This window comes from Rhamphochromis longiceps, linkage group LG6, assembly GCF_057381845.1.
Source record: "Rhamphochromis longiceps isolate RC_006_pf linkage group LG6, R_longiceps_female_GT1.1, whole genome shotgun sequence".
NCBI lineage: Eukaryota > Metazoa > Chordata > Actinopteri > Cichliformes > Cichlidae > Rhamphochromis > Rhamphochromis longiceps.
This window is the reverse complement of record NC_140562.1, coordinates 28857480-28927922: the sequence shown is the minus strand read 5'-3', so window position 1 is coordinate 28927922 and position 70443 is coordinate 28857480. Positions and strand designations below refer to the sequence as shown.

Here is a 70443-nt window from a genome sequence, read left to right as displayed (position 1 = left end):
CTGCATTTAGAGTGAGGAGCAAGACCAGACAAATGCCCTACCAAGCACTTGCTGCCCATTAGTGACCTCGGGGAAATTTGAATAGACAGGTGTCTATTTTTAAATTTAGTGTCCTATAACACATCTTTAACCTCTCCTACACTGCTGAAAGTTGGTGCATTGACTGGGCTGACCTGTCCCATCCCACTTTTCCTTTGGCATTTCCTCTTGGAAAATGCTGGTAAATGGCCACACACACACAGGGATTCATTATTAGTCACTACTGGGCTAATGTTGATAGAAATTAGGGAGTGCATTCGACATCTAAAATCCAGTTGTGATTAAATCTCACTGAATTCCACCAGGGGCCCTCTGCTGGACTTTTTCACATAACATTGGGGAGGCAAACGACAAGTCCCTCCTCTTCTAAACTGTGATTGGTTTAGACTATGGCTTCAATAAGTGTCTAGCCAATAGAATTTCGCGTGCGGTCCAACACCCGGAAGACAGCAGTGAGTGTCAAAGAGCCCGAAGTAGGTTGAAGCAGTTTAAACGTTTAAGGAAAAAAAAAAAGAAGTTGTCAGTCAGGTTTTATTTGCAGTGTTTTCAGGCGCAAAGATGATGCAGGCTTTGAAAGGCGTCAGACACGTGACATCCAGCACAATGAAACAAGCAGGTAACCGGCAAGGCTCGTGCTCGTTTTAAAGCAGTCCGAAGTGGGGGAAAGAAATAGTGTTTGCAAAGTAGCGACTTCGTCTACAATTAAAGCACATTCGCAGTCTTACAGCGCCGATATGAGCGAAAATGTCATTCACAGACTTAACAAAAATATCTGGACAGCCAACAGGTTTGTGGGGCAAAGGTTATTGCCCGATTGAACTTGTGATTTTAAAGTATTGTTAACTGTAGGAATAGCGTGTGTCAAACATGAGGCCTGGGGTCCAGCACCAGCCCACTGAAGGGTCCAGTCCGGCTCACTGGCTAGCTTTGCTAGTCTGAAAACTGCCAAAAAGTCAAATAGCTTTAGTTTCAGTAAGATGTTCAGCTCCTCCTAGTGAGGCGAGGCCAGCATTACTACATAGTTACTGTATGCGAAGTTAAAGTTGGGACTTGGACAAGGTGTTTTAAAGGATACTATTAAGAGGCAAAAGAAAAAAAAAGTCTCAAGCTGTTACCCATTTTATAATTAGATTGTGAATATTTAACTTGCTGTATTGAGATTTTAGAGCAGATTAAATCATTTGTGGCCCATTAACTGAAGTTTGACATCCCTGCCACTTTCAGTGGCATGTTGAAGACATATTGCCAGCTTTGCACAGTTTTCTAAAAATGTGACCTAGTGTAGACACGCAGCTGAACAGGGCTCCGACCCCATATTAAGTTTAAAGAAAAGTAATAAACTTGCAGAGATAAAAAGGCAAATGCGCAGGTTTTGGCTTACTTTACTTGGCGCTCATTGAGAACTTTCCCAAAGTTTTATGGATCCAGAATTTAGTCAAGTCACTCCTACCTGTGGTAAGGTTGGCATTTAAGTTTCCTGAAAACACAGAGAGAGACACATGAAAGAGTCACATAATTGAAAAAATGTGTTAAAAGTATTAACCAAAGAAAGAAAACAAACTATTTCTGAATCAGTAAAGAAGCTCTCACCTTCCTTCAAGACAGGGTACCAATGAGCTGAGCACGGCTTTTATTCCTGTTCGGTTAATTGAGCAAGTGAGACACAGGTATCTGCAATTAGTCAAACAAAAGCTGTGCCCACAAAGCCAAGCCCCGCCTCCAAACAAAGGGGAGTTAGGGCGTGAGGAGACATATTTCACCCACATGACCACCAGGGAAAGTTTTTTGTTTTTTTTAAATGATTGTTCCTTTACATCAACTAATACATACAGTTGGTCACATGATCAGAAACTAAACCAGACAGATGTCGCAAGTCTTGTTAAACCAGAGTGCGCTGTGTCCAGTTTCAGAGCTCTCTGTGGCAGTCCCGTGGGGGGAGATCCGAGGTAAAGTCTGGGGTCCTGACCACGGACATCCTGTGCTGTGCCTGCATGGCTGGGCTGACAACTGCGGTACATTCAACACGCTTGTTCCCCTTCTGCCAAAAGGTGAGTGTTTTGTACAATGCACATTGACCATCTCCAGTGGCTCCCACTGTAGAAACCTCAGTGCCAAAAATTGAACCCCATGGACAATAATTCTTAAAATCAGCGGATTCTGCTGCTCAGCTCACTCAGGTGTGTGGCGTTCGGTTAATTTGAGTGTACAGCTTGTGCAAACAGGTGCTGCCGCTCAGCTGCTGGAACAGCTGCATCCCATCCAAAAAGACTGGATCTGAGGATGACATAATTACCACAGCACTTTACCCAGATTTTACAATTGTAGCTGACGGATTAGGAGCGTTTTCCTAGCTTTGTGTCCTTATTAACCTGAAAGCGATTTTTAGTTTGCCTTCTCCCTGTGTCTCCACTCAGAGTGTCGATATGTGGCAATGGACCTGGCAGGTCACGGTCGCTCGTCGCACCGTCCTCCTGGAGTTCTGCACGCCTTTCCTTCCTACGTGATGGATGTACGCAGAGTCGTTGATGGTGTGTGAGTTCGAGGACACTTGCAGTTAAGCCTTTAAATCCCATCAGAGATATCAGTGTTTGTTCCAGGATTGCAGTTTGTGATCATCGAGTTTTGGCTGAAACTTACATGTTATCCTTCCATAAACTTCTGCACCCCACATTTTATAATCCTAAGAGGTCTTTAACTCTACACTTAGTTGCTTTCCCTCATATCCATGGGAGTCGCTTTGGTCCATTAGGTTGAGAGAAACTCTGTGAGAAATGTTGTGACAGCTAACATGACATATTTATTGCTCGTTACTGCTCTCAAAGGCAAGCTGCAGCAGTATACAGCTCCTGCAGCCAGCACAGCTGCTGGCTGAAGATGCGGATGTGTCTAATGCTCAGGCTATGATGCTATTTATGTATTCATGACTGCACGGTAACTATCCTTCACTGGTCCTGTTAACATGAGCTAGCATTAAGCCTGAGCCTGTGATGACAGGTATGTAATAAATACACCGCAGGTGTTCGGGAGGCAGCATGGCTGCAGTATAACTGGGAACTACTGCAAACTTTAGTTATAGTTATTGTTAATTTAAATGTAAATAATTATTGTTTTAGTTTGCACTTGAAGCAGGCTTGTAGCCCCGAACAAAAAATTGTGTTTTGGAAAAAAAGTTTAACAATGAAACTCTAAAAATCTGTAAAAATCTTGGCAAAGCTTTCGAATTAGAAGGAGGAAAACAGTGAGGTTTGAAGAGCAAAGGATAAAAAGCTGAAAATGTAAATGAAGGCCAGTAGATGATGTGTGCTGAAATCACATCCTGGACTCGGACCGTTCTAGAGCCGGGGGCTGCTGTGGCTGAAGGATGATTCACTGTGTTTTTTGGTTATATGAGACACATAATCAAAACACACAGTGGGATGTTTGTGGTAAATTTACAATATTTTTATTACAGTATAAAACAAAAGGCTTAAAGGCCACCCATGTGGAACAGAAGATGCTGTTTTCCATCAACATGTTTGACATGATGCAAGCCAGTTTGAACCATTTCCATAAAAAAGGCACAGTGTATGAAAGAGCTGTCTTGTGTTAACTGACCTATCATTTCTTTACAAGTCTTGGCTACTCCTCCTAGTTTAATCAAACGTACATGCGGTGATCACCTAATGTGGCTTCACCCAAACTGAGCACAGTTTGGGTGGCTTGGTGTGTAGATAAATGCGCCTGTAACATATTTATCTATACTTGGAGTACCACCAACTACCTGATGCGGGTGTTACGCCAAAGCTCAGCCATCCTGCAGTCACGATCACAGCTACGGCCCGTCACAGAGGACTGAAGCAGCCCCACTGTTGAAGTTTCACCCACTCACGCTGTGCTCATAGGCAGTGATGAGTTGCCGCATCATCCGTAACAGTGTCATAATACTCAGCCTTCACTGTGGATCAGAGGGAATGTAAAATATATGAATATAAAAGCATCTGTGGCTTTTTCACAGGATGCTTTGTGAGCTTTGACAGTTTTGTTGTTGTTTTTTAAAAGTGGGCAAACTCTGACCTCTGAGGTAGAGCATACACTTGCAGTTGAAAATGAGATGATTTTAATATGAATATACATTTGACATAATTTAATATGCAGTTTATGGATCTAGAAAAAAAGGCCCTTTAATGAATGTTATTAATTTCGAGCATATTGCCAGAGCTGCCATGCATCTTCCTGACAGCTGAATCACAGCAGTGAGGATTTCTTTGAGCTAAAAATGGTCTGTGTTCTGTGATGAGATACTGAACCTGGTTGATGATGTGTGAAATTACTCCCACAGCTCTGCAGTGGAGCAAATTCTCCATTATAGGCCACAGCATGGGTGAGTGCAGCTGTATAAAGAATTCAAGCTTTAAAACGTATGTTTAAAAGTGCACGTTTATTTTATTTCTCTGTCCACCTCTTTGTATTTCAGGTGGTAACGTTGCAGGAATGGTAGGTGACTTACGATTAAGACACATTTGAGAGTGCTGTGCTTTATTGGGTGGCATCATTGTCCATGTGGCGTCTTCTGCAGTTCAGCGCTCTGTATCCGGAGATGGTGGATGCCGTTGTGCTGCTGGACTCCTACGGATTTTTACCTACAGACCAGGTACTTGTTTCTTTTTTTTCCTTTGTTACTCCACATCTGTTTTCATAGGAAACATTATTCAACAATACAGAAACAGATGATACCCACACATTCTCTGACTCACCCAGTATACGGTTAACCCTGTACACCCCCCACCACCATCCCAACCTATGTAGTGGCACATTGAAAGAATTAGAATAAGTTAGAAAAGGGTTAGGGTAAAGGTGTTGGATATACATGCCAGACTGAAGTAGTTGAATGCTCACTTTTCATGTCTTACCTCACCCTAAGTGAATTTGTGAGTCGAGCCTGGGGCCACTGTGGCATTGTTTTAGTATGCAACTGAACAGTAGCTGCGTATGATTTACTGTTTTCCACAAATAATATGGCTTGAAATATTGGCCTGTCCTCTGGTGTGCTTTTGCCAGTGCAGGCCACTAGTAGCTCAGTGGGGGGAGAGCAGGTGTAGCGGTGTTACAGTTCTAGCAGGTGTCCCAGGGAGCCATGATGGCTAACCAGCATCCAAAAAATGCAGTAGTGCAGCCATCACTGGTACACTGGTTATCAATGATTATTTCTCCCCAAAACGAGATGTCTGCTGTGGGGGGGAAAAAGTCTGTTCTGTCCACCATGATTTTCTTTCCAGCTTCTTCTAGAAATGCTCCATAATAATTGATTTCCAGTCCTCATGAAATGTGGGTTGCTCTTGGGGCATCAAGGCAGACCTGGCTCTGTAGATTATTCTAGTTAAGTAAAACTACATATCAGAAAAATGATCAAACCTTTTCTGCACAACCTGTGGAAGCTTTGGTTCAAATGTGATTGGGAAGCCTGCGTGACTTCAATAATGTTATCGTTAAAGTAGCAATACAGTGTCGTGCAAAAGTCTTGAGCCGCCCATCATTTCACTTTACTGCATTGACGGTGTGTTTGGAAGCATTGTCATACTGAAAAATGAAACTGTTACCAGTCAGATGGGGTGGATCAAAATCTGACCATATGTTTTTATAATTCCATCAATTTGATAAGATCTCCAACACCACCAGATGAAATGCAGCTTCAAACCAGGGCAGAGCCTCCACTGTGTTTTGCAGATGGCTCTAGACAGCCTAGAGCAGGGGTGGGCAATCTCAGGCCACGAGGGCCGGTGTCCCTGCAGGTTTTAGATGTGTCCTCGAACCAACGCAGCTGATTTAAATGGCTAAATTAGCTCCTCAACATGTCTTGAAGTTCTCCAGAGGCCTGGTAACGAACTAATCATGTGATTCAGGTGTGTTGACCCAAGGTGAGATCTAAAACCTGCAGAGACACCGGCCCTCGTGGACCGGGATTGCCCACCCCTGGCCTAGATAGTCAGTGTTGTTCCTCCTCTGCTTATACTGACACAAACTGGAACCAAAAATACTGAATTCTCTAATTCATCGCTACATACTGATTTTTCCAGTTTTTGTGTAATTTGGAGTCAGGAGAACTGCTTTTCAAGACCACTTTAAAGCATTATAAGAAAATCTGGCACCTTGGAAACAAAATGTAAAGAAATAAAGGGTATTGCAAGACTTTTCCGCAGCACTGTTTGTCACCATAAATACAATTCCCATCAGCGGTTCATTTACACCCTCTTGTGCATCATGTGAACCCATGAAGGGGGAAATTATAACGCTGACGTGTCTCCGATTACTTCTTCCTGAGTGAAGTGTGATTTTTAAGCATCGTTAGGCCTCTCACTGTGTTTGTATTATCTCATCCAGCCTGCTATTATTTAAATTTTCCAGTCTTCTGTGTAGAACAAGAACAAACTTCTTAGTTACAGCTTAAAAAGGGCTGTTATGTGTGAAATAAGAGCTGTTTGATTTACTCCAATGTTTCTTTTCCAGCAAACAGAAAGATGACCTGGGTGCCGCTTTCAAAAGTGGACAACTATTTATTTATTTATTTATTTATTTATTTATTTTTGATGAACTTTAATGTGACAGCTTCTTTTATAGTATGCAAAAAGGCTGCTGTTGTCTAGCAACTTCATCTAAATTAAGTTTTTCTCCTGAACACGTTGAGGTGTAGGTGAAAAGTAGAGGAGGTGCTCGGTTTTTGAGAGCATATAATTTGCAGTGACGAGAAGCCCCCCTCAGAGAGAAACACCTCTCTGGTGACCTCTAGCTAATTATAGTTTGATTTACACTTCAGGGCTTCATGACTTTGTGACAGTGTCTGATGAAGTCTGGATTGTGAGAAAATGAAAAATGCTGTAGGCGGTTTGACATTTTGAAAGGCGTTGCATTTAAGAAACACTTGCGGCCACCAGTGTAATTGAGTCTGGCGCGATTTTGACCTTTAGGCCTGGGCTAAGGCTTTACATTATATTATTGCATGTTGCATGTCTCCTATATTATTCCTGTACAATTCACCCTTGTGAGTCGTTTTCAGTTGCTGTCCTTATTTATCTCTGCTCCCTCGCAGAAGGAAATGCCCAAAGTGATCAGGCAGGGGTTCGAAGAGATGCTTCTGTTTGAAAAAACGATGGAGGAGAAGAAGAGAGTGTACACTTACGAGAAGGCAGTAGAAAGGTAAAGCGCCTTCCCTTATCGGCAGTTTTAAAGGAGTTCACTCATGCGCTAACTTTGTTTTTGCAACCTTCAGGTTGATGTCTGTAAACCAAACTCTTTCTGAACGCTCTGCGAAAATCCTTCTGGAGCGAGGTCTGGTTCAGGTTGAGGGAGGTGCGTGTTTATCTTCCTCTCGTTTACCTTCTCTCAAGACTCATCTCTATTTCTTTTTCCCCTTATGTTTAAAGTGTAACTTCTCTTTCCCTTGCAGGAGTTGTGTTCTCCAGAGACTTTCGTGTTAATCTGGTAGGTTTCCCCTGATCATTTCTACCCAAGCTGTCATTTGCAGCAGATGGTATAAATGTGCACAATGTTTCTCAATTTCAGAAAAACATAGCACGCATCAGTTTGGAGCAGAGTCTGGAGCTGCATTCGAGGATCACGGCCTCTGTCCTAGTTGTTCTGTAAGATGGTCTCCTGCCTCTCGTTCTCTTATTGCTTGTGGAAAAAAATAAGAGACAAAATAGATTTGCAAATTTTTTTTGTCTTTACAGAGCAGAAAGTGGCTTGGACAAAATATTTGCTGAAGACGAGCAAAAAAAATTTACATCAGCACTTCTTCAGGCCTACAGGGACAAAAATGTGAGTGCACCTAACAGTCTGTTTGTGGAAAGCAGGTATGTTTGCATCCCCGTGTTTATTTTTAGCCGTTAAGCCTGCGCATAATTGTTCCTAGCAGACAGACAGCTGCACGGATGCTAGAGTAGCAGTGCAGTATGAGCTCAGTGTCTCAGGAGCAGCAGAAATTTATATAGCTGTGAATCTCAACACTGACCTACATACAGGAACTTGGTCAAGTGCTGCTGATGAGGGAGAGCAGAGGATGCGTTTCCACCAATCGTCTCCACTGAGTGGGTTTCTTTCCCAGTCAGATTTTCACTGAGAAACAAAAGATAAGCGTGGCATGTGGTGAGCACGGTGGAGCATTCAGCTCTTTCCCTCAGGTGTTTGTAGAGATTAAAGTAGAGATGTGAGAGCGAACGTAGGACTTGCATTCATTAAGCGCCCAAAAATATTCCAAATGACTTGCGATGCTGCTGTAAACATGGAGGACTTCATGTTTACAAGTTTAACACACAGTCATTTAAAATGGCTTTTCATAGCAGCCATAAGTAGCAGTCAAGTGCTGCTAATGTAGTGCACTTGATTAATTGATAATCAGTAACTGTGATTAACTCTATAGAATCAGAAGCTGGAACAAGTGTGTTAACACAATGCTTCAATGCATCTCGGACTTAGTTAGCATGTTCAATGTTAAACTTCGTGATGGCACAATAAGAGAAAAAGACTGAACAAGTATGGATACCTCTTCTCGGTAAAAAGAATATGGCAGCACATTTTAGGTTTGCAGAGGTGCTGAACAAATCACATGACTTCCGGAACTAACATGGAGATGTTTGACCACAACGCTAAACACAGCACACCAGCACAAATGTTTCATACCAACAGTGAAGCACGGAGGAGGAAGAGTAATGATTTGGGCTTGTTTTGCAGTCACAGGTCCCAAGCACCTCGCAGTCATTGAGTCAACCGCAAACTTCTCTGTATACTAGAGAATTCTGGAGTCGGATACGAGGCAATCTGTCAAACAGTTAAAGCTTGGCTAAAATAATACCATGAAACGGGACAATCATCCCAAGCACAGCAGAAAACAGAATGACTGAAGAAGAAAAGAATCAAGTTGTTGCAATCGGCCAGTCAAAGTCCAGACGTCAGCCCGACTGTAATGTGATCTAAGGAGAGCTGTGCATAAATAAATGTCTACAAACCACACTGAACTAAACTAACCTTGAAAGACTTTTCAGATTTAGTCTAAGTTCATGACCTAAACTGCATAAAAAGATGGATGTAGCCATTATGTCATTGGTTTCCATGTTGAATTCTTTACTTGTGTGATTGAGACCTTAAACTCACCATGAAAATGTTTAGTGATTTCAGAAATAAAAAGAGAACTAGGGTCAGTTTTTGTGATCAGAGAACTCGCCCCCTGCTGGGCAGATCTTTCTGTGCTTCGCAGTCTGCGGCTCAAGTGGCCGGAAAGTCCTTTATTCCATGTTGAAAGCCTGCTTTATTCACCATCGTGACTGGTCTCATCTGTGTTTTCAGCAATCCGTGGTGACTGTTCCAGGTGATCATCACATCCACCTGAATAAGCCTGACATCGTCGCTCCAGTTGTGTCTGACTTCCTGCAGACCAAAGTCCTCTCACGCTCTGCTACACCAACTAATGGCCAGACCTCTAAGTTATAACAGACCAGTTACTCCTCGAGTCACGTCACACTGACTCTACTGCTAATCCTGTATTTGTACTGTACTATTTACACAGGTTTAATTTTGGTGCTTAAAACTCACTCGGCTGGTCGTCTTAGTGGACTCATTAATTATTTAAAGCCTTTTAAAAGGTAGTGATGCTGTTTAAATGAGAAAACAAAATTTTGCCATCACTGCCATCTCTGTCTGTTAACTCAGGCTTTCTGCCTCAGGATCTGCACTCACTAACATGAGGGCATCAGAGGTTTGAGTTCTTCTATTGCGCTGCCTGGAGCATGCACCACATACTCCAAGCAGAGGCAGTTTCAAACACATTATACCACATTGGAGCTCTCAAACTTAAACTATTATTAAACTATTCCATAGCTTGATAATTGTCCCAAGCACAGCAATAGTCTGTGGCCATATTAAAGTCACACAGGTGAAACTGGATGAAGGGGTTTGTCATTATCTGTGAATTCCTCCCACACAATCACTTGAGCCACCAAACTTGGCACAAAGGTACATCTTGAAGGCCTCTGAAGGTTCTCATCTATGTCAGGTATTATTAGGTCCTGGTATTGCCTAGCAACCACCTAGCAAGAGGCTCAAATGACTGCTTTTTAGCCTTTACATTCCTATAACACCTTATAAAATTAGCTTTAATTTCATAACTTCTTATTTATATCCACAAAATCTGAATTATGCATGTTGAGCAACCACCTAGCAACAGGCTAAAATCCATTTTTAGCATATGAACAACATCGCTTATTGTTTTACTGTTCTCCCTGTGATTAAGTATATCAGTTGTCCACAGCACCAACAGGCCAAGCAATACTGTAGCATGGGCACGTATGTGTTTCTCTAATGTGTTACTTCTCGTCTCCTCTGTCCTCCCTGGAAATCCTGTCTCAAGTGTGCCGTTTTTAAGGATATCTCATTCCTAAAATGCATCTGGAGGAGAGAGGAGGCTGCACAGGTATGGCTTTGTGGTAGTTCTTTAACCTCTAGCGTAGGCCATAAGAGCTAAGATATACAAACTGTGCTGGACTCTTTAAACAACTGCTCGTTTCATCCTCTTAAGTGTTTCAGTTTTTTTTAAGATGATCACAGTGTTTCTGTGAAAAGTAATATCTGCTCACATTGTGGAATGTTGTGAATGGTGTTTTGTTTTTTTTTGTTTGTTTTTTGTTTTTTAATGCTGTGATATCCTAAAATACAGTAGTAGCCTTTAACAAAACCATGGGCAAATGATGTGGCTGTGCTACACGTCATGTTTCAGTTCAACCTGCAGAGCCAGTGACACCATCAGCTGAATCGCCCCGTGCCGGCTGCCTTTGAGGAATGATTGGGATTCACTGTGGCAGCTCAGAAGTCTCACCAGTGTGCTGTGTGTCATTAATATTTTAGCAAGTGCACAGTTTCTCAGATGTGCGACCACATGTTTAATCTCATAGGTTAAGTAAGCAGTGGAGAGGAAAGTGTGTACCAACACAGAGAGAGCAGAGGACGACTCGTGACTTGAATAACAACTATGATTTTCCGTACAGGGTGTCTTTTTAGTAAATCTCAAGTACTGAAAAGCTTTTATTTTGAAGAAACAATTTCCATAAAAACAATTTCTGTGCCTGATGCACTTTTTTTTTTTTTCTTTTTTTTCTTCTTCTTATATTAAACTGATGGCATTAATTGCAACTGTCTTACAGTGTCTTTGTTCTTCATGAAATTATAAAATCTTGAAAGTTCAATTAAAGTTTTTCGACTTTCTGACAGCTGTTGAAGCACTTGTGAGCTTGGCAACATCAATTTTAAAACAAGCTCAAGAAAAGGGGAAAAACAGTCTTATCATAGATATCTCATAACTTTCTATAATGTTCAATACAATTCAATTTTATTTATATAGCGCCAAATTGCAACAGCAGTCGCCTCAAGGTGCTTTATGTCCTGATTGTGGGTACTTTTTTTTTTTTTTTTTAATTCTACTGCAGTATTTCAGGGACACCAATGCTTAAAATATAGTATTTATAATAATTAAAATTTAATGGTGCATACATTTTTGTTTTTTTTATTAGATTGATGCCATATAGGTTGAACCGTGGGCGGCCACTGTGGCTGTTGCAAATTATCCAGGCCAGGGGCGGAGCGTGGGGGTGGCTTACGGGGCTTAAGCCCGGGTTGTTTTGTCAGAAGCCCGGGGTATTTTGGAGTGTAATTTTTTCATAGTTAGATGCCTGGCTGACAACTGTATAAAACAAAAAGTACACACAATATTCGAAGCACATAGTGCACACTGTGGGAATTTACGACTGTGCGTGAATCCCCCCCTGATATTGGTATGATCCAAGCTCAGGCACTGAGCGAGGGGGCGGGGGGAGCTGCCGCCCGTGAGTGCGCTGTTGGAGAGACGGAGCCAGCCATACTAAGGAGTAGTGATGTGCAATACCACTGATTTCCTTTCCGATCCGATACCAAGCAATATTCAGGGTGGTATCGACGATACTGATCCAATACCGATACTTTATACAAAAACTTATTTTATTTATTGTATCTCAAATTATAGCGTCATAATGATTACAGGACATCAAATTACTTGTTCTTATCACTTAATAATGCAGAGTTCATCATATAGAAATAAAAGCTGAAGTTGTGCTATTTGAACACGTTGCCTGCCTGCAGTACTAAAGGACTCCGAGAGACGTCTGTCTCGCCCTACCAGCACCTGTCCTCCTCTTCAGTTCGCCTCAACATACACTCGTCATATTCTGTGATATGATTTACTCTGAGGTGTTTGACAAGGTTAGTGGTGTTGCCACGACGATACATGCCAACCCTCCTGATTTTTCCGGGAGAATCCCGAATTTCAGTGCCCCTCCCGAAAATCTCCCGGAGCCACCATTCTCCCGAATTTCTCCAGATTTTCCACCCGGACAACAAAATTGAAAAACCATATCGCAGAATTCATAGCCCGGCCCAGCCAATTCCAGTTTCCAACAATGGCGGCAGCTGCTTAGTTTCAATATTACTCTTATTTCTCTTTCTGGGTTGCAACAAAACTTTTAACATATTTTCAGGCGAGAATGTAGCTGTGTAAACTTCAAATATCTGAGCCGACACATCGTCTTTAAACCCCCGCGGTCTTTCGCTACTCAGGTTAAACATGATATATAAGTCACTTTGATAACTTAAAAATGTTATTGTTTGGCTTTTTCAGTGTTTTATTTGTTCGTGAGTAAATCGGTTTGGCTGAGATTAAAGTTATTAGATTAGATTAAATTTATTATTTAACTTTAACTAGGGCAGCACGGTGGCACGGTGGTTAGCACTGTTGCCGCACAGCAAGAAGGTCCTGAGTTCAATTCCACCATCAGGCCGGGGTCTTTCTGTGTGGAGTTTGCATGTTCTCCCCGTGTTTGCGTGGGTTCTCTCCGGGTACTCCGGCTTCCTCCCACCGTCCAAAGACATGCAAGACTTGTGGGGATAGGTTAATTGGATAATTCAAATTGCCACTAGGTGTGAATGTGCGAGTGAATGTGAGTGTGAATGGTTGTCTGTCCCTGTGTGTTGACCCTGTGACAGACTGGCGACCTGTCCAGGGTGTACCCTGCCTCTCGCCCTATGACAGCTGGGATAGGCTCCAGCGCCCCCCGTGACCCTGAAAAGGATAAGCGGAAGCGAATGGATGGATGGATGGAACTTTAACTATTAACTTTATTAATCCCTCGGGTGGGTTCCTCGGGGTTTTCACACAGCTGAATAAACGTCAAACAGAAAACTAATTAAACAAAGTGTGAGACGGTCAAGAGTTTATGCCAGGGTTATATTTTAGATAGCAAGGAGCAGACGGCAGAGTTTCACTCCACGGGGGGAGCTCGTGCCATACTACACAGCTTTCTTTAGACCGCGAAGGCCGGGTCCTCAGGTGGAAGCAGCCTCTGAATTTGGACACCGGGCCGGCCAATAATAACGGTGACATTTAACGTATTTTATCCAATAAATAAACACTGTAAAATGTATTTATCACCCACCCCAACAGCCCTTTTGAATGTCTCCCTAATTCTGAGGTGTCAAGGTTGGCAAGTATGGCCACAACACCTCACTCTTGGAGCACTTTTTTGCCACATGTATCGCAAACCACGTCTCAGCTGTTTGTGGAGGTAAAATAAGTCCGCACATGACTCCAATTACGCTCAGCCATTGTTGTGAGTGCGCACGTCAAGGGGCTGCCAGTTATTATACAGCTGTATTTCGCACATGACTATGAAAGGCGGAAGAGGAAGTAGTTCCTTTGAATGTAGACAATCCGAATGTTATAGTTTCTTTCCACTGTGTTCCTGTTAATGATAAACTACAAATTTACCCTAAATTACTAAAATATCGATATTTTAATGTGAGAATCGATTCTAGAACATAAATGACTGGTATCGGAGGAATCAATATTTCAGGATCGATCCGCACATCACTACTAAGGAGAGCTTAAGTTTGAGCAGGTACCAAAGCAAATCATTCGTACCGTACAAATAATGTAAATATGACGGTGCATCACGAAAGATTGATATCAAACTGATCACTTGACCAATATTACGTTACTTGCTCTTCAAGTGAATCAACAAATGGCGAAATGAAAAGCCGAACAAATGCTATTTTTTAGAGTCTTAGCTTACGTGTGTTTATTTCATATTTTCAGTTCTTACCCTCCCCGACTAATTCGGTTTCAGTTATGTACTGAAATATAAGAATGGACATTAGAGGGTTCTTTCAAAGAAAAAACTCAGGTAAATGTTATTTTATATATTATGCTTTGTATGTTGTTCAGTATATTTCTATGCAAAACAAGAGGGATTTCAGTACACAGCAGGATATTCACATTTGTAACCAGATATTTACATACACTTTAGGGAGAAAACATAAAACATTTTTACTGTACAACATCAATTTAGAGTAAACTTTTGTTTTAGATAAATATTGAAATATCTTTTGAATTAGTTAAATGTCAGAATAAAGAGAGACAGAGCTGTCTATTTTTTTATCACTTTCATTAAATTTAGGAGTACATATACACTAAGTTTATTGTTAATTAATAAGAAAACTCCAAAGGATTCCATTCTGAGCTGAAGAAGCTTCTGATAGGTTAGTAGAGTCCATGTGAGTAAATTGGTGGCACACCTGTGGATGCATATAAGGCAAAACACAGAGCCTGTTTCTTTGACATGGGAAAATCAAGAGATGTCAACCAAAACACCAGGAAAAGAACTGTGGAGCTCCATAAGTGTGGCTCAGTTTGAATACAATTTGGTGCCATTTGCAATTAAAAAACACAGACAGTTTCTCTCTTTACTCTTAAAGTTAACAAATATGTTTTTATATTTATCAATCTAAAAAAAATAAACATTTAGTCTGATTTGATGTTACAATTAAAAAAGTGTTTGTGTTTTGATCTGAAGAGTTTGTAAATATCTGGTTTCAACTGTATATTTGATGATTGTCAGCACAAAGAGAGAGAGAGAGGAACAGAGAGAGAGGAGCAGAGATTGAGATGGAGAATGAGGACAGAACAGAGATGAACAAGAGCAGGTGAGACACACATGTTAGTCAAATGGTTGCTTACTAAAAGTATCACTGTATCATAGGTACTCATGTATCTCGTACCTAGTGTTTCTTTTTAGGTTTGCTATTTTTCAAATTCTATATTTATTAAGTTCTGCAGGCTTGTTTGCACAACAAGGCTAAATAATTATATAAACTTTTCTCAATCTAAATATTGTACTTTGGTAGAATTAAATAAATAAGTGTAGTGCAGGTCTATGATGATTTTTAGTGCTACTATCATCTAGTTCTGATTGTGGTTATGTCTTGGTTAAGTCCTCAGTAGTCCTGCTTTTGAACTGTTGTAGTCCTGTTTTAATTCTGGATCAGTTCTGGGTCTGGTTGAATTGGGGTTTAGTCCCTGTGTCTTGATACAGCCCCGACTTCGTTCTGTCTTGCTGCTCAATTAAAAAACTAGTTTAAGGTGTCCTGCATGTGTGATATATATATTTCCCTATATGAAGTCATTCTTTTTTGAACAAAACTCAAAACAGAGCCTATTAATCTTTCAGTCATTTCTACACCCCCCCCCCCCCCCCCCCCCTCAAAAAAAAAAAAAAAAAATCCCACATGCATACTACCCTTTAGGGCTAAGCCCCGGGTGTTTCAAATGTCTGGCTCCTCCTCTGATCCAGGCGTCTTGTTTTAGCCTCTAAATTTAAAAACAACAATAATATTAACAGTAAAGTTTATTTATAAAGCACTTCTCAAAAGGATCATTATAAAGTCCCTCCCAGAATAAAAGCAGAATAAGATAAAAGAAACTAAGAGGAATAAATTACAAATCAATTAAAATAAAGATTCAAGAGGAATGTCAAAATAAGAACGAGATAATGTTATTCCAATTTTAATGCAAATCATATCTTAGAAATCTAGACATTACTCCTTTAAGTGTATCATATTTGATAAATGTGATTCTGGGACTACTAACATAAAGTGCACAACTGTTTTTAAGCAACGAATTGTACAAAAATGTCATATGTAGCAAAAATTATACAAAATAAAACTCATATGCAAACTTATATTAAACTTCTTTGTGTTTATGTTCAAAATACACTCCAGTAAAATAAGAATTTTTTGGCAATTAATGTTTCAGGCTTTATGAATAAGCATGGTAAAAAAATAAACATAAACACATAAACTCTAGAATAAAAGTTATGAAAAGCCTTACAATACAAATGAGTTTCCAGCAGTGATTTAAAAGATGACACTGATGACGTGAGCCAGTTTTCCTCAGGTGGGTCATTCCAAAATCAAGGAGCCCTTAACAGCAAACGCTCGACTGCCTTTTGTCTCTCAGCGTGAGTTAACAGGGTCTGCCTGAGGATCTGAGGCTGCACACTGGTTCAGGAACAGCAGTTTGAATGTGTAATGTAGTGCCAGGCCAAGAAGGGCTTTAAAATCAATTCTAAAAGTAATGGGCAGCCAGTGCAGAGTCATTAGGAGTGGTGTAATATGTCCAGTTTCTTGTAAGAAGTCTGGCTGCTGCATTTTGCACCATCTGAAGTCAGTTGAATGCTTTCTGATTAATACTTTTTAAAAGACCACTGCAACAATCTAGGCGAGAGGAAATGAAAGCATGAACGGAGGCATATACATGTCTGTTTGGTGCTCTGCGGTTATCCATCCTGCTGCACTAAGGAGCCACATGAGAGGAATGTCTGTCTCTCTTCTGTTTGTCAAATTCAAAGTTAAAGGAAGGATTTTTCAGAAGTTTTTACTACAGAAAAGCGACTGGAGTCCAGCCTGAGAGTTCAGTTGAAGTAGGGCTCAGGCTGCTTCCTCCTCAACCTGACTCTGACCTTCAAACAAAAACCTGTCATTTTATATAAAGAGGAGCAAAAGTCCATCGCGTTGCAGTGAAGGTTTGAAATACTGATCTGCTACTTTTTGAATGAGTTCTTTGAATTAATTCAGCAGTTTCTTTGACTCTGCTTGTTAGCAAACTAATCTTTGAGGCTTTTATCGGGCGTTTTAAGTTTCTGTGCTTAAGGAAGTATCCAGAATCCTTTCTTAAATAAAAGTACCACAAATACCTCAGTGTGGAAATAAATGAATGTTTGAACAAAGCGTGATCTACTCAAAGCATCAGCTCCAAGATGTTTTAGTGGACTCATATTCGACAGGGCACCACTCTGTAGACCTCCTTCCTAAATCAAGACAAATCTGTGTGCAGCCACCGCCCCTCTCATAAATAAACTTGACAGTAATCTGATTCTGAAAAAATAATAAAAGTAAACTCACTTGTGTATCTGTGTTATATTAAAATTAACTTCTGTTGTTGATCTTTCACAATTTCAGCCTTAACTTTGTGTAAGAACTTTGTGTCTGAGCTGCATACTGAGGTTGTGTGGTGTCCATGCTCAGAGCTCACTGTAGGGCCCCAGGGGGAGGGATCATAGACTGTATATGAAAGAGGGAGAGATCAGAGGTAAAATCTGGAGTCTAGGGTCGTCCTTTGCTTTGGTCAGTCAGCTGAGACTGAAGAAGTCACTTGGATGAGTGACAAAACTTCCCACTGAAAATGCTAAGTCCAGATAAACAGAATCAACTTTTGGATATTTGAGATTCATCTGCTACTTCTTTTGTTCTCCACTTGTATCGACTGAAAATATGTGAAAAAGAAGCTGGAGCTTTAGGAGCCCTGGGGAACTGTTACTCAAGATCACTTTGAAGATTACGAGAAACTCTGGCTGCTTGCAAGTAAAATAGAAATTAAATGAGGGGTGGCTCAAGACTTTTGCACAGTATTTTATTGTATTAGTACATAGAAACCACTATCCTGATTATCTTTAATTTATCTAATAATAAACACAAAGTCATCAAATAATAAGACAAATATTTGTTGAAATCTGTTTATACCTGTAATTTTAATGAGCACATGAGTTAGGTTTGGGATTAGAGTCATTCCATTGTGTATGTAGAAAGACTCACGGAGGCTGTGCGAGTTTATGGAGCTGAAGAATAGTTTTATCCAAACAAAATTAAAATTTTAACACAAGCTTAGATCTCTGCTGGTTTATTTGTTTGTTGCTGCTGAAGGACTTTGGGGAACTAAAATTGATCTCAGTGTTCTTTGAAATCTGCCTTTTGAAGATGTGTGAAAATTCACTCCTGCAGCACTGCAGATGAATTCTCACACACTGGCCTCTGCTCACCACCAAAGACTCGTGTTAAGTAGAGGAGAACTTATTTTAAGCTGTGATTTGTGTTTTGCTCTGTTGCAAATTTAAGCAAAGCATCTATTAGGAAATGGCCTGAAGTCAAGCTAAGCTGCGATGCCTGTAGATCACGTGATCTCAATACCAGCCCACATCACCTACACCTACACATTCAGTTGGCAAAACCCAAATAGGGGGACGCATGGTTTGTGCCATTTGAGCTTGCTTACACTTTGTGCACACCTGCAAGCTGCTTTGCAACCCATTTTTGCAACCCATGCACCAAATGCATGATTTGTTCATGCATTTGGTGCATGCTTGCAAATATGAATCCTCCTACTGTCTGTGGTGTTCCTGACCGAGACTGTTTAAAACGGTTTCAAATGCAAGTCTCGTGATTCTATCTATTTACAGGCATCTCTTTAGGCTGATTTGGTTTTATTTCCTCTTTTTTCAAATATTATAGAGGCAAATTTGGTGTGATTTCATTTGTAGTGTCATTATATGAACAGTTTTACTGCACTTTATGAGGAAGTTCAAGCACTTCTGGACTGCAGATTTGGTATTTTAATGACTTTTACATTAAAAGTCACCATGGAGGCCAGGAATTACTACATAAAAAGCAAAGACTTTTACCACTGGGATTTAGAATTGTTTATATTTCCATCTCTTTTGTATTATTTTAATCCAATCTTTCGAGTATCCTCTTGTATCTTGTCAAGTCTTTTTCTGTGTTAAATGAGTCCCAGTCTAGTTACTTCCTCGTTTATTTTGTTAGTTATTTGTCTCTTGTGCTTTGCCACTGGTTGCACTTCCCTTGTTATTTTCTTGATTCCTTTCAGCTGTGTCTTGTTACCCTGGAGTTTCTACTTCCTTTGATTACTTAATTTATAACCTTCGTTTCCCCTTTTCCTTTGTTTGGCTGTCATACTTGTGTGTTTCTGCTGTTGAAGTGGCATCACTGTTGGTTTTCTTCATGGGCTTTGTATTCTTGGAACTACTTTTCTATCACCATATAAAGTTGTGGTTTGGAGTCAGATTACATGCATTTGTAATATTAAATTCAATAGTCACAGGTATGTTATTTCTCACATTACAATGATTCTAAACTTATATTCGTGTGCCTTTATTTTCATAACAATCAACTGACTTTAGGCCATGTGCAGGTTGATTGGCTTACAACTTCTAAGAGGTGGAGATACAAATATTACTTTTATTTTTATCGTCAGAAGGATACAGTGCTGTGCAGTCCCCAGCCCCAAACAACTGTCTACCGAAAAAAAAAAATATAGTTTCGATGTCATGCTGTCTGAGCTGGTTTTCAGTTTTATATTAAAATTTGAAGTAAAAAAAAAAAAGAGAGAGCGAGCTGGTGGGTTTTTTTGGGGGGGGTGTTTCCCGCTAGGACAGGAATCTGTGTCAGTGCGTGGAACTGTAGCCTGAGGTTTATTTATAGTCTTACCTTGAAATCCTGTGACAATGCTTATTGAGCCATTTTACTGCGTACTGCAAAGTTATGTAAGAAGTATTGTAGTAAAAAAGAAGCCACATAAAACAAGAAACTACATGATAGTAACAAACTACTGAGGGAGCGTTTCCTCCATGTTTCAGTCAGCCAAGTTCTCAGTTCATTTTCTTCGTGGTATCCCACAGGTGTTCTCTTGGATTTGGCGCAGGTAAGACCAATGCAAGCTTTTTTTTTTCCTTTCCTTCCGCAGGCATTGCTTTGGATTATTATCCCACTGAAATGTCTGCTTCTTTATTGATCCCAAAAAGCCCCAGACTTTGACATTTGCTTTATGGGCTTGTTATCCTGTCTTCCTCTGCAAATTTAATCCTGCCTGTCTTTGTCGTCAAGCACATGAATGGTTTCCTCTGTTATCAGTCATCATCCGTACCCATACCTGCTGATCCGATTTCAAATTGCCTGTGAGCTCACTCGCATCTGGTCATTCTCACCGATCTCTGAAACAGTCCTGCTTCCTGCTTCTCGCCTGGTTTTTTTTTTTTTGTGTTTTTTTTTTTTTTTAATTTTACTCACAGTGATGCAGTCCAGTCTGCTGCTGGTCTTTCAGGGTCGGTCTGTGAGCATTTGGTTCAGTCACAAGCTGCCATTTTTGAGCAAACAGCTCTATTTGATAACTTGAACCTTTTATAAAAAAAAAAAAAAAAAGCTCATTTTACTTAAGTAACCAACACCAAACTGATGAACAGTGGCTCTACCTGAAGTAAGTAACCAGTCCTTGTAGCTCCACCAACCAGGATTCATCAGAACATGCCACACTTGTTTAAAGTTGTAGTGAATGTAATCAAATATGAGCACATCTAACATTTTATATACGAACCATAATTTAACCCCCAGAAAACTTAGTCCCTGTCGACCTTTGCAGTCAAAAAAAGTTTAGCAGCATATGCACACATTGTTATCATACATTGCCCCTGATTTGTTCAAGGCTTAAGAGGTCAAATACAGAAGACCTATTTTCTTTTAACTTGACAACCTGACTCTTTGGGTGACCTCGAGGCTTCTACTTTAGAGTCTTTGATCTGGGATCTATTCAAATGTGTTGAAGTCTGAAGGAAACAAACTGCTGAATAGTGTAAATACTCCCTGTGAGACGACAGCCTTCAGAACAAGACTTGTACACACATGCAGTCTCTCATATTCTCCTTGTTATCATGAGGGAAAACCTCTCCCCACCACATTTCCAACAACATCTAAGAACAAAAACACAATAAGTCAAAGAAAAACACATAAATATTGTGTATAACAACCAGAGGGATGTGAGACTCCACAGATGTGATGCATCTTCATTGAGCTTATAGGCAGTAAAGCTAGAATTCTCTGTGCCAGTTAATGATAGAGAAAAGACAAAGGCTGCAAGATAAAAACCTCTCGAGTGGATCTCTCAGATCACACAGAAGGTCCCAGTTTGGTGCTGGGACTGCTGATGGGTCTGCAGAGATTTGCACACCCACAGCTGCATGCTGTAGTTAGTGGGGTTGAAATATGTGGAACAGCCAGTAATTTGGCCTATTGTTTGTTGTGCTGATGGTCCTTTAGCCTTGTCCCTGCTGGAAAAGAAACAAAAGTCCAAACAGACAAAGAACGTCTTTGTAGTGAAGTTTAAAAAAACAAAAACAAAAGAAAAATTAATCTGTCAACCGGAACTGTCGTCTGTGCTTCCCATAAATGCTTTTTTTTTTTTTTTAACCTCCCCTTCCTTTTTGTGGCGAAACCAACTTTAAAGCACACTCATTGCTGTTGGGCTACATGTTTGGATACTAACACTGGGCTGAATAGAAAAGGAGAGACGGTGGGTCACACGATAACAGCTCTTAAGGAGATATCTGAAGAGCATCATCTGCGGAGCATCTTTAGTCTGATGTGGTGATGTTAGAGCCCTGAATGAAAGGCATTTTCGCAGCGTGGGATAGCAGACTTTTCAGAGGAGACTGGAGCAGGAAAAAAAAGTGCAGGAAAATACTTGGACCAAAGATTAATTTGCGTCTGTATGCGTGCATGTCCTTCATTTTTACTGTGCTCACACAACGGGAGCCTGTTTCTTGTGCACAGTTCAGCACATGAGAGGAGTCAAATAAAATCCTAATGACCCTCTAAATAGTACTTTGTGTCTTTGAGACGTGATCTCGGTTATGTAGGACAAGATGTGTGGTGCGGAGGCTCGTGATAAAAAAGGGCATAATCATGCAAAATGCTAAAATTAGCCTCAAAAACAGACTTTGGAGCTTTGAGGGTTTGTGGTGTTCAGTGGAGGGCAGTAGGATGCTGGTTCCTCCTAGTGCATCACACCAAGGCTGCTAAAACAAAAACAAAAAAATATCAATATTTCTACGAAATGATTCACAACTCTCAAAATGACAGGACCGAATGGCTAAATGATGATTTACTGGAAGGACAGGGGTTGTGATCACGGCGTGGAACTAATGTGAGGTCTTTTAGTTTGGCTGCAGCTCTGGTTAAATGTTAATGTTTATAAAATTACTCTTTTTAATGTGTCTGCATCTTAATGACTAATCTGTCACTTCATCCAGTAATAAAGTCTTATAGTGTTTGTGCTCCAATAGTGTGAATTTCTATCAATTAAAATATGGCATTATTTTAAAAAAATCAGCTTTACTTTCCAATACTATCAGACGTTTTTGTTTCATCATTTCATTTTCTTTTCTGGCATTAAAAAAAACAAAATGCATTTTACATTCAGGAGAATCATAAAGAGGTCTGCATGGTTGGCCTTTGACCCAAATGTGTTATTTCTCTTCAGGCTGTTGTTTTAAAGTGAGGTCTAATTTGGGTTATATGAGGTTTGTCTTTAGCTCCTCTTTTCCTGTCACTGAGAAATAATCTCTCTGCCAAATGTGTTTCTCCTGAGCAGGATTTATGTTTGCCAGAGCTGCATAAATTAATTTTCTAAGTTGCTTCTAACTTTTTTGAAGAATTCAACATATCCACCACCTCCTCTCTCTTAATCTACTTATTTCCTTTATTAAGATGCTGGAGCAACACAAACATGTGCAGCTGAGGCTACAAGTTACTGTTTAGTTGTTTTGCATGATCTCTGTACTGTAACTAATGGCACACCTATTCGGCTGCTCATTAATACAAATATCTAACCAGCTAATCGCTTGGCAGGACCTCAGGCACGTCGACATAATCAAGACGACCTACTGAAGTTCAAACAGGGCATCAGAATGCATGAGAAAGCTGATTTCAGTGACCTTGAACGTGGCATGGTTGTTGGTGAAGAAGGGCTGGAATTGCAGAAACTGCTGATCTGCTGCGATTTTCCCACACAGGCATCTCTCGGGTTTATGGAGAATGGTCTAAAAAAGAGAAACCATCCACTGAGCAGCAGCTTTCTGGGTGAAAATGCCTTGTGGTGCCACTTCTGTCAGCTAATAACATAAAAGTGAGGCTGCAGTCCAACAAGGCTCACCATGCCTGGACATCAGAAGATCAGAAAAACGTGTTTCAACATTTGGATGGTAAGATCAGAATTTGGCACAAACAACGTGAAAACGTCGATCCATTCGGCCTTGTATCAGCAGTTCAGGCTGCCAGTGGTGTAATGGTGTGGGTGACATGTTTTTGGCATTCTTTGGGCCCCACCTACTAAACCACAGACTGAGCATTGTATCTGATCACTCCATCCATCTCCATCCATGTTTTGTTTCTTCTTTACAGAAAACGTGTCGGTGAAAAATAACCCCGACGCAAACAAGCAATTTTAATAAACACTCTAAGATGTCCGCTTTCTAACAGAGTCTGTAAACAGAAGTTAATTACAGCTCTGTCTCTCTAAGCAAAGCCATGGTTATCAGCTGATTTGGATGTGGCACCACCAGGATAAAAGCACCTGAGCTTAGAGCTCAGCCTCGCTTTCTCCCCTGTTCTCATTTCCAAGATTACAAATGAATTCTCAGTCCATCCCACCAGGAATGCAAGTGAGGGAGGTGAGGAAGGGATACGAGGAAAGAATGACACAGCTGCACCGTGAATCATTTTGAGCGTCTGAGCTCATGACCCCAGATGCTCGTGATGTTTTTGCAAAGTCACGAGATGAGACCTCCAGTGTTTCAAAAACACAGAAACACCTGAGAGCAGAAAAGTGTGTTAAAAAAGTAATGTACAAGATGTGAAGTATGAACAAATGGTTTGTGAATTCCAGCTTTCATGTGTCTCCCAAAAAAGCCTCCTCTCTCCCCACGATGCCTTTTAGGAGTTGAGTCACCCTCCAAGATGGTGCATTGAAATTGATTTCCGGGTCTCAGCCAGGAGGGCGGAGGAGACGAGGAGGCACAAATTAGAGCAAGAAAAGAGCCTCCTCTTTGTGCACTCTTTGTGAGTTTGGTGAAGATCTGGCAATGCGCCTCACTTTTCACACACACCTGCATCCAACACCGCTGATGAGCGCACTTCATGGTTCAGTTGGCTCTCTTTCTTTCTGTTAATTAGCTACAATAAAAGTCGGTAATAACCGTCAGCTGTCGTGCTCTTTCTATTTTTCCCTGGGCTCGGGAGCCGAGCTGTGACAACACTTTCACATCTCCTTGTATTGCGCTGTGTGAGCTTGCATCAGCAGCAGAATTAAGCAGCCTTTGTCTCTTTGTGCTTCTGCCTGCGACACATTTGGTGCTGATAAAAGATGTTCCTGTTACAAATTACCGGGAAACACCGCCTCCTTATTCGAGCCATTTAACCGTCAAGTCAGATGCTTTCGCTGCTGTTGTCGCCGCCTGTTTCTGGGCACAGTGTTGATGCAGGACAAATCAATAAAAGTCCAACATAAAGCTCTTTTTCTGTGAACATGACAAATGTTTGGTGTTTTTTCCAGCTCTTGCAGGTCAAAATCTTTTCTTGTAACTGGTTGAAAAATTAAAAAAAAAAAACCCACTTATTTATCCACAAGGGGTAATTAAAATTTTGCCACGTGATCCAAAATGACCGCTCACAGTTCAGGTACAGAAGTACTGACTGTGGGGGAACAAAGGAAGGTCAGAGGTCAGATTGTTTCTGTGTGTCACCACAGATGGTTAGTGTTAACCTTCATTTTCTCAAAAAAGTATTCCAAGGGTTGAAAGTCAGGGTGTTTTTCAGAAGTTTTTCTAGCATCATATTTTTGAAGGGCCATTTAATATTTTCCTTTATCTGGAAAGCTTGAGCCTCAGAAGATCGTTCAGGTTTTTTAGGGTAAACATCTGCTCAGGCTCAAAGCACGAGCCTTCATCCTGGATGATGACGGTGCATAAATTTAATTTAAACCTGTTACTCTGCTTCTCAAACAATCTTTGGCTCCCGTACATGAATGACTGTTTCAGAAATTCACATTGAGAAAATCTGAGCGAACTCCATCATGAATTTTGGACGTAATATTAACAGGAGCTTGCTCTTTCTGAAAAAGTTAATTTGGATTAGGTGCATATTGTGTCATATCATTGGAAAATCACACTGAAGTTGGCTGAAAATGTGTTTTCCTTTTCTTAATATTCAAGCTTTAATATCTGTGAAATCATTCCCCCCCTGACCCGCCTTGTATGTGAGAAACTGTAAATAAAATATCAGCCTGTGAAGCTGGGATTTCTATAGGCCTCCAAACCTGCCGAGATCGGACATCCAAATATTCTAGAGATTTCAAGACTTTAACCTGAGGCCACAGTCAGTATTCATCTAGTTATAGTACCGGATATTCATCCTCAAACATCAGAAATCTAGCTCAAGTAGATTTGTAGATAATGGAATTTTTAAATGATCAAACACAAAGGTAAATGAAACCAATGACAGTCTCATCTCCTCCTGCTTTCATCTCATCTTCTAAGTGGATCTCTTGTTAATATACAAATAAAAAAGTCTGTATGAGCAATGCTGTACAGATTATCTTGTAACGAAGTTATTAAGATCCTTTTATCATTATCTAATACCCCAATCTCTCTCATATATTACTTTTAGTAATGTTTCACATCTTAGAGACAACTTTTATGACAACTTTAGCCAATTCACACCAAGTTTTACATTAATTTATATGATTCAATACATTAAACATGAAGCTTTTATGAATTCGGTTATCGTGTAACCCTCCTGCTTCTCCTCACAGTTCAGGTGCCTTTTGATTCGACTGCGGCGTGTATTCAAATAATCTCCTTTAGCTCACAAATAATATAAAAGATACTGAACAGGTAAAACAACTTCACCTTAAAGAGCTCCAGCATTAAATATGCAGAAAAAACACTAATGGGAGTACAGACTAATGAGCTGGCACTTCACGAAGAAATGCAGCGTTTGTACTGCAGTGTTTTTGCATAATTTTATAGTAATGGGCCTCGGTGGTGAAAAGCATCATTTTTTTCTGCGGTGAGTGAACGAGGAGCTGCTTCTTTAGCCTAAAGGTTAATGTTTTACATCATTAACGACACGTCACTTTGGAGGATGTTAATGCAGGGGATTTCTGTTTGGGGCAACAGTAATGCTGAACTTTATGGGTTCTTTCACAAACTGGATGTGAAAAGAAAAACTTGTACCTTTGTGGTGACATTTGGTTTACTTGTTTCCAAACTGGCTTGCCCACATTAACAACACTGGGAATAAACAAGAGTTAAAGCCTCGTTTCTCCCAGGAGCTGAGTCAAAAACGATGGGAGCACCTCAGCTTTTTGAAAAGTTGAAGGGGACCTGTGCTTTTCCCAAGTTTCTGTCATATATTTATAATGGCATGATGTACATGACGTCACTACATACAAGTAATCCTGTGAGTCGTCAGCGCTGACTTCAGACTGCTTTAGAGACTTTGTTCCTTTTACCCTTGGCTCTGTATGATGTGAGTGAGCGCAGACGTCTTTCATGTACTCATCTCAGGCATACAGCTCTCTCCCTCCCACCTGTTTGTTTGCAAGTAGCAGCCAATCAGAAGAAGACTGGCTAAAGGGGGGTGTTGCCATGAGTGTATTTTTTTTTTCATTCTTAACCCTCTTTTTTGTTTTTGTTTGTTTAGCAAAAAATGATATAGAGTAAAACTCATGCTTGATATTTAATTTCTTCATATTTTAGGTTTCATTGGGTAAAAGGCAGAAGAGCTCAATCTGCTCTTGTCACCAAGGCTCAGTATAAGATAAATAAGGATTATTTTGAACTGTGAATCATTTGAGGATATTAATAAGGCTCATTCAAATATATCGATGATTACTGTCTCAGACTGACAAAAATCTCTATCAATAGTATCAAAAATCACTTCCTGCTACAAAAGCAGGCAGTGTGTTCAGCCAGTGGTGGCTACATTTCATGTCAGAATATTATTAAATCAGCTTAAAACAAAGACTACCTTTTAAGGAAGATGGAAGCTGCAGACATGCATCTAACATGCAACATCTACATGCGTACATCTGTAGCTGCTTCTGCTTACATTCTCCTCTCAAGCTACCTTACTAATCTGCACCTAATGTTATATTTCCTGTGTTTCTTTTTTCCAAAGCATGATCCAGAGAAGGCACAGGATAGATGTTTTTTTTACCCCCCGATTTTTTTTTTCTATGTCAAATACAGGGGTGTCACTAGGTTTTAAGGACAGGGGGGGCTTAGCCCCCAAGAGATGCACACGACATGAACGAACGTAGTGAATGAGCACAAAATTTCACAAACAGAAAACAAAGACTGAGAAATTGTTTTCCTACTTTTTTGGACAGATTAAACATCCTAGGCCACCAATAGATCTATTGTTTTATTTCAGTCTGCTTTATAATACAGTACAACAAAAAAACAGAGGAAATGTGTTTGCCGCATCAATAACAAGAAAAAAACTGAAAATAAAAAAGTACATTTTTCTGGCTGCAATCACCAGTTACTTGGTGGGTGGAAGCATCAAAGAATGACGTCTGTTTTTAAGAGTGGCAAATCGGTCAATCACTCTGTTGTGACTCAGATGCTGAAGCGTGTCTTTTTCAATAGACATGACTGCAAGACTGTGAAGTCTTTTCTGACCCATTGTTTGACGCAGCCAGGAGTGCAGCCGACGCAGTGCACTAAAGGACCGTTCGCACGAGCAGCTGCTGACAGGCACTGTTAGGGCAACTTGGATGGTTGCCTTCAGAGAGGGAAACATGTCTGAATCAAGGAGGTTGTACACAGACAACATATTTTTGGGTGGACATCCAGCCTCTGTTTTCCGGGTAAGAAAGTTTCTGGCCACCAGAACCTCCTCTTTTTTCAGGTCAAGTCTGTAGTGCTTTGCAAGTTCATTCAAGTGTGGTTCACTCAAGAAGTTCTCAGATTTAGGACTGCATGCCTGGACGCCTTTTAGCAGCCCTGCATCTACACTGCAAAATCTTTGATCAAGCTCGCCAACCATCCGATCCACACAAGGGAAAAGTAACTCTCTTTTCAATGTGTCTGAGTTGTTCAATTCAGTGCGTGAACCCACAGTTGCCTCCAGGACAAAATCCTCCATTTCCCTCTGTTTGTGCCTTGTCTTGGCACCTGGTTCAGGGATACTGTGGGTGTTACACAGGGCCTTGGTTTTCTCATACAGCTCTGTAGCAAATGCATCTGAGTGTTTGCCCTTAAGTGTGTCACACACAGCTTGTTTGCAGATAAAAGCTTCTGCCAGGTCTAAAGTCTCTTTCTGCAGGAATTTGTGGAGTCCTTCGGTTACAGACAGAATCGACTGAAACATCAGTAGTGCATAGACTGCTGAGAACTTGTAGAGCTTTGCTCTGAGACCAACAGCTATGGGGGATCCAATTGCAGATAGGCACTCCAAAATGGCAGGCAATGTCTCAAGAACTGCACTGATTGATCGCAACTGACATGCCCAGCGAGTGTTTGAAAGTTGCACAAGCTCAGTTTTTGTCAATCCAAGCTTTGCCTGAGTCTCCATGAACTTATGATGATTGACTAGGGAGGTGCTGAAGAAAGAATACACACACTCCAACAAGCTGAAAAGCTCCACAGCCTCTGGGACAGCCTTGCAAGTATTACACAAAACCAGGTTGAGTTGATGAGCATAACAATGCACATAGATAGCCTCAGGATGGAGCCTTCTAAAATGTGCTTGTACACCTCCAGTGGAGCCACTCATAACGGCTGCACCATCATATGTTTGTGCTACACACTTAAGCTCTGCAAGACCATAGTTTTGGATCTGCTGCTGAATCTCATTTGCAATGGACTGGGCATCAAATGATTTTATCTCTGCAAGTGCAAGGAAACGCTCCTTCACTGCCCCCTCTGACACGTACCTGACACAAACAGCTAACTGTTCTGCCTTTTTATCCCTTGCCTCATCCACCATGATGGAATAGACTTTAGACTTTGTCATTTCAGATACAATGACACTAGTAACTTCCTGGGCACAACAGTCAATCATGTCATTCTGGGATGTTGGTGAGATATACTGTGCATTTGATGGGGGATTATGTTTTTGAAGAAAAGCATCAAACTCCTTCAAAAGCTCCATGCACGCAAGAAAATTCCCTCTGTTTGGGCTGTCTTCACCTTCATCATGGCCACGAAAAGGGAGTCCCTGTCTCCCTAACATAGAGGAGACTGCAACAATTCGTCTGAGATACTCTCTTCTTTCGACTATCTCACTCACATTTGCAGTTGCTATCATCTGTGCAACGTTTCCCTGTTTGCTAGTTCCCTGGTAGCTTTTCCATGTAACAACACTGTCCTTATGTGTTTGTGCCATCTCATGCTTGCCAAAGATGACTAAAGCTTTCTTCCAGTTCTTGCAACCGTTACTGACCAAACTATCATGTTTGATGTTTTTGCCAAACACTCTACATGGGAAGCAGAAAGCTGCATTCTGGTTGACTGAATATTCTAACCAGTTGTGCTTTTCAAACCAGCTGTGGTTAAATGCTCGCTTCTGTGTACCAAACGTATCATGTGGATAGCTCTTCAGCTTCACCTGTCTGGGCCCTGTGTCTTTGTCACCTAAATCAAACCCTGTAGTAGAATGAGTTGCTGCAGCTGCTTCATCATTTTCCCTCTCTTGGCCTGTTTGCTCTCCTCTCTCTGTAATAACTTGATCTTCCTCTGCCTCTCGATCTATTTGCTGCAGCTCCTCTGTCTCTCCTTGCTCTCTCTGACTTGAACTTGCCTGTTGACCTTTTTCTCCCTCAGCCACTCCTTCTGCCTCACCCTTCAAGATACATTAAAACATACTGAATTGTAATGTAAATTGCTAATATCATGACTTCTGCTCCCGCTCCACAGTAATTTGTTGCTCCCAAATATTTTGAAGTTACAAACATTATATTTTGAGCACGCATGTGACTAAAATGGTTGTAATTTAAAGCCCTGAAAAATATTACTAAATTACTTGAATTGAAGTAATATTAAAATAGAACCCTCAAAAATATGTGAGTCAGGCTAATTTGACTTATATACATATCTCTCTCTTTGCTCTCTCCACTTTCTAACCTTGACTCTCCTAAATAAAAGCTCAAGTTAAACAGGTCTTATATGTTGTACCGTGACTGAAATGTTTCATATTTCATATCCATATTGAGTCCCATAAAATTCTAATCAGACTGTCTCCATCACAAATGACTCCATCCTTTGACTCACCTCTCCAGCAGACGTCTCTCCCCTCTGCCTCTCTGTGCTCCTCTGCCCTGACTCCTACAGGTTAATGGGGATGGAGTGATTATTATTATTTCCACTGATGATAACCATACCTGAATGAGCTCAGCTGGATTTTTCAGAGCTAAAACGAGTGACAGAAATTAACATTATGCTAACAATTTAACTTAGTGCGCTAGCCAGGTTTTTATTTACAAAATGGGGAGCACCTGGTTCATTATTTACATGGGACTCTCTGCTGTTAGCTGGAGCTAACTAATTGTTACTACCAGCCAGTGATGAAAACTTACTTTCTTGAAAAACTTGCGTATATCCATGATTTCTTGCCGTTTGCCACATGCACGCTAGTGTTTCTGCAGGTGTATACGAGCGGAGTGTAAAGTAGCAGTGAAAACGAGGACTGGATTTTCAGTCATGTGGATGTCCCCTGTGAACAACTGGAAGGGATTGGATAACGAAGCACTGACGCTACCTTAACAATGTAAAGCGAAAGGGACCAACCGAGTTATGATCATATTTGTGTGAATAGCGACAGGTTTACATTATTATTTCTTTAAACTCATATTCCTGCATCTTTATATTGAATTTGTCTGCAAGTTCTGTAAAAAAAAAAATCGAATAAGTTAAAAAAAAAAAAAAAAAAAAAAACCCCACCAAATTATTTAGGGGGGCTTAAGAATATTTTAGGGAGGCTTCAGCACCCCTAAAATAGGCCTAACGACGCCACTGGTCAAATATGAATAATTACTTTCAATTTCCCCACACCTTCTAAAATAAATTGAATTTAAAGAACACCGAATTCCTTTTATGCACTCAGACACGTCCATCTTCCTTTTTCCATCTTCCCAGGTGTGAAAATCCGCCCGTACTCTGTCACTCCAAAGTGCAGACTCGATAATGAATGACTGCAGCGTCGTCTCTGAAGCCTGTCGTTTGCTGGAAACATCTCGCATCACCAACTGACGTTCAACTTACAGGATCCATTTCCAGTTTTTTGTGTGAGGCTCTTTTCACTCGGGCTTAGGAGGCTTATCACATCACTGCCTGTAAATTACTCGCTGTCTGCTTTGGACGTTGCACCACATCCTGATGTGATGGTTTCTCATCAGTCTGTCAGAAGCCTTTGATGCAGCTGATACCTCCTTATTTCTATCCAGATTGTCTTGTGCTATCAGAGCAGATGCTGCACTGCAATATGTTCACGTGTAAAAGAAGCAAATGTTGGTCTGAAGAATCGCCGCTGTGTTTTTAATTTGAAGCGATTATCCAGCGTGAACTCTGCTGTTTGAAGTGGATGCAGTCTTCATTTACAGCACCAGAGTCATGCAGAAGCATTGAATCAAGGATGGAAACAGGACGAAGTTGCCGTAGAAACATGATGTGACTGATAATGCAATTCTGTCGTGTTACAGAGGAGGAATAATCCAGAATAATGTCAAACAATAGTGATGATAAATTATCAAATTTGTGCCACATTTTTCAGAACAAGGCTCCAAAGTGCAATCGAGTAAGAGAAACAACGTGCCAAAAACAGGAAACTAGATTTCAAATAAGACTTCCATCAATAATTCGATGAAGGAAGGAGAAGCTTGTGTTGTGAAGCAATGAAAGAATAACTGCTTTTCTAAAAGAGGAAACTATTCTAGCTGTTTTCATGTTCACAGAGACATCTGACAGCATGATCAGCTTTAATACAACAAAACTAACCTGCAAAAAATCTGTAACCTGTTAGAAGCTGAGATTAATCTCTAAATTTCTGTCTTCACTAAGCCTTTATTCTGCTTCATCCCATTGAAATAATAATTATGTAATATATATATGGAATATCATCTTTGTTGAGCCTGAAAGTTCAAACTTATTTATGAATTTAAAGTTAGAATTTTAAAAATAAATGGAAGAAGAGAAGTTGCAGAAACACGTGTGTGCATGTTTGTGTGAATATGTCTGCAAAAAAGCAACTGCATGTCAGGTTTAGTGATGGAGGACCCCAAATGCAGACTCCTAGGCTGATGTCACATGTTATAGATGGAAACCTGGCCCATGAGAAATCACAGGAACTCTAGACAGACACACAGAGAGCTATGAAACGAGACGACGGGAGCAGTAACAGTACAGGAACAGGATGATACGACAAAAAACTAAGGGGAAATAAGGGCTATAAACACATATAAGGTAATTAGGACGATGGGAAACACCAGGAAACACAGCTGGAACTAGTCGGGAAGACTTGGAATGGGAATCAAAACCAAATACAATGTACACGTGATAGCAGAGTACCAAAAATCAACAGGATGTCAGGTCTGCTCTTGCTCTTGACGAAGGTGGTCCCACTTTTCTCCTCTCCTCCTCCTCCTCTCCCTTAGCTTCCCTGCTTAGCCTCTTATGTCCTTGTCTAGTCTCAAGTTTTTTGTATTACTTTTCCCTGGAACACTCTCTCACAGTCTGTTCTCTAAAACCTAAAAGAGGAATTATGGATTTGATCAACTGGTCCCTAAATGCAATTGACACCCCTTTCTCAATGAGAAGTTTGGGCTCGGGTGAGCCTGAGTGCTCAAGATATCTACCTATTTGGAACCATAGTAACAGGGTTCTGGCTGATCGGAGCTGGCTTGGCCCTGACTTATCGAAGAATTAAGAAAGCGTAACCGGCTGTTCAAACCCCCACAAGGCTGCCCGCTGGGATTGAAACGATGGGAGAGGCGTGAGTTTCTCAAAATGGGCTCATTGAGTGCAGCACGGATAAGATCTTGGAGAAGCTTACGGCTGCTGTGAATACTCAGAATAAGATCTCTGAGTGCAGACTGGATACACCTTGGAGGGGCTCGCTCGGAATAACATCTCTGAGCGCAAATTGGATTACATTTTGGGAGGCTCACTGTGGTCGTGAGTTCTCAGAATCTGCTCTTTGAACACAAGAATGACAACATCACAGAGCGCAAGTTTGATAACACCATGGAGAAGCTCATGGCTCTCCAACGGGAGATTGAGAGACCAGTGTTGGACTGTTAAAACAGCTTTGAAATTCATATGAGCTGTTCGCACTAAAGTAAAAAGCACCATCACTTCATGCGGATACCCTCTCGGCGCCAGCTGCGGTCTCAAGGCTGGAGCCGAACAAAAACACCCTGATAACGACTGTGTTTAGTCTTTTTCTTCCCATTCCATGCAAGGCCACCTGGGTTGGCTGGAAGACTGTTTACTTAGCTTAGCAGGGTGAAGGACACTGTCTCAGCTGAACTCTGGAAACGCACACACATACATATACACTGATATGCACACACTCATCCCCCTCCCTTTCCAAAAGCCTTCGATGCTTGTTCCCTACTGGGGAACACGGCGGGTCTGAGCCCGCGCTGGAATGGTAGCGCTGGGCAGGATGGCTGCTGTGTTTGCTTCGGATTACTCCTCACCCCCCACCCGACCCTGTGGCTTGTCACGTGTTCCATTATGTTGTGCTGTGGACATTTATGTGCTTTTTTGTGCAGAGGAGTTTTTTTGTTTCCTGTTCTCATGCTGTCCTGCCAGGAGCCCAGCATGAGTAGAGGTCTCTTCTTTTCCTCTTGTACTTTCCCATCGTAGTGTATATTTCAGTGTTTTTTTTCTGTAACGCTACCGATCTCCGACCTGTATCCCCATGTGATGTCTGTGTTGTGTGTGTGAGGTCGGGGGGGGGGGTCCTATTTCACTGCAGGACAACCTGCACGTGGCGAATAAAGCCTTCATTAATTGATTGATTGATTGATTGATTGATTGATTGATTGCTGTGTGGCAGTAAGAGTAGGACCCAACTGTAGGACTTGGAGACAAGAGATTACCTAAAAGAGGCAGTTTTGTTGTAGAAACACAGAAATACAAAAACCCAAAAACTCAAGCAAGAAACTACTTCTGTGATTTCTTTGATCTCTTTGATTTTTTACAGTTTCTCTGACTATTGCTCAGACATCCACTCCTAGGAAAATTGTGGTGTTGTGTTAATAAACACTCGCTTGGTCGCACTTGCTGATGATCAGTTAATCAGCTACATTTGATTATTAATGCCTGGCTGCTGCTTCCCCTTTAAAATCCCATAGAAGCATTGACCACATTATTTTTATTATCGCACGATACACGAAAACTTGAAATTCATAGAGGCTGTATTTTCATTTTCCAAGGACTGCAAATGGGATGGAGTGAAAGTAATGCCGGTTCATTAAATCCAGACGTATTCATGTCTGATTGTGCTCGAATGGTTCATTTGAGTAAATGATGCTGAGTAAATGATTTGTTGCTATGATAAGTATGCTTCATTTTAAAACAGTTGTTAATATTTAAAAGTTACTACACTGATGTTTAAATATTTAATCTCTCTTTTTTTAAGTAATGCTCATCTAAGAAAACAAAGTCATTAACTGTGACTGAACACACAAAACAACCTTGAATATGAAATTTATACTCTTGTCATCAGGCCAAAGTGAGAGCTAAAAAAAAAACAAATATAGAGAAAAATATGTTTGCGCTTAGAGGCTCAGAATAACGACTCGGCGGTGTCGTTTTATTGCACTCGTTCTGCAAATTCAGCTGCAGCTCCACTAAATTTGATGCTATTAAGAGACAAAACCATTTTAGGTAGCAGACACCCTTTTTGCTGAACGTTTCACACTCAGCAGACTGTGAGAAATGGTGATAGGGAGCGGTGTCACAACAGCTGGAAATGGTTAAGAGATGTGTTAAGTTAATTTTTCATGTCCACAATATGATGGCAGAGACTTTGTACTGATTTTGGAGGATTCAGTAGCCTCTAATATATTGTTTATTTCTTTTGTTTGGTAAAGATGCTTTTTAATGCTCCTATATGTTAAAAATTTAGCATTTTTAACATATGGGAGTCTGTCACTAAAGCCACTAAAGGACCTGCAGTTTTTGGCCCTGCAGCCCGTGATGCACATGTGATCTTTCACTTGACGCTCCGGACACCAAACAGGCTGTTTACTTTAAGACAAAACAGGCCACTGGCCAAATTTATTCCTGTGTTTATGACTTAATTGTTTCTAGCTTCCTAAACTTCTGATGGCTTCACCTTATCTGACCTCACAGTGGAACAAACAGAAAGTGCTCTGGGCTGATAGGTCACGCTGTCCTCCGGCACTCCGGCAGGCCTTACTGACTGGAACAAAAGTAGCATGCTTTTACCCGGTGTGTGTAAAGGTGAAACACACCCCTGCGGTGTAGGATTGGCCATAGCTGCAGCATGTCATTCTGAACATCCAATAAAATCGCTGGCCAAAGGTCAGGAACTTCCTGCTTTAAAAAAAAATTGAAAGAGTTTGTGTGATTTGTTTACTTTACTGAACTTTGCACGTTTGTTTCCCTGAGACAAGAACTGAACACTGAAATGTCATCAGTGAAACAAGAAGGTAGTATATCTGCACAAAAAACGAGACCAGATGGTGGTTTGTTTGGTTTTTTTTTTACCACTTTCAGCCCTCATTGCTGTTGTGAAATCCTTTGACTGATCATCAAATGTCTGACACATTGTTGTGTTTGTACTGCCGACTGACTGAAGCTGTGCTGTGTTGTCTCTAGTTTCAGAGCTCTCTATACCGGTCCCATGGGGAGAGATCAGAGGCAAAGCCTGGGGTCCTGAACACGGCCACCCGGTGCTGTGCCTGCATGGCTGGGCAGATAACTGCGGTTCATTCAACACGCTCATTCCCTTCTTACCTAAAGGTAATTCACCACAGACAGGACAAGGGTGAGAAAAACTGTCACCTGTGGGCTGTTGTAGCCGTGGGTAAGTGGCTGTCAGGCCTGTGTGAATCATTATCTTTTGTGCCTTATTGACCCGTACTCTGTATTCCCAGCACACCAAGGCTAGAGTGCAACCATCCAGTGTGAGCTCAAGAGTAACATCACAACAGTAATCCTGACCACGGACATTATATAAACAATCAAGTGGCAATCATTAGTTTATTAATTAAATACCTCTAGCGGAGGGGGGTCTAGACTATCCACCAGTGGTTTATATCTGCTGCTAAATCATAATAACTTTGGTTTTGTAGGCCACAAACATTATTAAATGATAACGGTCACAATGCCGGGAAAAGGTCAGGGGATGTTAAGCCACGTTATTTAAAACCACAAGTGAAAATCCAAAAGCAGAACATCAGTCAAAATACTGCCAGGAAGGACCGTCAAACTCACTTTACATCAGGAGCTACATAGAGCTTGCCTTATCCTAACTGTCCCAAACCAGTGAAACTCCGCTTTTTGTCAGTGTGAAGATGTTTAACTACACATTTAATGCCATTAGATATAAGAAAAAAGAAGTGCAGTTACAGTAATACACGTCGGTTTTTCTATATGATTAAAAAAATGCAGTAATGTGTGAAAATGTGTACAGAAATTACAGAAAATGTTCTGGTAGCTCACTCTAAACACTCTCCTGTAGCTACAATTGCGTTAATTCGTATTTCATGACTTGCAAGGCTTTTTTTATTTGACTGGCATGTTTAATATTCAGCTAAAACAAAACCCAATCCAAACGCTTGTCAGGTTTAGGGTTAAGAAGTTAATAGCCATTATCGAGCTGCCTTAGTCTGAACCAAACAGGCAGATGAACACGGCTGTGACCGTCTCCACTCCAGATGTTTTTTAAGATTAAGTTTATTTTATTGCTTTTTATTTATGCGTTATTTTATTTTATAAAAATGTTTTCCATTTGTTAAATATTTACAAATTTCATTGTGATATTTTTATGTTTTTATTTTCAATTTCATTTATTTCATTTTATTTTGTTATTTTTTAATATTGACTTAATATTTATTAATTTATTTAAATTATTAATATTAATATTATTTAAATTAACTATTTAATTGGTGAATTAATATTATTAATATTTAAACATTTTAAATATTATTGATGCTGCTGGTCTGTTGTGGTGAAGAGAGAGCTGAGTGTAAAAGCGAAATTCTCATTTTACCGGTCGATCTACGTCCCCTCTCTCGTCTATGGTCACGAGCTGCAGGTAGTGACCAAAAGAATGAGATCACGGATACAAGCAGTAGAAATGAGCTTTCTCCAAAGGGTGGCTGGCCTCTCCCTTAGAGACAGGTCAAGCAATTCAGCCATCCAGGAGGAGGGGCTCAGAGTAGAGCCGCTGCTCCTCCACATCAAAAGGAGCCGGTTGAAGGTGTTTGGGCAGATGACAAGGATGCCTCCTGGGCACCCTGCTGGTTGAGGTGTTCCGGGCATGTCCCACTGGGAGGAGGGCCCGGTGCAGACCCAGGACACGTTGATCTCTCAGGTGGCCTGGGAACACCTTGGCCTTCCCCCAGACAAGCTGGGAGGTCTGAGCTTCTCTGCTTAGGCTGCTGCCCCCGTGATCCAGCCCAGGATAAGCATTCTGTCTCTCTCTCTCTCTGCTCCTGCTTAGAGTGCAGATATGTGGCAGTGGACATGCCAGGTCACGGTCTGTCATCTCACCGGCCTCCTGGAGTCTTCTATTCATTTCCTGCGTATGCAGCAGACGTACGCAGAGTTGCTGAAAGTGAGTGGGACCTGTTCGTCTCTCAGTAGCCGGGCTGCACTTCCAATCTCTTGGTTACAACAGCCGAGCTAGATTTGATCAGATGAGTTGTCTGTGTCATACCCCTGCAGGTCTCAGCTGGACAAAGTTCTCCATCATGGGTCACAGCATGGGTGAGTCACAGGCATGAACACTGACACTGCGCTGTGTTTTTTGCATTTAATCTTCTGGAAAGTCTGAATTTAAAAGAAGAACTTTTATAGGAACACAGTGGCTATCTAAACTAAGGTCTAACTGATTAAACGTGCTGCTGTGCTGCGTGTGGATCCACCAATCAAAGCGATGCTGCAACAATTAGTGATTTAATCAACGCATCAAGGGAACAGAGAACTCCAAATCTTCTGGCAATTGCCTAAATGGTAAAACGTGTTCTGGTTGGTGCTTCAAAGTAAACCTAAACAAGTTGTTCATGCCGAGCATATTTTTTGTTATTTTTATGCATAATGGTGACAGTGCTCACATAAACTAGTGTATCCTTTCCTACGGTCCATCACTGCATATCCTAATCTCCCAGACATGCACATAGACATTGAAACAATAGAAAGAAGTATAATGAAATGTTACTTTAAACATTTATAAATTACTTTATCAATACTGTTTCCAATAAACAAAACATTTGGAAATTAAATAATTTGAACAATTTGCATATTTCTGCAAATATCTAATCAGCCAATCACATGGCAGCGATTCAGAACATTTAGGCACATAGACATGGTCAAGCCAATCTGCTAAAGTTCAAGCTGACCATCAGAATGGATAAGAAAGTTGATTTAAGTAAATACTAAAAGCCAAATGGGCTGGTCTATTTCAGAAACTGCTGTTCTGTTTGCAATTTCCCACACAGCCATCCTGGTACTAGAAAGGTGCCAAATAAAGTGGCTGGTGAGGGTTGCAATCCAGTAAAATTGATGCTGTAAAGTTTTTACTGGAATTCCTGGGGAAAGAAAAAATGGGAATACTAATGAAATGAATCACTGTTGCTTTTTTTCTGTCATTTTAAAGAAAGTAAACAAAGAAAACAATACTTGTTTTCAGCCAGAGTTTGTTTTAAAGTCAAGGTGTCACAAAAATGATCGTGTTAATTTGACGATGTGCTCACTCCCTTACAGGTGGCAACATCACCGTCATGGTAAATTAAACACATCACGTTCATCTAATCGCTGCTTTTATGAAATATGTGTCATAAACTGCGTTTTCAAAGTGATCACAGCAGGGACTTCACTGTGTTTCCTACAGTTCAGCGCATTGTATCCTGAGATGGTGGATGGCATCATAGTGCTGGACGTTTTTGGATTTGTACCTACAGATCTGGTACTTCAGCACTACTTCTCGTCACTGCTGGGGAAAAAACAACAACAATCTAATAGTTGGAAAGATGCAGAACTACTTTATTAAATTATCTTTATGAGCCACTCCTGTCTGTGTTTGTGTTTCTCACCTCTCATTTTATCGCAGAAAGAAATTCCCCGAATCATGAGGGAGGGGATGGAGGAGATGCTCAAGTTTGAAAAAAAGGCAGAAGAGAAGAAGAGGGTTTACACGTACGAGAAGGCAGTGGAGAGGTATCGCTTTATTTTATAGCCAATTCAAGTGGAGTAAGCCTTTTGTTTATGTGTTTGTTCAGAAGTGAAGTGAAGCTCTGCTGCTTTCTTCATGCATCTGAACTGCTGGCAATCACTGTGGGTAATTTTGGCATCAGGTTTTGACAGAGTGAACTGCATTTTGTTGTTAGTTTGTTTTCTTAAAAAAGGGGGAGCACCTCTTGTTCTGCCACATCAATTTGTTTTATTTCAAACAGCAGAAGTCCTCGCTGTGTGGAATAAAAATAAACTGCAGAGAGGGATGAAACAGAAGAAGGTAAAACTGAGTCGCAGTTTTGACTAAATTTTTTTGTTTCCTTCAGGCTGTTGGCTGCAAACCCGACTCTGTCTGAACGGTCTATTCAAACGCTTTTAGAGCGAGGCCTGACTCGAGTTGAAGGAGGTATGTCTTTATCGCTTCTCCTCCTGTCAGCGAGGAATAATCTCACTTTGCTTTCTCTCATTTGCTGGCAGCTGAATGTGTTTCTCCTCATCAGGATTTGTGTTCTCCAGAGACCTCCGAGTTAATTTTGTGAGTCACTTTTAACCTCCCCAAACTTCACCACATCCCACTTTGTGTCTCCTCCAACAGAGGTTTGGCATTCAGTTCACATACATTTGCTGTGTTTTATGCAGAAAAACATAGAGCGGATCACTTTGGAGCAGAGCCTGGAGATGCAGTCACTGATTCAAGCTCCTGTTTTACTTATCCTGTAAGATTTTTACCACTAATCTGATATTACAGTATACTTTATTTTACAGCGTGGACATGTCTGTTTGCGGTTTAAATGATTTCTGCTCTTTAAAATAAAGCATGTCAAAAAAAACATGTAACACCAATCTGTGTTTTTTCTAGAGCTGACAAAGGTTTCAGTCCAGCATCTAGAGAATCGAGCCAGAAACTCACTTCGAAACTCCTCCAAGTCTATCAGGAAAGAAATGTGAGTTTAATTTTATGTAAGAGTAAATCACTCTCTACTAACATCTGTATGATTAAAAAAAACCCTACAATAACACAGAGAAACGACCAAACCTCAACAATCAGGTGAGTCCCTATGAGCAAAGACTCAGCAACAGTGGGAAGGAGAAACTCCCTCTTAACAGGAAGAAACCTTCAGCCAGAACCAGGCTCAGGGAGGGGCGGCCATCTGTCGCAACTGTTTGTGGGTGAGGGGAGGAGACAGGACACACTTACTGCCTGATGCATCATCAGTTATTGAATTTTCTGTGCAGCCTAATTAGCCGGAGCCAAATTAGATCAAATATTTAAAATGTTTTTATGTAGCACTTTTTTCGAAATCCACTTTATGAAGTGTTTCATGTGAATAGTGCCAAAAAAAATGCTGATTACCAGTAAACTTTAGTAAAATTAGAAAATAAAACCAAAAGTCAGGAAAGGCTTTCCCATGAAAGTTTGTTTTAACCTCCTCAGATCTGAGCTATTGCTGAGCATCCACTTTTAATTTCTCCCATGAGTCAGACTGATGAGTGTAAAAGCAGCACATGTTGAACAAAAAGTCATCCTCATTGTCCTCATATGGAAGCAATTATTTAGTTATGCTGTAAAATAAACTAAAGCCACCATATTTGATCAAGTATAAATCATTTTACTGAGGAAAACGAAGCATAAAGTGCAGAAAAGCCGAACTTTAATGTCCCTGTATGAGGATTCAGGGTCTCGGGAAGTTAAAGGAAGTGATGGATGCCAACCTGATTTCCTCAGGCACATTGTTGAAGAGGCTAACTGCAAAAGACCTTTGCATGAGGATCTGTACTGATGTATACATTAGTAAGACAGTGTTGCTGTGTGGAGTTTTCCTCTTCTCCTTGTGTCCCTGTGGGTTCGGTCCAGCTACTTCAGCTTCCTCCCACAGTCCAAGGACGTGCAGTTAGTGGGATTAGGTTAACTGGTTGATTCTAAATTGCCCATAGGTGCAAAGGTTGTGTGTTAGACCTATGGCAGATCGATGATCTGTGCAAGATCTACTATGCCTCTTGCCCTGTGGCAGCTGGGATAGACTCCAGCTCCTCCACGACCTCAATTGGTAAAGCAGAAGAAACTGGATGGATGGTTAAGACCCAATTTTTATGTTGCATTTGTGAAATTAGAGAACTTAGAAAATGAAAACTATGTATTTTTCTCACTAAGGAAAAAGAACAACTGTGAAGTGGAAGTAAAAAAAATAAAATAAATCTGTTTAGGTTTGAGCAAATAAATCAAAGTAAAAGAAGCCTAGTTTGGTGATAAATAAAACATTTATAAGCCTAATGGCTTTACAAGTGGTTAAAAAAAAAAAAGGTACGCGCACACAGTCAAATATGCCCACGCACTGTAAAATGTGACTTTGATTTCTCTTATTAGGATAAGAGATTCATGTTTATGCCTCCATACTAATCACCACTACTGAGATTCAGCAAAATTAAGAGGGCACTATTCACATGAATCTAGTATTTTTTTTTATTTTTTTTTATCAGAGCCACAGGAAGCCACCGGGGACGGGCAGAAGAACTGCATGTGGCTCTGAGCTGCTGGACCAAGACGCCCGAGCTCAAAGCAAGACCGCAAAGGACCTTAAAATAAAATAACATCCTGAAACATCAAAATACTTAAAAACATGGAGGCAGTATTTATTTCAGATGCAAACAACAAAATGTCAGGGTGCAACTAATGATCCTTGTGTCATATTTACAAATGTTTTTCTTGGTTTTATTGCTATATTAGAAAAAATAAGAAACTGACTGTAACTGATATGAAGCACTGGGTCCTGCAGACAAACGGTTTGATTAAAAATGACAGCAGGCTGATCTGTATGAGAAACAATCATTTTCTGCTTTCAAAGAGCAGATGCTCTATCGCTGTGTAATTGGAATCCAGCTAATTGGATGGCATATCAGCTAATAGTAAGTAACCCGATTAATATTCATTAAATGATTATTTATGAGGCGTTAACTAGCCACATAAAGCCAATTGATTATTTCTTAACAGGATCCGTGACGCACCCTGCATATTAATTCATGCATTAAGTCGCGTTAGTTAGAAATGTTTTACAACTTTATTAAAAAGTGTACACCTGAAATCCCAAAACAGAGAATCTGCAGCAGTCAGATGCCTCCAATCACGGCTGAATCCATATTATAGTTTTAAAATAAAACGTGCAGGATTCATAAAGATCTGCTAATAAAAAACACAGAAGGGTCCTATTAAACAAATACAAATGACAGCGTGTAAAATCTGCACACTTTTTATTGTACTTAACTAAAACTGGATAAAAAAAAAAACACTTAGTTCACTATTATAACCTTGGTCAGCAGCCATCTTCAAATGTAATTGCGGACTTGGAGTCGAGCAAAAAGGAAAGATTTTAATAGCTTGAAGAAATAAACCTGTTTTATGTGACTTTATTATTATCTCACATCATTATTTTGGTCCGCTCTTCTTCACAATGTTCATCAGCATACATTTGTTTATGCTGAGCTCTCTGAAGTTTGTGGTTTGGACTTTGACAGGAGCATTGCTACACCTTGACTTTTTTTTTTTTTTTTTTTTAGTCATTCTGCTGTGCTCGGGATCATTGTCCTATTGCATAATTCAATCTGTCCCAAGCCGAGCTACTGGTCTCACATTTGACTCTAGAATACTTTGGCATGCGAGATTTCAAGGCTCACTCAATGGCAGGTGCTGTTGCTGCAAAACAAGCCCAATAATCAGCCCTCCATCACTGTGCTTGACAGCTTGTATGTGCTGAATGTGACACTTTGCATTGTGGCCACACATCTCCACTTTGGTGGAGACTTCTGTTGCCAAACAATCCGTATTTGTTCAGTCTTTCTTTAAATGTATTGTCATGAATGTTCACCGTAACATGCTAACTGAGCCCTGTACCTGTAGCTCTGGGGTTTTCCAGTTTCTCTGAGAATTGCATGGTATGATCTTTGAAAGTGAATTTTCTGGGGCAGCCACTCCTTGGAAGATTGTGGGATTGTGTTAACACACAATGTTCCCGACCAGCAAACTGCCAAATGCTGTGCTTTCAAAGAGGAGATCAAACTTGCCGGTTGATCAACTGCATTTGATTATTGGTACCTGGCTGCATCGTATTCTCTTAATTCCTGTGGAAGCTGTAAGGGTGTGGCATTTTACCGACCTGCACAGAGTTCGGTGAAAACTTTCTTTTTCACAGTTCAACACTCTTCTCTTTTACTACTAAACCCTCTTACCCTGTTTGTCTGTCTGTCTCTCTCAGGACACTGTGGTGAGAGTACCTGGCAGTCATCATGTGCATCTTGATAATCCTGAAGTCGTCGCTCCATTTATTTGTGACTTCCTGCAGACCAAAGTGCTCTCACAGCAGGTGAAAGCCTAGTGGACAAGATGTAACCATCACACACTCACATTCTCCATGTGAAGTTTCACACTTCAAAAGTCTCAGTGCACTGTTTTCGTCTCTCTTAGAGCTCACATTACCATAAAATTGTTCCAGTAATTTGTTCTGCTCTGTACAAACCCAACTGGAGAGTCATTTGGAATAATAATACTGAATAATAAAAAAAAAACATGATTTATGAAACTAGACTTTTTCAATCTTTTGCAGTTTTTGTAGAAATGGTGTATCTAGCTCATTAGTTATATAAAGGACCAGGACAGAAGTGTTTCTCTTTATGTCGCTGTAAAGAAGCACTCCTGAAATGTTTCCATGTATTAATCCATCCATTTACAAGAAAATAACAGCAATTTCAGCAAAATATATCAGTTTTCTCTCATTCAGCCCGTCAAGTGTCATTACAAAGAAAAGATGCGGCTAGGCTCTTTGGCTTAACCACCTCAACTTTGGAGTGGTACTGCAGCCTGTGACTAATGCCATTGTCTGCAAGAAGGCTCTAAATCTGATGGTGATTCAGACCTAACCCTCTCATGATGTGACCCATTATTCCTGCAACATAACTCTTCCTGGTGCAGTAAAAAATCCAAAGAGGATGCCCCCCTCCTCTGTGATTGTCGCACTTTGCAAAGCCATGCAGTGGCTAGCCTGGACTGGATCCTAAAATGAGCCAGTCCAGGTGACACCAACGCTTTGTAAAGTCATTTAACACCTCCTCACGTCAACCTTTTTTTGATTGTGATTAGTTGTTGTCATATAAAGGCATCTTCTGATTTAATTTTCTGTTTCATGTAAATACTTCGGCAGTAGTTTGTTCTGTTGTCGTATTGCTTCTGTCAGGCGCTGAATGCCATCTACATCTCGATGAGCATCAGCCGACTGTGAAAACATGGGGCCGGGAACAAAAAGCCATTTAGACGTTTTAACATATTGCCATGCATTGTGGTTTTGTGGCAGTCTGCTTGAGTTTTCAGTGCAGTCGCATGTGCGTAAAAAGCCCCGAACTGAATAAAAATCCTCTGCGTGTAACTTATGCAGCGAGGAAGTCACAGTTCATCGCTTCTGTTTATGTGAGGCTGATCTGTTTAACTGCTGCTTTTCATGAATCTGGTGGCGGCGCTGAGTGATGCTAAAAATGGCAGTCATTAAAAAAGATGACATCCTCTGACAACTGGATATGTAGGCCACCCTCTGCTCAGATTTTTTGACTTTAAAAAAATAAAAAAATAAAAATAAAATCTGACTGTCTTAAACACTTCAGCTGCTGTCAGTCAGAGCAGATATGAAAGGAGTCCCTCACACAGAGATGGCTCCCTCTCTCTCAATGTCACATAAACTGTGTGATGGCCTTGGTGTTAAATGGAGTGGAATTGATTTTACGCAGCGCGTAGCAAGGCAGCGAGCATCCACAGACATCTGAAGGGCTTGTCCCCCTCCACCAGCAAAACCCCCACACCTACCCACCCTCCTCAAAAATGATTATAGTTATATAAGTTTCCCTCCCACTCCCGCCGTCGTCATGGCAACCCCCACCCCTCCTTTTTGAACGTCAGAGCCGGGAGCTGGAGGATGAAGCCGCATCCAGCTTCAGCATCTCGTGCCTCTCAGAGAGCACCTGTGATTATTTTGCAGAGGAGGAGCAGCTGCTGCAGCGACGGCGATCATCTAATGAGAGGTTCGGACTCTGGGCTGCTCTTCGTCGCTTAAAAAAATCGCCACCGATCGAGCAGCGTCTGCAGGTAAAAGCGTGGTGCCTCTATTTACTCCCGTGCGCTATTTTTAGAAAAAAAAAAAACACCTGTGCCAGCTAATGATTGTGAAACTGAGAGGAGTAATGATGGAAAGCCCCGCTGCCTGTTTAGTCGCTGTAGTGTCTTTTTTTCTGTCATGAGAAGGGAGCGGGAAAGCTTTCTCGGAGATGCAGTTAGCGGTGCGTATTTGGAAGGTTTAAACAACTCTGCTCATCCACCCTTCCCCACGATCTCGTCTCTTTTGCTTCTCTCCCTGTCCTCTCCTCCTCTCCCTCACCCTCCTTCTCCCTCACCCTTCCCATTCTTTTTTGCCCTGACAGCCGGTATGTCGTGGTTGTTCTTGGACTGGTTCGTCCCACTCTACTTGCTGGTGTCGGTGTTGGTGCTGGCAGGCTTCGGAGCGTGCCTGTACTTCCTAGAGCCCGGGTTGCAGGATGCCCACAAGTGGAGCAACAAAACAGTCCGGCATCACCCGCTGGTGGCCAGTGTGAACTGCAGAGATGACGATAGCAATGCCCTGATATGATCAAGAGGGCGAGGCGAAGCGGGAGGGCGGCTGACCATCTGGACAGGGGTGCTGCCGCCGGGACACCCGTGGGATGGGAGCCAACACCCAAACGACCGTGGAAGAAAAATGGGAGAGAAAGGAGGGGAACATTATCTGTTGTCTGATAATGCAAACCCTGTTCTATATCATTCCAACTTTTCTCTGATCTCTGCTGATTTTCGTTGTAGAGGTGAGAAAAAAGTAAAGCAGAGGTGTTTTTAACGTTCTTAAAAATAAAAATAAAAAAAGAAGAAGAAAAATAAAAATAAAAAAGCCAGATGCACAATGCGAAGAAGACTGTATCCAGAAAGAGATCGTGAGGTGATTGGAGGAAGTGTTGCCCTTTAGAAATGTGTTTGTAAATTTCACGCCATCCTATACTTGTGCCAAGTTTTACATGCATTTTGTAATTTTGACAATCACTTTGCATATCTCATAAAGTTTACTTACATTGTGCATTTAATTAGCTGAAGTGAGCGACATAAGTGCAATGACTTTGCTGCCAGCGGGGAGGGTTTTTAATCCTCTCTCTGAAGTCGGCGTGGCAGCTGCTCAGACGCATGTGGATTGTTTAGTGCCGCTGTGCCAAAACGGTGTGTTATTCGTGACTTACTTTAAACTGTTATGTACCCAATAAATGCAACTGATTCATTTAAGGTGCCAAGATTATCATAGATGGACCAAGACGACTGACAAATAGCCTAGTATTTGGTAAAGGGTTTTTTTTTTCTTTGCTTTGTTTGTTTTCACTGTTTTTACTTGACAGCATGGTGAGAAACTGTGGGTGTGTAACGACCCTCTTTTAAGAATCATATGCTTCCTTTGTTCATACAAAAATAAAACTGCTCAGTCCCCACTTCTTTGTATTTGCTGTTGCATGAATATCCACCCTAAATATATAGTCTAAAGATTTATGTGCTTCTAAATAATTCGTGTGTGTGTGTGTGTGTGTGTGTGTGTGTGTGTGTGTGTGTGTGTGTGTGTGTGTGTGTGTGTGTGTGTATATATATATATATATATATATATATATATATATATATATATATATATATATATATACACACATAAATCCTTTTAAACTGTCAGCAGTTCCATCAAAATTTCTCAAACTGTTTTAAGTTACCTGACTTTTTAAGCCCTGACAAGATAAAATATGGACAAAAGCAAAGGGCTTTGGATTTTCTGCCCTCCTTAGAAATCTCAACCTGGCTCTTTTGTAGGTTGAACCCTTGGTTTGGAAAGCCTTTCAAGTCAAATAATATGACAGCCCAGAGCAGTAAAATACTCTTTATGCTTTGATTCAGCAATATTAAAACTATGATATCATCTGCACTTCAGTCAAAGATTGAAATGCATGTTTTCTGTATTTTTGTAAGTAAATTTGAATGTAGGACTTTCATTTACAGTGCAGTCTTTTTATATATACCTTCAGCTTTTAAAAAAAAAAGCTTACAATACTGCACCTACACTTTTGAAAAGCCCTTTAAACTCTGCTCAGAGTAGATGCTTCGAGTTTGAAGGTCACTCACTCATGGAGTGCGTAGAGTCTGTAATGAAGAGGCTTTTTCATTCAAGGCAGTTCGAGGATAAAACTAGCTCTGCAACAGAAATCATGCGTAGATATTCATATTTTCTCTTGTAATGCAGAAAAAAACAAACTCTGACAGTGTAGTTGTCAGCAGAGGAGGAGCATTCACATTATTATGAAATGCATTTGTAGGTGTGGGGTTGTTTGTCTATAGTACCTTGTTACTATTCTGCCCAGACTCTGCAGCTGAGGACGATGTAGTAGCTTAATCTGGTTTGAAGTATACGATGCATCATTTCACCTGTGACATTAATGTTTTTGTGACTAGGCTCTATAAAAGCATCAAACATAAGTTAATGATCTGAGTGCTTCTGTCACTCATATTTTGCGCTATAATCAGACAAGCTTCACAGTGTCCCACGAACCAAATCAAATGAGACACCAGTGTGGGAGTGCAACAGTGAAGCCTCAGTGTCGAGGTATGGAGAGAATGGCACTTGTGTGCCCACTACTTCCTACTGCTCTGCTCCAAGTCTCACACACTGTGCCTTGTTTACTCTCTCAGTCTGTCAGCAGCAGACACGGGGCATCATCGCCACACGTCAGGTCAGTGTCTTTTTCTGCAGCTCTAACTAAAGAACAAAAAACAGTTGTTTTTTTTCATAGTAAACACTGTTTTGTGCTGGTATTTTCAGTGTTGGTGCATACCAGCCATGCTGCCTCAGACTGCAGTGTTTAAAACTAATTTAATGCACTCATAAAAGTGCTGCACTTTTACATAACTTGAGTGCTACGATTTTATGCAATTATGTGGTACTTAAGCCCTACTACATATTTTCTGTACAGACATAAGTGCTTATTCAATATTTCAATATATATATATAAAAACATAGTCAGTTGATAAAATGTGGTGTATTGGCTTAGACTTCCTAGACGTGTTTTTATTTTTAAACAGATTAACACTGGATTCGCTTCACCTGCACTTATCGATGACATTAAACCATTAAAGTAAATAAATCTAACACTCCTTTGGAACTACAGTAAGATTTTCAAACTTTTGATATAAGTGTAGTTTGCAGATATTTCTGTTCTTTATCTTACCCCTTTAATATTTATTAAAAGTTTGTCCTGTTTGTCATTTGCAGTCTCTCTATGTTTCTCTTTCCTCGCTTCTCCTTAAGTGGAGAGTTCTTCCTCCCCGCTGTTGCCGTGTTTCTCTCTACATTGATTATCTGATTTTTGGGTCCTACCTCTAACACTGTATGGTCTAATATTGTGAAGTGCTGCTTGTTAAGTAAAATTCAATAGGAAAAAATCTAATTGAAACTTGCACTTCAGTTAATTTGAGTATTTTTTTAAGAATGTTATTCCCACATTTTCTATTAATTTGGACAGTGTTTATAGAAATGATGTTTGGCATAAAGTTGAATTCTATTCTATTCTATTCTATTCTATTCTATTCTATTCATATAAAACAAGTTATATTTTTTCTTAGTTTCTTCATTCTCATCATGTGATTAGTCTTTCTTTGCATCTTTGTCTTGCTAAAACAGAATGAGTGTTTTTAACCGTCTGGCACCTTTGATCCCACGAGTGCCTGACTCCAGCAGACAAACAAAGGAGCATCCAAAAGTGTGTTTGTCACCTCCTCTGCCTCTTTCTTCTCCCGTCATTAAGAAGAAAGCCATTCACATCCCATCATTTGATGAGAAGGGACTTATCTTTGAAAAACACAACACAAAGCTGTACACGGCGGACAGGTAAATTAATGTGAGGTTTGTTTTTCTGTCTTGGATTTTTTGTGCTACATAATCTAGTAATTATTGGTACATTTTTTTCTTTCCAGATCATTTGATTCAATTTGGACATCCAAGACACCAAGCCCGCCCTCGAGGAGTAAATCATGTCAGCTTTCACAGAGAAACCATGGAGAAAGAGCTTCAACCCTCCCAAGGACCAAACCTCAAACATGCAGCTCTCAGTCTCTCTCTGCAAAACCCAGCACCTCCATTTCTCCTTCTCCTAAGCCAAATTCCTCTCTCACTCTTCCCACTGTCAAACCAAAGCCAAGTGATTCTCTTCATCTTCCCGCCTCACAGGCGAGTGATCTTTCTCCATTACTGCACCAGCCAGCACCAAAGCCAAGTGTATCTCCAACTCTGACAGTCCCAACACCCAGGCTAAGCCCATCTCCAATGTCCCTTTGCCAAGGGACGAGCTCAGACGATCCACCAGTAAAACAGCCTTCTCCTATTGCAAAAGAAAGACGTGCTAAATCGATTCCCATCTGTAATGTCAAAGCGGAGACATCAAATGAGATAAAGCATGAAATTCTTGACCAGGATGCTTTACTGGACTTTACTCACCCTGAGATGAGAAAAGGTCGTATGAACAGAGAGTCTCAACATCAGACTTACTCAGAATCCTACAGACGCCCGGTCACATCTTCGAATCCTTGCTTTCTGCAAAGCAAACTTGGACTAAGTAAAAAAGACAATACTGCCAAAGATGAAGCAAAGGCTCTGCAAAGGAGTACAGACATTACTGCATTTCCTAAACCAAAGTGGAACATCAATCAGCACCAGGAATTTCAACCCAGTAGAATGACAGGAACACAAATATCCACTAACTCTAAAGGCATTAAGTCTGCTAACGTTGATCACCAGGAGTCTCCGTCAGTGTTTGATGGACCGGCCACTCTGTCAGGTCCTCAAAGAAAATATAAAAACTACCCTCAGAAGAGCAATTACTCTCAGACCTTACATTTTACCTCAGCTTACCCACCATACGAGCAACTGTATTCTGAGAAAAAAGCAGCTTTACCCGTGACTTCTCAAACATCCTTTTCCACTGAGCCTCTTTTTAATCAGTCAGGCGTTTCGCCAAGCATCGAGGCAAGGAGGAGACGGTTCGACCTGCACAGTGAAACAAGACCAGAAGCAGCATTTCTATCAGCTTCTCGTCCCAGGAAACAGCAGGAAGAAAACAATAATCAGACAATTACAGGAAACTCTCATAAAATCTTTCATGAAACTGGTGCATCTCAAAACATCAAGTCCCCACAGAGACCCCTCAGGTTCCCGTCGAAGGCACAGAGTCAAACTGTGGATGTAAGATGTGCAGTGAGTCAGTCTCACTGTTTATCAAAGGATTACAGCTGCCAGTCAAGAGAAGCTGATCAGAAAATGGAGGCTTCCCAGTGCACACACAGGTTAAATCAGCTTAAGACATGTCAGGTGGCACCTCAGACCCAGGAGGCCTCCCACCCTCCCTCTGGTGTGTGCACCACCTCACAAAGGGGATCCTTTTTGAAACCTGACCTTCAGTCAAACAGATGTGGCTTAGATCAGGAACAGTCTCCTCCTGAAAAACAGATGAAGGTCAGCAGCACAGGACTGAATCAAACAGACATGTTAGCACCACCTGACCTCCGTGGGGTGCCAGCAAAGCTACCAGAACATCCCTCAGAGAAATATGTTGCAAGCTGGCCCCCGTCTGTAGCACACTGCCCATTCAGCACAGACAGTTTTGGCCTAAGCTCAAAGGGGGTCTTTGACAGAGTATACCAGAGCCTGGAAAAGACAACAACAGCAACAACAGCTTCCAGTCTACTAAATCAGCTGAATGACTCTGAAACAGGCAAAGTATTTTTCTCAGAGGAATCAGAAGACCCCTATTACGTCACGATGTATTACCCAGGTTCAATTTATGTGGGTGAGTACAAATATATCCAAGTCACCTGCAAGATTTTAACAGAACAAACCCAGCGACAGCGCCTCTTTGATGCCCCTGCTTTTATTTGGAGTGGGAGTTGAATAATTTTCTAACTTCTAAGGGGGGGTGGGAACTCTGATGAGGGGGTGGTTAAAGAGGATAGCAGAGGGACTAAAGGCAGCGCTTCTTATCAGTAGAGTAACAGGCGTGGCGAGGAGAGATGTGACAAAGTTGGTTAGCAGACTGTTTCAAAGTGAATAGCACAGGAAGACGTGCCAAAGCAGTTTTACACTAAAACACGCTGAAAACATGCAGAAAGGAAGGCGGGACGAAAGGAGAGCAGCTCGGAGATAAAGTGTGAGTACGGTGCTGCAGCTGTATTTTTCTTCCTCTAACACCTAAAGAGTAATAACAACACAATATCACACAAACACTGGGAAGTACAGACTAACAGATGTGTCAAACTTAAATCATGTCGTAACATAGCAGGGTAGAGATTAAAAAACAAAGCACACATAGTACCTCAGCACTGCCTGGATGTTGTATGCCTATGAGTTAAAATGAGAGCTTCTGAGGCCCAACAAGGGAAAAACTACCAGGCGTATTTGACAGAGCAAAGAAAATTTAAACTAACAGCTTCATCTGGAGTCTTCATTAGTAGATTTCTTGCAGTTAGATCTGTTAATATATTTTCTGTCTTACAAGACCCTCAGATTCAGGGTCTCTCGTGGGATTCCACCGCTCAGAAAGCCCCGTTACACTCGCTGTTAATCATTACACACTGAGCTTCCACCGGTGGCAGGATACATCAGAGCACATTTGCATTAAATTTGAAGTGCTTTAGTTCACGGCATGTCACAGCTGATAGTGTGTCTCTTCACAGAAAAGGAAGCGCGGCACATACAGACAACGTCTACATATTCAGCCATCATTAGTTTAATTATTCAGCACTGTAGTTTTCCTGCTGTGACAAAATGTATTTGGGGGAAAACTTCTCTATACTGCACTTCTTTCTACATTTTAAACAGTGCATTTAGCAGACATGCAGTTGTTACTTTGCAGATAAGACTTCAAACTTTAGGAGCCTGTTTATGTACCAGTGCAAAGCCATTAAAGCTATAAGCTCTTTCTGCTTGAACGATAATGCAGCAGTAATAATGTCCCACATAGCAGTAATGTTTTTGTTAAGCTTTGCATCTACATTAACCCGTACACACTGTTTAGGGTCAAATTTGACTCATTTTGATAGTGACCGCAGCAAAAAAAATCAAAAAAATCCAATATCATTCTTTTAGCTTGAAATTTGATGACTTTTCCTAAAGTGACCCAAAAATGAGTATTGTAAAGACTATATAGAAAAACAGAGAGCAGAATTCATGGTTGCATTAATTACTGCAAGTTGTCCAGGTCGTGAAGCAGCAACGCAGCCCCAGAACATCACACTATCACCACCATGTTTGACTGTTGGCATGTTGTTGGAACTCAGACCTTCCAAAAGTCCACAGTCCACAGAATATTTTGCCAAAAGTCTTGGGGATCATCAAGATGTTTGGGTGTTTGTTTGTTTTTTAACAAATGTCAAACGAGCCTGTGCGACCTTTTTCTCCTTGGAACTCTCCCATGGATACATATATTTCCCCAGTCCCTTATTGTTGAAGCGCGAACACTGACCTAAACTGTCTCAGTTTAGGTCACCAATTGAGTCACCAATGCACTCTTGGAGTAATTTTGGTTGGTCAGTTACTCCTGGGAAGGTTCCAAGTTTTCTCCTTTTGTGGATAATGGCTCTCACCATCATTTGCTGGAATCCCAAAGCCCTAGAAATGGCTCTGTAACCATTTCCAGACCGATAGATGTCAATGACTTTGTTTCAAATCTGTTTCTGTAGACTGTCGCATTGCGTGTTTCTTTTTGAGATCTTTTAGCCTACATCACTTTGTCAGGCAGGTTCTGTTTAAGTGATTTCTCAATTCAGCAGGTCTGGCAGTAATCAGGCCACAGAATTAAAAACAGATAATTCACGATTTAAGAGGCAAGTGTGACAAATGTTGCACATATGGAAAAAAAAAGAGAGAGAGAGAAAATAAATCAGGAATTGGGCAAGTACTTTTTCACAACATTATTAGTAAAGGATCCATCTTCTTTATCCACCAACACTGTTAAAGATCATCTCCCATGTCTGGACTTGACACTGATTATAACACAATTCAAATTGCTCGCTATAAATACTCTAGCTCTGACAGAAGACACTGTACCCAAAAAAAAAGTCCCTTTGAGATAGTCATATTGCGCATGTGCGCTGCATCTCCCCACTCCCTGTCCTCTTGTCGCCTTGGTAACGGAAAAGGAGGGGGCTCACGGCCAGAGGGAAGGAGAGGTACCCGGACTCCTCTTTACATGAGCGTTCCTGTTATTGTTATCAGTGTGGTGGATAGATATTACTGCTTCTCGAATTCAGAGCGCCTGTAGGTCGCCCGCTGTCTCCACGAGCTCGTTTGGTCAGTTGAACGGGAGCTGGTGAGTGTGACGACCGTTAGCGGGTGCACGCTAGCAGCTAGCCGTTAACGTTATTATCCAGCGTGACTGGTGAGAGAAACAATGAGGGCGACAGGCTTTGGTAGAGCTAACGTTGGGTAGTCACTTAAAACACGCAGAAAAGGACGCTTTTATTCATGTTATATGCTAAAGCACGTTTGCTCTTAACTTTCATGAGCTTGGCCATTTTATTATTTTTTCAAACAGGGATTTTAAAAAAGGGAGTTTTAGCTTTCATGTAGCCAGAGCATCCTCAGATATCGTACGCTTCAGTTTCCTACATTTGCTGTAGTGTGTAGCTCGAAATAATTGCATTGCAGTGTGGGCTTGTGAGGGCAGGCAGGGAGGGGGCAGAGCTGCATGGCCAGTGAATGAATCAAAGTGACAGCCTCTGCCTCAGTGACCTGTATGTATGATCAGGACTCATGTATCTAGGACTGTGACTTAAAGCATGGCAGCAGGCTGTACACCCTGAAGGACTAAGCTCATCAACATCTTGGCTCGGCCTGCTGCCTGTTACTGTTACCATCTGCCTGCACTGCTTGCTTCACTTAAAGGCTGAGCTCACAAAAACATCTTTTCTTGCTTAGACCCGACTGGTGTCAAAGCCTTGCTCGCAGAGGTTTTTTTTTGCATTTCTGGCCAGGCTTTTGAGATTTTTGTGTCCCATGTTTGACGTTTCTGCTGCCAACCCAAAGACAAGACAGCTGATTGTAATTTCATCCGTGGTTCTCTGCCAGAATTATTATATCTGTTTTTTCCAATTAGTTTCCTGTTTTGCTTTTTTCCAAAGTGCAAATTTTAGTTTCGTTTTCATTCGTTTTTAATGATTAAAACTTGAGGTGGGACTCACCAGACGATATAATTACAATACTCAACTCACGATACAGTATCATTGCGATTTTTAACATCTATGCTGAGCATTGCAATAACAAAAATTGCCAATCATGCCCTCAAAGTTAAACTTTGTCAATATCAGATAGAGTCAGTCTGCTATCAGTTTGGGATCAGTCTGGGATTGAATGGAGTGAAGTTGGCAGTTACATCTGCGATCTGCAATAATATATCATTTAACTGTTGTTTAAATCAGCAGGAATTCACATTTAACTATTACATTTAAGCTCAACAACCTTCCAGGTCTATAGGAATAACCAGAACTGACTGACAGCCAGCTAAGTCGAGTCCCCTTGAGTTGTGCAAATTGACATCAACTCATTCAGACCGATAATAACATGTTGGCAATGTATCTGCATTTATCAATTAGACAGCAAACCTTTGACAATCTCTTTAAGAGTGACTGCAGTCAGTTCAAGTCAGACTGTGACTGTTTGCAGAAAGTTTGCCTCGTATTAGACAACCTGTACATTTACCTTGAGATCAAAAGTAGTTGTGAATGTACAACAGGCTCAAGCTTTGGGAATTTATACAAGGAGGTTGTCGTCCTATTTTTACTCTTGACTGAGCCTTTAGCTTCCTCTGAATTAGGGGGTATATTTGTCAAGCAAAGTGTGTCCATTGTTGGATGGATTTTTGGTTAAATGCAAGTTTGCTAGGCTAACTAATAAATAAAGCCTTTTTAGACAGGGACATTTCTATATATGTTTCTGTTTTATGTTAGATTTCTACACTTTTAGGCGTTCTGAATTGCTGTAAATTTGGTAGTTTTATTGAAAAAAAAACGTAATATTAAGAATGCTGGCTATTATCTTTGCCCCTATAGTATCAACTATTTATTAAGTATCACACTGTAAAATATAATAATTTCTTTTATTTTAAAAAAGAAAATAATCTTCGAATCAACATCAGAGTTGCTTTCACAGGTATTTGTAATTCCACTGTATAAACATTGAAAAGGTGAAAGAAAAGAACAGTTAGTTCAGTTTTGGGGGTTAAAATGAAATGTAAATGATTTTTCATTGTTTTGACTGGAGGACACCTTTATTAAGAAGACCTGAGTTTGTTCAGTCAGGCATTGATTTCTACACTTGGGGGGTGATCAGGGCTGAGACATACTCTGCTGTGTTGAGCAGATAGAAATAATAGATGGGCAACCTGGGTGTGATGAAGGCTGGAGGTTAGAGCAGCGCTTTTGTAACTCAGGTCAGGTCAGATGCTGCCCCACCTCTGCAGTCTTTCGGGGTAGTTGTTACTCATTAGTGCAAGAACTTCCCCGATTATAAATGCTAGATTTCCAGGAATCAATTAAATTATTCACAGTGCCCTAATTTCAGGTTCTGTCAGGCACTTCTGCACACCAATAGTGGATTTTACTGTTTACACTGTCTGTGTAATATGTGATAACTTAATAAAATAATAACAGCTTAACTCTCCAGTCATTATTCTCAGCTATTCTCATTTGATTTCCTACCTGCTGAGTTAAATGCTTAAGGTCGTGTGGACTCTTGTGGTTAGATGTGAGCATAACGAGTTGATTCAGTTCTGTCTCATATGTTATGTTCAAGCTCAAACTGTGCATGAGTCATCTTTTTATAAATTGATTTATTAACCCCTGGACTTTAACAGCTGATCTGTGTTTCATCAAGATTTCTGCTTATGTTCAAAACATTCTGCACACTTTTAGGAATAAGGTTTATCTCAACCTTTGAAGCAAACTCAAAAAGCACAGGCAGCATTAATCCGAAGATGAATCTTATTTTTAAACTAGAAACTATGCTGCTAAACTCAAATACTGTGTCTCAGAGCTATTTTGCTTTCAGACTTGGACCTCCCTCTCCCTTTTCCTTCCATCTCTGTCATATTCTTCAGCTTTTCTTTTTGTATATGGATGTGTGTGAAATATGAGCGCAGACATAACATCTATCTGTTGGTAAAAAAGAAACAAATGATGTTATAGCAGTTTTTCTTCTCAGTCATCAGCTTTCTTTTGTGCTTTTGTTGTGTGGGGTTTGGGTCGGATGAGGCAGTGGACTGGATCCCTCCTGAAATGTACATCTGTGTCCATGTTGGGACCTTCAGATGTCTTGATTTGTTTAATTGAAAACTCAAAGATATTTACTTTATTACATAACTGACAAAGAAAAATAAATGTTAGCCACATTTAAGTCTCTTCAACTTCTCTTAACTTTTATTTTAATCAGCTAGTTCATTCATTCATTCATTCATTAATACAATTCACATGGTTATGAAATTTGAAAGTGACAGTTATGCATTAATTACATTTTTCATACATAAACTCCATGTGTCTGCTAGCCTTGAGTACCACAGCTCCAGTCAGTACCAGATTTTTTTAGGAAGGAGGAAGGGGAGGAGTTCATAAACTGTGATCATAACGTATTCTCCTTTTCAGTCCTTTTTCAATGCCTCGGTATAATGTCAAAAACAGAAGATGTTCCTAATATGCTCATCTCAGATATGAGAACAGAAATCCCTTTTGTTTACAAGGGGCAGCCAATGAGAAGAAGACTTTATGGGAGAGAATAGGGCTAAAATAGTATTTCATACAGTGGATGAAATAAGAGGTAATTGAGACTCACTTTAAAGTAAAGAAACATTATTCTGAACTGTGAATCATGCAAAGCTACTCTAGTAGAGTCTAAGAATAACAGCATGGAGTTGGACACGAGCACAGTAGGCGCTCTTCAAGGAAAACTTTATTGTAAACATCTGATTTTGCTCACCTCATAATGTTTGTATAGCTCCAGCTTCATATTTTTAAAATAAACAGATAAAACGTTTGTTTTACAAGCACCTTTCATCATAACCATCAAAATCTGGGAAGCAAATTATACAACTACACCAATTATACAAAGCAGTGTTTGCCTGACTAGATGAATGTGAGGATTTTTCTGTTGTTTGGGTGATCGAAGCCTGCTGCAATAACCCATTTCTTCAATGTAGAACGAGTAACTAGAGGAGAGGCCTCGGCTGATCCACTGACCTACTTCCTCGTCATTTTTTCAGTGTGACTTATTTTCATCTTCCTTCCTTTTCTGTAGACATGTCAGACATCGTTCCTCCAGAGGTTAGACCCAAACCAGCTGTCCCTGCCAAACCCCCAAACGTGGGGGCTCCTTCTCCTTCTAGCCCCTTCCCACCCCAGGGCCTGGGTGTCGGAGGAGGCGGCATCTCTGCTCCCCCACCGAGCGCCATTCCAGTTCCCATTGGAAGTCATGGTCCGAGCCATGGTGGCAGTCACAGCGTGGGTCATGGCATAGGACACAGCGTTAGTCACGCTGGAAGTCACGCTGCACCACACAGCGGCGGTCATGGTCATGGTGGCTCCCACAGCTCCAGCGGGGGATCCACTCTGCTGGGATACATTGGTATCGACACCATCATTGAGCAGATGAGGAAGAAGACCATGAAGACGGGTTTTGACTTCAATATCATGGTAGTAGGTACGTCACAGTAGACTTGCTTTATGCCTGGACACTTTCTTCCTGTATGGTGCTCCAACCTTAATTCTTCTGCCTTTCACTTCAGGTCACAGTGGTCTGGGAAAGTCAACCCTGGTGAACACCTTATTCAAGTCCCAAGTGAGCAGGAGGAGTGCAGGATGGGCTCGTGATGAGAAGATCCCCAAAACTGTGGAGATCAAGGCAGTGTCTCATGGTGAGTGCAAGGACAGAGAGGCTGCTCTTTCTTTAGAGCCAGGCATTTATATAGCACTTAATTAAAGAGAGAAAATGAACAATCTTTGGCCATGTTCTTAAAAGTCCCACATAGCCTACTTATAGTTCATCAGTGCACCCTGGAAGCTGCCAAGAAATCTAAGCAGCTGAAGGATGGGCCAACTTCTGCCTCTCCTGCAGGCACTTTTGATCACTTGTTGTTTTCGACTGTCCGTGTGCTGGGAATTTAATTGTCATGAATTAATTTTTCAAGCTGCTCTGTAATAACTCTCTTATGTGTCATATAAATAAATCATTGCTGAGACCTACCTTATTTGCGTTTTGTAGCTGTACAGACAAAGTCGAAAGAAGGTTAGGTTTTCATCGCTGTCTGTTGGTGAAATCTCTAAAAATGAACAGATGCTGAAATTCAGTTCAGAGATGGCTGAAAAACAGCAAACAGATCTCTGCTCAGTTTTCTGCTGTCATGTGCCAGTGCACAGTTGGGCACACTGTGGGTTTCCAGGCAATATTTACAATGTAGAAACGTTTTTCATTAAAGACAGGCACAAAATCAAGGGCAGGGATTGCTCAGTAGGTAGAGTATTCGCCCCATGATCGGAAGCTTGGGGGTTCAAATCCACTGAACGGCTACCCTGAGGTACTATTGAGCAAGGGTCTCTACACACTGCTCCCTGGGCGCTGGATTGGTAGTTGCGTACTGCTTCACTGAATGAATGGGTTAAGTGCAGAGGACTAAGCAATCCCCTACGGTATTAATAAAGTATGCATTATTATTATAAAGGTACAATATCCAAAAATAAATAAATAGATAATAATAACATTTAAAAAACAAGCTGACAGGAACATGTAGCAAGAAATATGATGGAAAACCAAGGCTAAAGATCTGATAGTAGCTGATTGGCAGCAGAGGTGTAGAGGTCAGGTGGTGCTGAATGATCCTGGCATGGTACTTGAGTAGTCGATGTTCAATGCAGAGATTTGCACACATGTCTACATGTTGTTGCTGCATGCTGTCACCAGGAGGCAGTGTTAAAAGCATGTGGAAGAACCTCTAATGTGGTCACTGCTGTTTGTGCTTGTTTGTCCTTTAGCTTAGCCTCTGCAACAAAGACAATAGTAAGAATATACAAAACAAACTGTTTTATCTTTATTGTTATTTTATGCTTGCTCTCCTGTTTGTGGTTGACTTTGATGTTCAAGCCAACTTTAAAAAAAAGAAAACTAAAACTGTTTGTTTCGATATTTTGTGTTCTGTTGCAAAAAAGAAAATACTTTGCCTTGTGGATATCCATTGGATTTGTCAATCTCAGGCTGCTGGAGTTTCATGCACACTTAAGATAATCCTTTGAATATGTTTTTGCTACTAAAGACTGCAGATTTCTGCTGCCGCCCTGTTTACTTTGAAAGTACAGTGATAGTGGTGGAATAACTTCAGCAAAACAAAATAGCTATAGTGTTTTAGGATAGACTTGGGAAGTTGTGAGCTTACCTTTTAAGGCTGGGTCATCATGTTTTATAACACAACATCAAGTAAAACAGGCTTCTGATATTTCTACACTTTTTTTACATCTCGTTTATGATGGACTGTTTGGAGTTTGACAGATTAAAAAGGAGCTTCAATTTTGTATTAAAACTTTTTTGTGTTATTTTCTTATCCAACGTTTAGATTGTATGGCAGATTTGTTTGGTCTGCTGCTGCTTATAGTTTATTCTGTCTTTCTGTCTGTAATTGTTTCTCCAATACACAGATTAATTAAGAAGAAATCCTTTGGAAGAATTAAACATGATTTTTTTGAGATACAGAATCAGTTATAATATTTGGCAATTAGACCCATCATAGCAGCAGAATGCCAGCATCCAGAGTCCAGACACTGGTGGTGGTGAGGATGAAGATGACGGCTTGGATGGAGCTCTGAAATGGTGAGGAAGTGGGTTGCCGAGATTTAAAGTATGCAGAATGCAGGCTTATTGGTTCGCTGAAGGCAAGCAAGAAGATGATTGGGAAAGAGCAATGATATCAGTATTGACTTTGACAGCATTGGAAAAGTGGATGTGTTGAAAAGTATAGATCATAGCAGCTGAACACCCAGGATAGCAGGCAGATGAGTGATAACAGTGTTTTTTTAAGCTCCAGTGCATTTGACCTCACAGGGCCAACATATTGCAGGGTGTTGCTCACTATCATTTTAAGATCTGCTGGCGTGCTGCGTGTGCTTTCATTTCACTTGTGTTTGACTGACTGGGGGTTTAAAAGGGTCTTACTTAACCTCAGTGAAGTTTCTGAGAGTGCGGGCAGTCGGTCATATTTCACAGGAGTCACAAAGCACCACATCGCTGAACTCAGTTTGTGGAGCCTGATCAAAGCTAGGACCAACCATGACCCAATTTAAAGCCCAAAGTATTTGTGAGTAAAATGCGAGATAATCTCAGAGCTCAGAGTTATGTCTCCATGGTAACAACCGTAGATCAGCCTGACAGCTTATGCAAAGATGTAAACATAGCTCAATTTGTGGCTCACTTTCAAAGTTACAGGATGAGGAATCAGAAAGCTGTTCTTGTAGAACATCTGTGTAACTGAGAAGCTTTCCACTCAGGTAACAGGGGCAAGCAGTGACAGTCAGCCGTGTGCTTGATTTGAATAAAGTTTTAAATTATCCACAGTGCAGCCCAAACGAATCGCTATTTACAGCTACTCTGTATAACATTTGAAAATGTCGTATTTTGGTGCCCCTCCCCCACTATTAGTATCAAATCCTCACTGTGGCAGACAGCTCACTATGTAGCATTCAAGCCTGTGCTCATTATGCCTTCTGGGACCTAGCTGCCATTTGCACGTCCTTGACGACTTATGAGCTCCCGAGGAAACTGTAGGGACATGTCAAGCCTGTGGGCTGCTACAGTTTACGTGATCATGCTCCCATTGCCTGCGGATGACAGTACCCTGATATTATTATGCCAGGAGACGAAGCATAAAAAATTCTGGCCATGCTATTAATATTGTATTTGCTGTTTGTGTGATTATGGCAAACACGAACATTCAGTCATTATGTTGAATATTCAAGTTTTTATTTATTTTTAAATAAAAACATTAAATGTGTTCTTCTTCTGTGGTAAAGGTAAGTACATCCTTGGTTTAGACACTACCTTTGCCCCCTTCAGCATAAATAACTTCTTGTAGGTGTGTAATTGCTTTCTGCAACTTTCTATGTGAAATTCCTTCAGTTATTGGATGTTAGAGGATGTTGGCTGTGCAGGAATTGGTAGTTGCACAGACTGCGTCACATCCTGAAGAACACTTTGAAATGATGCAGACGCTACCCAGACCCCGGACATCTCCTAAACTGCTTTCGCCACTGTCTTGTTTATCTAAAAGAGCTGGTCTTTGCCTTTATTGCCACTGGTTAACAGTCAGTTTTCTCTGATGCTCTCTTTGAAAAGCAGAAGCTATTTCCTGGCAGGCATTTCATGGAGGTGCATGCACTACCTTACCTGCAAATCCTGTGATGAAATTTTGCAGCTCTGTGAGATTTTAAATTATGGGCAGCATAGTGGTTAGTGAAATCATCTCACTGATTGGCTTGGGCCTCTGTATGTGGAGTTTTTGGGTCGGTTTTGACTCTGGCTTCAGGCGATAGATTGATTGATCCTGGACAAATGAATTTCTTGTAGCCACTTGTAGATTTTTTTATTTTTATAGTAGAACATCCTAAATCTCTGAGGTTTAGTTCCACTACTTGGTACATAATCTGGAAAATTTCAAGGTGAAAATCATGTACCTTATTTTTCCAAATAATTTGTTTATTATATAATTAAGTTTTAAAATAACTTCTAAATATGATGTTTATCTCTCACTGTATCACTTGTATCTATGGCCATTGTTCAAAAAAGAAGAGAAAGATTTGCATGTCAAGTGCACTGCCTCACAAATGTGCTTCTGGAAGAATGGTTACATATTCCCATAAACACAGGCCTATACCTTCTGCAAAACCTTCCCAGAAGACTTGAAGCTGTTATTATTTATTTTGCTGATTTCTTTGTGTGAACATGTTTTTTTTTTGTTTTTTTTTTTTAGTTATTGAAGAGGGTGGTGTGAAGATGAAGCTGACAGTTGTCGACACTCCGGGCTTCGGAGACCAAATCAATAACGACAACTGGTGAGATTTCCAGCTCCGGCACTGTTAAAGCATCATAAATGTCATAATAACTGCCTTATATCACCGAGGACAAATCTCCACCTTTCATCTTTAAAAACTGTATTCAAGGTTTAGGAGTGAATCAGTGCTCCCTCAAACATGTTTTTTCCTGCCTCGGTGATGTTTTGCTTCTGTTGTATCCACAGCTGGGAGCCCATCTCCAAATACATCAATGAGCAGTATGAGAAGTTCCTGAAGGAGGAGGTCAACATCACCAGAAAGAAGCGAATCCCGGACACCAGGGTGCACTGCTGTCTCTATTTTATCTCCCCAACCGGACACTCGTAAGTTAAGCTTTGGCTGTATGGAAGTAAATCAATCAGACCATCTTTAAGTATCTGATTCTTTAAGGGATGTGGGGTTTTTTAAGTAATCTGTAAATGGTAAATGGCCTGTATTTGTATAGCGCTTTACTTGGTCCTTAAGGACCCCAAAGTGCTTTAGACATTCAGTCATTCACCCATTCACACACACATTCACACACTGTATGCTGCTGCTGCAACCCGTTCTCACTCCCAAAGCGTAACATTTTACGCTAGGTGACAAATCGTCACCATATTACGTTTTTGGCTACCCACCACGTTCCTAAATGACGACCTCGGAAAACAGAGGAAATATGAGAACCGTCTGGACTGAATCTACACATGTTCGCTCTTTTTCTTCAAATCGCTTAGAAACACGCTATTTAACATCATTAAAGTCCTGGTTAAGGTCAGGAATACGGTTATGGTCAGGGCTAGGGATAAGGTTAGGTTTAGGGCTGGAATACAGGGCTGGAACGTCTATTACCGCGGGATCGTCATTGCACTGGATTCCAGCCATAACCCGCTGCGTACCATAAGAACGCCGAAGGTCTCCTTTCGTGTTCCTCAGGAACGCCGCGGGACGTGACAAAACGTCGACATGTTACGCCTCGGGAGTGAGAACGCTCTGGCTGGCTGGTGAGACACACACGCACAAAGCTCACAGTGTTAATGTCTCTTTATTCAAAAAACATTTAATTTCACTTTATCAAAGCCTTAAATTGAGTGTGCTACTTTATATTGCAGACAGCACACACCTCTCTCTCCTTTTCACAATTAGCTCCTGCTGACAAGTGTGAAATTGCTTTCTAATGAATAAGTGGATACAGTCTTTTGTGTATTACTGCCAGCGTATCTCATCTTTCTTAGCCAGGGTAATTGAGACCGACAGGATGTCTTATGTGCAAGCAAACAAGAGCTGGGACACAACCTTTGTTCAATGATAAGCCCACTTGAAAAAAAAAGATTCTCACTGTAAGTCTTTTGTAATCGCTGCAAGGCCAAGGAAAGGTAATGAGACGTATGAGAAATGACAAATGAATTCCAGACGCCTCCTTCTTTTATTCAGTGTTTATGAGCTTCCACATCTCCTATATCTGCCCTCATGACTCACTGTAATTATTTGTCCTTCTGCTTCAGTCTTCGACAGCTAGATACTGAGTTCATGAAGCGCCTGAGTCACTCGGTCAACATTATTCCCATCATTGCCAAAGCAGATACACTGACCATTGAGGAGAGACAGGAGTTCAAGCAGAGGGTGAGTTTCACCAATAATCTGACTTCAAAATGTCTTTCTTCATAGATATTTACTGATGAGTGTGCAAAGCTGCTGTAATAAACATTTTATACCAGCAGTGGATCCAAGTTACTAAACTCTACAGCTAAAAAGTTTTCTCAGTGATTTGACTTCTCATCCAGAACCTCAGTGACCTTCAGTGAACTTTTTTCTGATTACTTCATGTTCTCAGGCACTAATTTTTAAGTCTTATTCAATGATCCCAAGGCCAGTAAACACAGAATGTGGGGCGAACTGTTTGCCAGCCACTAGCAATTTGGCCCAGAGACAGTGATTTACCTGTCAAGTCATACACCTGAAAATACCAACAATCATCAATCATCAAACCGATTGTTCAGATAGTTTTAAATGTGAAGAAATGCAGTATTTTTACCTGTTCCTGTCCATCCAACGCAACAGAATTAAGAAGGAGTTAAAAAGAACATCTGTGTGCAGATAAACTATTAGTTTAATTTGCTAAGAAATTCAATTCAATTCAGTTTCCCAGATTTCTTGTATGCTTTGCTGATAGTAGTCATCCACCCCAGGATTCGGTGTTTACTCCACTACATTTATTTTAAAGTTTCAGTTACTAATTACATTTCTGACATAGATTTATAATATTAAATATAAATCTACTAATAGATTATTAATCTATGGTAGGTTTATAAATTAAGCTAGCAATGTATGAAATCATTTTCCTGTTTGTAGGCCAGTAAAAATACACAAGGGGCTGGTAAAAGTCTGTCCTGGCTGTTTCCCAGTAGAGAAAAACTGAATGAATTAATTAAAAAAGACTTTTGGTCCTTTGTGCAGTGTTGGGTACCGTTGTGACTAATGTTTTTTTTTTTATTCATTTTTCCTTGCTTTTGTCTGCACTCCAGGTAAGGAAGGAGCTGGAGATGAGCGGGATTGAATTTTACCCACAAAAAGAGTTTGATGATGACATGGAAGACAAGAGTGACAACGATAAAATCAGAGTAAGTCGCTTTTTTGTCTCACGCGATATTTGTGGAGCGATTTTCTTCCTTGGCATTAGAATGAATCTTTGATACTCAGCTTTAACCCAGCCTCTTTCACAAACATGCAGCGAGTCCTCTAAGCAGAATGCCAGGGCACTTGGGCATGTGGTGCATTTGTTTCATCTCATAAACCTCGCGTAGCTCTCTTCGGTACACTGAACCATGTTCAAATGTCTCTGTTCACAGGAGGCGATGCCCTTTGCTGTGGTGGGGAGTGACAAAGAATATCAAGTGAACGGCAAACGGGTTCTGGGGAGGAAGACAGCGTGGGGAATTGTGGAGGGTGAGTCAAACGCTCTCCATGAACGAGTTTCTCTGTTTGGTTTTTTACACAGGACTGATGTTGATGGATTTCTGTCTCTGTTTTTCTGCTTTGTGCAGTTGAAAATCCAAACCATTGTGAGTTTGCTCAGCTGAGAGATTTTCTGATCAGGTAAAACTTTCTTTTAAAGCATTTTTTTAAATAATAATGCAAAAAAAGTGGAATAAAGAAATGAAATAAAACAAAGAAAAAAATCACTTTTCTCTATTAGTAAACTTTCTCAGCATTTTAACAGTAACACAAATGTATTGATCGCCAGTAACTGGTCACTTTATTAGGTACACAGTGCTAGTATTGGGTTGCCCAACACCGTCTGACTGAACTGATGATACAAGGCAGAGTATCCATGCTTTCAGGATGTTAAGGCCAAAATTCTGACTCTAGCATCTGAATGTCACAGCAGAAATCAGTCCTCTTCAGACCAGATGACATTTTTTAATTTTCCATTGTTTTGTAAGCCCCTGCAAACTGCAGCATCAGTTTCCTGTTTCTAGCATTGCTGAAGTGACACCTAGAGTGCTCTTCTGCTGCTGTACCCCATCTGCTTCAAGATTCAGTGTGCTGTGCATTAAGAGATGCTCTTCTGCATACCTGGGTTGTAACAATTATTTAATTGAGTTAATGTTGCATTCCTACCAGCTTGAAGCAGTCTGGCCACTCTCCTCTGTTCTCTGACATCAACAAACCTTTTTCTCTTAGAGAATTTCCACTCACTGGATATTTTCTTGCTTTCAGACTACTCTCTGTAAACTCTAGTTATGATTTCTGATCCTCAATTTGAACTTCTACGTGCCTGGATGCATTGAATTGCTGCCATGTGATTAGCTAATTACCGTATTTCCCGGACTACAAAGCGCACCTGAATATTAGCCGCACAAGCTAAAATCAGGGGAAAATCCTGTTTTGTACATACATTAGCCGCACCTGACTAAAAGCCGCAGGTGTTTCAATATTGACTTATCATATGTAAGAGAATATGCACAAATCGAATTGTCAGGAAAGAGATGGCTGTTTGGAGACACACCACTTTTATTAATATTTTGAAAAACAAGTTATGGGTACATATTTGCATAACTTTTTAGGGTATATGTACAAGTAGTGGTAATTACAAGTACAAAACATGTACTGTGCTTCATAAATGAGTAACAAATGTAGTACATAACAATAACCTAGGGCACACCAGAAAAATAGATTGGACTACCTTTTAGGCTCAGGTGCAGTGACACAGCTTTAACAAGAAGAAAAGTCAGTCATTCACCACCATCTTTCTCTTCTTCCTGCGCACTAAAACCACCAAAGTCCTCTTCTCCAGTGTCGGATACGAACAGGCTCAGGATGGCTACGTCATCCACTCTCAGCTTCTTTCCTTTGTTGTCAGTGTCAGAGTCGAACACCCTCTGAAGGGCCGTGGCGGTGTCCTCCTCTCCATCATGCAGCAGTCCAGCCCTTCGAAATCCGTTGGTGATCATGGATGTTTTTACACTTTTCCACGCTGTCAGATTCCACCGGTGGAGTTGGGCATAACTTGCTTTTCGCACGTTTATCGCCGCACATCATCCACGACTCCCGCTGAACGCATACCACTACTTTGAAGTTTGTTTTTCGCGCTACTTTTACGGCACTATGTTGCCTGGCGGATGGACATGTGACCAACATACCACTCTTGAACCCGATACTGTGTGTCTGATCACATGCCCTTCCGCCAGGCAACGTAGTGCCGTACAACACCGGAACAAACAAAACAAATCGTCTTACGATATGACAAAAATCATGGACAATCCATAGAAAAGCCGCACCTGACTAAAAGCCGCAGGGTTCAAAGCTGGTGCAAAAAGTAGCGGCTTATAGCCCGACAATTACGGTAGATATTTGTGTTAACAAGCAGTTGAGCAGGTGTACCTAACAACGTGGCCAGTGAGTATAAATTTTATTTAAGTGACCATTTGGTCTCTGAAACGTCAGAAAAACAGTTAAAATTTGTAGGGTGGACTTTTGTTCTGATAAACTGGGATAGTTTAACATCACAGAAAGAGCAAATATTCACATTTAAAATAAATTACATTAATTAATTATAGTTTTATGAAGATGGGTCCTGATCAGCTATTTGATAAAGCGATTAAAGTTATTTCCTCTCTAAAAAAAATTAAAGCATTTTTATTATAATAAATGTGAAATGTTTTCAAAGCGGTTTTTGAATATAAGACTATGCAATTTTCTTTGATTGTGAGAAAACGTTTGTTTCTTGTGTTTGCTGTTGTGGAGGATTTTACCATTTTATTACCACAACACAAGAACAACAATACTGTATTTCAAAACACAGTAACTCTTATCCCTTCCTCTGTCAAATGAACGTACTTAACTAATAACTCGCCCACTCTCTGTATTTACATTCATCTTTTGAAGGTCTCACCTGCAGGATCTGAAGGAAGTCACTCATAACATTCACTATGAAACGTACCGTGCCAAGAGACTGAATGAGAACGGAGGTCTGCACCCCATATCATCCGCTGATACCCAGGAGAGCAACCTGTAGTCAGAGAGAGAGTGAAAACAATGAGTCCAATAGATGAATCTACAAAATACTATAATCCTTATCACCACAGCATTGCTGCATGCGTGGAAAAGAAAATTAATGTGTTAAGAATTGGTGTCATTTAATCCCCAAACTCCACCCATCCTTTTCTTCATATTCTTCCCCACCAAGCATATCAAACCCCTCTGTTACCATTTTCCATTCATCCCAGTGAGTCTTTGGAGGAAAGACATAATGTAAAAGAGACTTAGTGCCGGTAACGTTTTTTCCACTGCCAGCGCCTTTTCTCATTGTTCAGAGTGTACATGGAAAGTGCTCGTGTCTCTCGTGTACGGGAGGCTGATTTTTAAGCCTGTGTGTTGTGTAGCAACTGACAGCCGAGTTTAGACAAACAAAGTGATTTGCTCTAAATATTAAAATCATAATTCCTGTGTAGCAACGGTGCATTAGCCGGCTCTGCGGCTGGCTCTGTTGAAATTGCCGATTTTAAATTCTGAGCAGCAGCTGTTCATTTAAAGGAAGAATCCCAGCGGCTTTACTGTCAAGAGGGTTTAACGAACATTACAAGCTGTGCTGCCTTCTTTAATAACCGAGTCCACGAAGGAAAATAATGAACTTTCTTTTGAGAGTTGCAGCATTAGTCACATGTAAAATGCAGTTTATAAGGAGTCCACATGGTGAGTGACTGCTCGCTGCCGATTCAGTGATTCACGGTAACAAACACAAATTTAGCTGTTCATGCAGATGCAGCTCACCGTGTTTTGTTTCAGCACAGTGCTCATACAGGAAACTGCATCTGTGTTCACTTGCAGCAATGAGCTGTGCTCTTGGAGTTCCACCATGCATATTTTATCAAGGTTCAGACTGATTTTTGTTAGATGTTTCCTGTTTAAATAGTTGACAGGCAATAGATGCAGGAATTATAACAAATTGCATATACAAGCTTTCCCAGCTGGAATGACTTGTTTTTGGTCTTTGAGAGCCATTACTATCAGTGCAAACGTTGTTTTGTTTAAATATTTTTGGTTGTTGTTTTTTTCTTTATCATTACCATTCATGGCAAGTAGCCATTCAATAAAATATTATATTAAACCCGAAAGAAATCCCATCACTGGTTTGGTCATCGCATCTTTTTTTGCACACAGGAGAGCAGGAGAATTGAAATATTTTTGATATATTTGTATTAATATTCAATTCCTGCTGTGCACCACTTGGTGGCAGCATGCTGCCACATTAAAGAAGTTTAACGGAGCAGCTCCATCTGCCCCAGATGTTCTGACTGCTGAGATTTTTTTCTCAAATATGTCACATCCAGTTCTGATGAAGTTTACTCTTCTGCTGTCAGCAGCAAAGACATTGGGTTTACAAAAAACTTTGATAATATCACCCTTTTCATAATATTATAACATTGCCAAGGGGTTTGCCAGGTTTTCTTCAGGAACTAAATATGATATTCTGCCACAGGCTGTCTGCATTAGAACACAAACTACAAATCTTTTAACATATCTCAATCTTTTTTTAAATCCATTCAGCCTTTTTAATCAATCATATGTATTTGTATGATTTTGAAATCAAGTGTGTGCAACAGTATGGTAGTAGTTGTCCGTGATTTTAGTGCAGTCAGAGGTTTTCGAGCAGAAATCTGAAGCAGTGTTAATGAACCATTGTTCCTGTGTTTGTGTGCATGCTTGTGTTAATATTGCCTGTTTGATTACAGCCAGTCGGTTGACTCATTCCTGCAACTTCACATCCACTAACAGTTACTGTGTTTCTGAATGTGTGATGTGTAAATTTAATTGATATATCATAAGGTAAAGTGCTGCTGTCTTACCCCCAAACTAAGCTGATGGCCCCCACGCACACACGTATCACCCAGCCCTGTCACTCAGTGAAAACTCGCAATGTACATTTATTTAACAACTTCTCACAAAGTTGCTGTGACACACCGATGTATGATTTCCTGTCTTGTATGGAGTTATTTTTACATTATGTCTTATTATTGTAACTTATTCTTTATTTAATAAAAACACATGATCAAGTTCTTAGAATTTTGTCATGATTTCTCTTCTGAATGTTCACATAACCAACTGTGTGTTGTTGTCTTTGTTGTTTATAATGATGTTACATACTGTGTCAGTGAAGTCCATAATTTATTGGAAAAAGATGCTCTTTTTATAGTTTTAGTGTACACCACCACTGTGGATTGTAAATCAATCAATATGCGATTGACGTGCAGACTTTCAGCTTTAATTTGAGAGGTTTTA

At 40.7% G+C, this 70443-nt stretch overlaps 5 protein-coding genes across 10 annotated transcripts in view; 3 read left to right on the top strand and 2 right to left on the bottom strand.

The window, feature by feature from the left end:
- mb (myoglobin) overlaps window positions 1–1516 on the bottom strand; it is a 6237-nt gene extending 4721 nt beyond the window's left edge. The window contains exon 1 of one of the 2 annotated variants that reach the window (XM_085410100.1): window positions 1490–1516. In XM_085410100.1, the coding sequence (XP_085266226.1) occupies window positions 1490–1507 (18 nt within the window). In that variant the 5' untranslated portion in view covers window positions 1508–1516. Of the gene's footprint in view, window positions 1–1420 lie in introns of both variants that reach the window. The other variant, XM_085410103.1, reaches the window with a different exon arrangement.
- serhl (serine hydrolase like) lies at window positions 478–11212 on the top strand. The gene is made up of 12 exons (XM_085410099.1): window positions 478–655; window positions 1944–2087; window positions 2454–2567; window positions 4358–4399; window positions 4493–4512; window positions 4595–4669; window positions 7103–7209; window positions 7283–7362; window positions 7460–7494; window positions 7576–7652; window positions 7743–7830; window positions 9355–11212. The coding sequence occupies exons 1-12, from the start codon at window positions 598–600 to the stop codon at window positions 9496–9498; spliced, it is 984 nt and encodes a 327-aa protein (XP_085266225.1). The 5' UTR covers window positions 478–597; the 3' UTR covers window positions 9499–11212.
- A 16322-nt stretch (window positions 11213–27534) lies between these two features.
- LOC146668211 (zinc finger MYM-type protein 1-like) lies at window positions 27535–29472 on the bottom strand. The gene is made up of 2 exons (XM_085410098.1): window positions 29369–29472; window positions 27535–29167 (listed from the first exon to the last, which is right to left on the bottom strand). Exons 1-2 carry the CDS (start codon window positions 29437–29439, stop codon window positions 27592–27594), a joined length of 1647 nt encoding a protein of 548 aa, XP_085266224.1. The 5' UTR covers window positions 29440–29472; the 3' UTR covers window positions 27535–27591.
- Window positions 29473–35605: 6133 nt separating this feature from the next.
- LOC146668210 (serine hydrolase-like protein) lies at window positions 35606–44063 on the top strand. 3 transcript variants are annotated; one of them, XM_085410096.1, is made up of 12 exons: window positions 35606–35731; window positions 35901–36108; window positions 37750–37863; window positions 37974–38015; window positions 39012–39031; window positions 39139–39213; window positions 39358–39464; window positions 39806–39885; window positions 39980–40014; window positions 40119–40195; window positions 40339–40423; window positions 43727–44063. In XM_085410096.1, the coding sequence occupies exons 2-12, from the start codon at window positions 35988–35990 to the stop codon at window positions 43844–43846; spliced, it is 876 nt and encodes a 291-aa protein (XP_085266222.1). In that variant the 5' UTR covers window positions 35606–35731; window positions 35901–35987; the 3' UTR covers window positions 43847–44063. The 3 variants fall into 3 exon arrangements, with proteins under 3 accessions (XP_085266222.1, XP_085266220.1, XP_085266221.1); XM_085410094.1 differs by having other exon boundaries at window positions 35901–36044; window positions 43727–44061; XM_085410095.1 differs by lacking the exon at window positions 43727–44063 and adding an exon at window positions 41958–43718 and having other exon boundaries at window positions 35901–36044.
- A 7554-nt stretch (window positions 44064–51617) lies between these two features.
- On the top strand, window positions 51618–70210 carry septin3 (septin 3). Of its 3 annotated transcripts, none has more exons than XM_085410092.1 (10): window positions 51618–51758; window positions 57893–58294; window positions 58380–58508; window positions 62604–62685; window positions 62871–63008; window positions 64167–64284; window positions 65187–65282; window positions 65511–65607; window positions 65706–65757; window positions 68050–70210. In XM_085410092.1, the coding sequence occupies exons 2-10, from the start codon at window positions 57895–57897 to the stop codon at window positions 68177–68179; spliced, it is 1242 nt and encodes a 413-aa protein (XP_085266218.1). In that variant the 5' UTR covers window positions 51618–51758; window positions 57893–57894; the 3' UTR covers window positions 68180–70210. The 3 variants fall into 3 exon arrangements, with proteins under 3 accessions (XP_085266218.1, XP_085266219.1, XP_085266217.1); XM_085410093.1 differs by lacking the exon at window positions 51618–51758 and adding an exon at window positions 53736–53778; XM_085410091.1 differs by lacking the exon at window positions 51618–51758 and adding an exon at window positions 53743–53918.
- Window positions 70211–70443: the final 233 nt, after the last annotated feature.

Excerpts from the sequence above, each read along its gene's own strand:
- serhl (XM_085410099.1), top strand. The coding sequence starts at position 598 with ATGATGCAGGCTTTGAAAGGCGTCAGACACGTGACATCCAGCACAATG. Across the intron at positions 2,088-2,453 it reads TGTTCCCCTTCTGCCAAAAG|AGTGTCGATATGTGGCAATG; the intron begins GTGAGTGTTTTG and ends GTCTCCACTCAG. Across the intron at positions 4,513-4,594 it reads GTGGTAACGTTGCAGGAATG|TTCAGCGCTCTGTATCCGGA; the intron begins GTAGGTGACTTA and ends CGTCTTCTGCAG.
- LOC146668211 (XM_085410098.1), bottom strand. The coding sequence starts at position 29,439 with ATGGCACAAACACATAAGGACAGTGTTGTTACATGGAAAAGCTACCAG. Across the intron at positions 29,168-29,368 it reads ACTAGCAAACAGGGAAACGT|ACATAATCCCCCATCAAATG; the intron begins TGCACAGATGAT and ends TTTTCTTCAAAA.
- LOC146668210 (XM_085410094.1), top strand. The coding sequence starts at position 35,710 with ATGTCATCAGTGAAACAAGAAG. Across the intron at positions 35,732-35,900 it reads GTCATCAGTGAAACAAGAAG|TTTCAGAGCTCTCTATACCG; the intron begins GTAGTATATCTG and ends TGTTGTCTCTAG. Across the intron at positions 38,016-39,011 it reads CATCATGGGTCACAGCATGG|GTGGCAACATCACCGTCATG; the intron begins GTGAGTCACAGG and ends ACTCCCTTACAG.
- septin3 (XM_085410092.1), top strand. The coding sequence starts at position 57,895 with ATGTCAGACATCGTTCCTCCAGAGGTTAGACCCAAACCAGCTGTCCCT. Across the intron at positions 58,509-62,603 it reads GATCAAGGCAGTGTCTCATG|TTATTGAAGAGGGTGGTGTG; the intron begins GTGAGTGCAAGG and ends TTTTTTTTTTAG. Across the intron at positions 65,608-65,705 it reads AGCGTGGGGAATTGTGGAGG|TTGAAAATCCAAACCATTGT; the intron begins GTGAGTCAAACG and ends TGCTTTGTGCAG.